At 32.3% G+C, this 72,089-nt stretch overlaps 1 long non-coding RNA gene across 1 annotated transcript; it reads right to left on the bottom strand.

The window, feature by feature from the left end:
- Positions 1-20,697: 20,697 nt before the first annotated feature.
- Positions 20,698-44,112, bottom strand: LOC143070841 (uncharacterized). The gene is made up of 5 exons (XR_012976735.1): positions 43,933-44,112; positions 36,111-36,248; positions 35,541-35,648; positions 22,398-22,571; positions 20,698-21,036 (listed from the first exon to the last, which is right to left on the bottom strand). It is a non-coding gene; the product is annotated as an uncharacterized LOC143070841 (long non-coding RNA).
- Positions 44,113-72,089: the final 27,977 nt, after the last annotated feature.

Below are 72,089 nucleotides of genomic sequence, written 5' to 3'. Positions count from 1 at the left end.
CACATCAAACGAATGGATAAAGATGAATATTTGCATTTTATAAAGAATTAACACGAGAAAGTATCAACTTTTTTTTTATATATATAAGTTACTCTTTTTGTACTGGAGGAGAATGATGCTTTAGTGATAACAATGAATTCACATGTTCTATATTTTTGTTATTAATAATACATCATTATGAACGTATCACTCACAATTGCCCAATGTTCCAAACAGAGCCAGTTTTTTTAAGAAAATCAAATTTTTGATGTAGAAAAACAAACACACAGCAATACGCACAGTAAAACTCAGTTTCAAAGAAGCCCGAGTCAGATGTCAGAATAGGTAACAAAAGAAACTAAACAAAATTAAATTAAAACATAAATAAACAAAGGACTGCTAGCAGTTACTGACATGCCAGCTACAGACCTCAATTAAAATGATTGAAAGACTATGCCTCCATCATATGAATATCAAGCACAATCCTTCTCGTTACAGGGGTTTAGTATCATAGCATCATAAAATATATGAGAAGAACATAATTTTATCATGCGAACAACTGGTTTTAAAATAAATGTGTTTAATTCCGATGCAAAAACCCTTTAAGGGAACCAATCCAATTTAAAGCCAATTCAAAATATGCCATCTCTAATGATCGGACCACAGTATCGTTAATATGTTCCTTCTTATTAAGTCTGTTGAAAGGTTTTGTTAGCTTTTAAGGGGAACGCCAACATTTTTGTGCTTTGTTAATAATAATTATTATCGTAAAAGTTGGATGTGAAATACACGAACGTATAAGATGTCTGCTTGTTGATTTATAGTTACGAATGATGTCCTTGTACCGTTAATAAAATTTGGTAAATATTTTGACTAACTTGTGATATCGAAAACCCTGGTGTAATAATTTTTTAGTAATTCATAGATTTCTTATGTTAAAATCAAATACGTTGTTTTAATACATGAGCGAATCGACCAAGTTGAGATATTTAAACACCATAAAATGGTAACAAGGGAACTTAAAATGGATAATTAACAATAGGAAATAAAAAAAATCATCTTTTTTGTAATAAATCGTGATATAAAGCTTCCCGTTAATGATATAGATATCAGGATCTAGTAGAAAGGGCAGTGTTCATTGCAAGTATTAGCTTCATTTAAAGTTGGTTCAACAGGATAAATTGCTTTGGTGTGCATACTGAAGTCGTCATTATGGAGAGCCAATATATCATCTAAGTATTATCAAATTTTTGTATCAGATGTTGTTTCGATGGGTATTTACTGAATTTAGTCATAAATTGTAACTCATAACAATACAGAAAAAAGTTAGTTATTTTTCCTACTTTTACTCTTTTTTTTTTCACAAAACAAAGTCATCGACTTTGTTTGTTAAAACACACATTCATCAAAATTTCTGGATTTTGGATGCAGTGGAATTTTAAAGATAAATTTAAGTCTGTAAGGTAATTTGAACAACGATTGACAACTATTGACAACTCTCTGTCGTGTCTGAGTGAATTACTGCTATGTTTTTTCAAAACAAATCCTGTGAACTGGAGTAAATAACGAAATTATTTTTATATAACTAGCTATAAAACCAGATTTAATCCACAATTTTCTTCATAAGAAAATGCATGTACCAAGTCAGGAATATGACAGTTGTGAGCTTTTGATTTTGCCATGTGATTAGTGACATTTCGTTTTGAATTTACCGCTGAGTTCATCAGAATTTTTGTGATTTAATTTTTCCCTATATGAGAGTCGTATTTTATCTTATACATTATAACGGTACCAACATTGTTTTGGTTTATATTTTAACTATAGACTTCTTAAGGAAGAAATATCATATATAGTTGCTTATAAACTAAAATGCAAGCTAGACATTTTATTAATGAAGGTAAAAATGATTTTAGAAATTTCATTCCTTTTTATCATAGCTATTCCAAACTAAGCATCGTGGCTAACTATACTGTATGTAATTGTATTCAAATATTCAATTTTTTAATGTTCATTTTGTATATCCTTGAAGATTAGTTTTACGCTGACTTTATAACCCTCTTTAGATAAACCTATTACTTACTATTTGTCTAAATCGTTGTTCCATTTTACAATATATATATATAATCAATTGACTGGCACATCGTAAGTTTTGATGATCTGATATGTGTCGTCTGTAGCAATACCCATGTCAGCTTTCAATATGGAATTGCTATTAAAATCACGCAGGGCCATCAAGTCAATCCATTTCGATTGGACAACTTTTGTTTATTGACTTGAAGTGGGTATACCGCAGCATACTACTGAAGTCTTCATACATAATAACATATGTAATGCTTATCAGACATCTTCTATTGATCCTTATTCTGATCCATAATAATATTAGAACTTTAACTCCAATTCAAAGGAAGAGAATATTATAGGTATTTGTCAGTGCAAGCCTATGCCATGCATAGGGTGAAACTTTAAAACTTCCTCCAATATTCAATACCACTTCCAGACAAGGTATTATGAATTGTTTCACACCAGTCATTTTGATGCCCTTTATAGCTTGTTGTTTGGTGGGAGCCAAGTCCGTACTTTGACCCCATATTTTTTTCTTTTTACACATTTTGCGTTGGATTCAGAGTTGTCTCCTTGACACTCATACCACATCTTTTTATTTCTAATGACGTATTATAAAAATAAATGTTTACTTCTACCAGACTTGGGATATTAAAGTGATAATAAACCATTAACCATATACTGTTTAAATGACAGCTATACTAGATACCGAACATATATAATATTGGCGAATTATTTGATGTAATGGATGTGTTGATTGTAATTGATCAGATCTATACTGACGGACAAACTGATCGACACTGAAAAAATTATTAACATGAGTTGTAATCGGTATTCGTTATGGAAATACACGTAAAGTTCAAGTATGCAATAAATATTCATGGTTATTCAAAAGTTTTATTTTACAAACAATCTCCAGACAATGTGCTTTACTAAGTATAAAATAAACATCATTCTGTTTAATTTTATCAATATCAAAGGCGGAAGATACCGATTAGGGGACACATAGAACTCCTAAGTCGAAGAAACAACTGACAACACATTAGGCAGATATATATATGGAAATGTAAGCCTTATTACTACCGAAAAGTATAAAACATCATTAATGCGTGTAAAGTTAGCTTTAAATGATATTTGCAGCTCTGTAATTCTGTTGTTGTCCCTTTGAAACATTTCTAGTTTCCATTCTCTATTCTTTTGTAATGAGAAACATGCATTCACGGTAAATATTTACTTAGCTGGGTTTGTGGTTAACACGAGTAAATGTTGAATTGCTTTTTCTTAAAGAGGCATCGTCTGGTTCAACGCTGTATTGATTTTTTCCATTCAAAATGTCCTGTACCAAGTCAGGAATATGGCCATGGTTATATTATAGTTCGTTTCTGTGTGTGTTACATTTAAACGTTGTGTTTCCGTTGTGTCGTTTGTTTTCTCTTATTTTTGACTATAAGACGTGTCACGGTACTTATCTATCCCAAATTCAGGTTTTTGGTTTTGATGTTATATTTGTTATTCTCATAGGATTTTGTCAAATGCTTAGTCCGTTTCTGTGTATGTGTGTGTTTGTGTATGTGTTACATTTTAATGTTGTGTCGTTGTTCTCCTCCTGTATTTAATGCGTTTCCCTCAGTTTTAGTTTGTTACCCCGATTTTGATTTTTGTCCATGGATTTATGAGTTTTGAACAGCGGTATACTTCTGTTGCCTTTATTGAGTTGGTTTTATTACCAAGGAAAACGTTTTACTATCATGGATTTTGTATGATGCATACCTTAATTGCTAAGCTGTCGAAACTCAAACCAATGATACTGAAAGAATTAAGCAGTAAATTTGTTTCGATTTTAAACATCGTTTACAATTTTTTTTCAATGGAGAAAAGAAAGATACACTATGACTGGCGAACTGCAAAGTCATTCTGGCATATAAGAAAGGTCAGCTTTACACATTTTGGAGCATGAAACATCACGAATGATGTAGATTTAGTAGAACACATCAACAACAACAACAACATCACAGGAAAAGCCAGCCGAAGCCTTGATTTCTTACATCGAAACCTCCACATCAGCTAAAAATCCACCAAAGAGAATGCTAATAAAATATTAGTAGAACACAAACACTGAATAACAAGTACCCCATCACAAGTTGGTAGGAATATCAGGTGTTCCGAAAGATTCAGCAGATTTTAGTTCACTGCAGTGTGTTCATTTAGCCATGAAATAAAATTAATCATGAAGGATTATATTTTCAGAAAATAGTCATTATCTTATTAGAGTTAAAATTCAATATAAATAAACCAGTTAAACTTTGACATTATCAATACTGATGATTATATAATTGTTATATAATGCATATCTTTAAGAATCAGTGGGTTGGTGCATGTTTTTTTATGTATTCTATATCATAGATTTGAGTCGCTTGCGAATAAAGTAAAATACCATCAATTAAATTAATGTTCAATGAAATTATCGTTTGCTGTTATTCGATAGAGTTATCTTTCTTACGCAAGTGTACATCCCAAAGCGACTTTGAATTATTTATTTTCAATCTACCAATATTCAAAAATACTATTTTTCATTATATTTCTATATAACAGCATTCTAGCAGCACCTCCGTTTAGAGTATATATTTCCCAGATGATACGATATTCTAGAACTAGCATTTCCTATCAGATTTATTTCCACGATAAATCGTTCTGCTTAAAAAGAACCCATTGAACCACGTATTTCAAGTGGTAAAATTGAAGTTATTCCATCTATCATAGTTTTACGGATGTCATTATATTTAGTTAATCGTCTTGTGTGTCCCAAATGTTCACCGATATGTTTCATTTGTCGTAGCCTCAATCGCGTCATCTTTTCTTCGACACGTGCCAAACATTAGCATTCAATTTGTACTGGACGACATATACAATTTATGTATACCACATGAAAGCAAGACTTACGCAATTAGGTTTAACGACATAATCATAATTAAAATATTCATTATTTTTGGAAAATGACATTATCTTAAATATCTATTCCATAAAAACAAATTGTGGTTCGCCTTTAAGTCTTAATTAGAATCAGATCTTTATTATAACAAGGTCAATTTTTATTATCAATACTACATGATTAATAGCCAATATACCCTTATCAGTTTAAAGACACAGGCTGCAGAATAAAAACCCAACGACATGTTACTAATTGAAATGATATTATACAGGTAATTAAATCCCTCTAAAAAGCCAATTACGTTAACTAGGGCCTTTTGAAGACTGCCTTTTTTTCGTAAATTACTTCCCATTTTGCAGTAATAGGGATGCCTTGTTCCAATATAATAAACTGTCTACGGATCAAATATGAAACAAAACCGATTACTCTTAAAAGTTAAGAAAAACAATCCTCTTATAGCTTTGTCTATGATCGCATTCATACAGGATGGAGTTATTTAAATGATACCGAGGTTTATAGGCTTTTAACACGTGATCTGATCATTCAGAAGTGAAGGTAATTGACATGAGGTAGTTTAGGTCCGAATTCACCCATATACTTTACTGAGCTCGGAGTTAATTGATTAGTTGACTTTGTGTTATCTGTAATTTAAAGATTTGTTATGTTTATTCACTGGGTGCTGTTATCAGTCTGTTATTCAGAAAATATTTCTGAAATCAGTAATGGTTCTGACAACTAATACGACTTCTACTAATGTACTACTACTTTTAAAAAATATGATAGCAATACAAATATTACCATTTTCAAAATAAAACGTTAATTATTATTTAAAGTAAGGCATCTCTTAACAACACAAAATAGACTGAGGATTATATGTCAAGTAGGAAATGTGTTTTATATTGTATTTGCATTTATCCAAGAGCAAGAAGCTTTACACTTTGTTAATAATACTAATATGTGTACTAATTATTCTAATTCTGCATGATTGTTGTCAATTACGTATCATAATTTGCAAATTTCATTCATGCATGGCAGACAATTATTCTCATTCCAGTGAACTGCCGATCTAGTGGTTAAAAGTCTCGATAAATAACTATGTTTGAATGTAAAAGTGCTATGAAATGTAATAAAGTTGATGGAAAGTGAGAATCAATATTTTGACAAATATAAGCACGAATTTTCCTTCATTAAATTTACTCTTCTAATAAAGAGCGAAAAATGGAAATGTAACACTTTGATTTAGTCGTTCGTTAACTGTCATCTTGTCCATGAAAGATTTAATTTTCAAAAAGAATATTGAATATTTTCCCAGCGGACAATAACCACTAATTCACAATTCTATTTTATGTCATTGTGTAAATACTATTGTAATAACAAATACAATTTAATGTTAAATTCAATACAAAAGACGTGTACAATTATTTTTTTTACCGTCAAATATTGGAATGAAAAGACACATTTTTCAATTTAGTCATCAGCTTTTTAAAGCTGTTCGGTAATATTGTAAAATGTAACATTTTCAACCATTAAATGTATGTGAATGAATGAACATGTAAAAGTTTGAAATGTTATTTTACGACCATAATTTGCAAGTTTGTTGGAGTTGAATAATAACAAATTGGAGAACAGTTTTATATTCAAATGCCGTCATAATATGCAACAGTTGAGTTTTAGTATCGTACATCGATACTGCAATTGCAAAGTAATGTTCATCAGACAATCAAGAAAATCTTGAATTAATATGACACGGTTTCATTGGCAGTTTCATAGGAAACGTATACCTGTACGACATATATATATCATATAGGAAAATCCAACTTAGCGAACATTTACACAGATGAAGTTTCTTCTTTTCTTTTTATACTGGAGAATTAAAAATGTGTAACGTAAGGCGGTGATTGAGACTTTTCAGAAATGTTGAAGAAAGTATGTTGAACCGCAACTGAATACTGAAACAAAAAAAAATTATATATGAAACTAATTAAAACAAAATGAAACAGATATGAATATACCGATGCACGCATTTTGCTTCTAGAAATGACTCTTTGTATCACTTTAAAATATCATTTCTAGAAAAATTGTCCACCTAATTTTGTTATGCAATATTTACTGTTACTATTTAAAAAGGAAAAAGATGTATTAGATTGCCAATGATACAATTTTCCACCTAATTCCAAAGAACCGATACATGTAGGTAACTAATGGTCACCGTACGGCCTTCAACAATGAACTAAACCATAATCAGCTGTAAAATGCATCAAAAGTACAAAAAGAGACAATTTAAACGAAACAAAAAACGGCCTGATTGGGTGTCAAACAATAAACTGCATACAGTTATGATTAACTCAATATTCGACATCAACTACATGCATACTTCTGACTTTGGACAGACACACCCTTAATGTGCCGTGGTTAACATCCTCTTATTGTTTTATTGTGTTATGGTGAATTTTTGTATCTTTGTCTTTCGTTTTTGCTAACGTGCTTTGTATATATGCCTTTTGTGTTTCTTTGTTACATAATTATTTGTTTTTATAGTGATTAAGATTATAACACAATGTTGACTGCTGTACCCCTATTTTTTACATTTATCTATTATGTTTGTTTGCTTTGCTCTCATATCATTGTCAATGTAATGAAACTTTATGCGAATGTCAAACAAGTGAGAAGTTAAATTAGCTTAAAACGAGGTTTAATTTACCATTTTCTTCATAAGAAAATGCATTTACAAAATCAGGAATATGACCGTTGTTACCCATTCGTTTGATTTGTTTGAGCTTTTGAGTTTGCCATTTAATTACGGACTTTCCGTTTTGAATTTTTCTAGGAGTTCGGTGTTTTTGTTATTTTACTTTCAACATATTTGTGAGAACTCAACCAATCATAGCATGGGACCTTGAAATACCAAAACACTCAGGTTGTTCTTAGGAATTCCATTCTTTGTATAGAAACAGTCACTTTTATACCTCAGGAACAAATTATCTTAGCTGTATTTGGCAAAACTTTGAAGAATTTTGGTGCTCAATGCTCTTCAACTTCGTAATCATTTGGCCTTTTTGTACTTTTTGGATCCGAGCGTCACTGACGAGTCTTTTGAAGACGAAACGCGCGTCTGGTGTAAATACACAATTTAATCCTGGTATCTATTATGAGTTTATTTACACACATATCAAATTGTAAAAAATCTCTGAAGTATATTATATAGCCTATTCAATATTTAATTCCACTAGTAATCAATTTTCAGATTTTCTCTCTCTGAGTGAAAAAAATTGAGTGGAAAATATTTTACCTCTGGTGATATATGATAAGAGTGTGCACGTTTCAGGCTCTTTATTCTGACTTTAAATTTATTCTAAGTAGAAAAAAGAAAAAATCTTTCATTTTTATTTTTTTTATAATAAGTCTTACAAATTGTGTGACATTTTTTTTTCATTCGTTACGCTTTGTTCAAAATTTTCATATATTACTTCAACATATAATGTGAACAATCATCTGTACACCATGATGAGGTTTGTGTCTTCTTGAATTCACTTCTTAAGTAGATTTATTCACAGGATTGTTTGATTATTCAAAAGTATAACTTGGTCAGACTTTTTATGTGAAACTATGTGTAAGAATATGATTGCGTTCTTGCTGAAGGCAACAAAAAAACCAAGCAACTCAATCGTGTACAGCAAGAGGTTTAATCAAAAAGTCAACGAGAACACTTTATAGATAATATCTTAATAAAGAGGATCTGTTCTATTGAACGATTGGTATTCTGTGATATGAGTTTTGGGGAGAATTTAATTATCTTTTATCAATTCTAACTGAGATGTCATGAATTCATTCATTTAATCATATCATATTTAAGCGGGTCAAAGCACAAAAACGATGACATTTTTCGTCATTGATGTGTGACATCGCGTCATCATTAAAATGGTTAAACAAGATAAATATGTTTCGTTAATGTATTTTTGAAAATATATCTAGGAATAGTCGTAACGGTGAATGATATTGTTATATATGTCGAAAAATTGTGATCAGAATTGTTTTGGGAAAATCCATGAAAAATTGATGAATAGAATGGAAATAGAAATGGTCGTATGACGAGTAATCACACAGCAGAATTGACTCATCAATGCAATTTAAAAAAAGTGACATGCCGTATTTTACTACCGGAGTAAGAAATGCTATCCCCTCAAAAGCACAAGAGTTAAACCACGATGTTAATGGGTTTTCGTATTGCGCAATCTTTTATTTTCAGTGTAAGGTTTAAAAGACTGTTCATTTGTACATCTAAGATCACCCCTAGTTTTAGGTTGGGTTCGTGTTGCTTAGTCTTTATTTTTCTATGTTGCTGTTTCTGTGTTGTGTTTTGTGTACTATTGTTTGTTTATCTTCTACTTTTGTAGCAATGGCGTTGTCAGTTTATTTTTGATCTACGAATTTGAATGTCCCTTTGGTATCTTTTTCCCCTCGTTTGTCTTTTAACTATGCAATGCTATTGTTTATTTTACTTCAACTTATGGAAAATTACTAAATACTAAACTTGTTCAAAGGGTATCTACACGTCTCAATCTTCAAAATCGGTTATCTAAAAATACTACCATCGCTAACATTTTTAACAATAAAAATCGTGGTTACCCTTCTATCGATAAGTGTCATGCCAAAAAATGACTTACATGTCCCCGTCTTTCCACCAACAATACGGTAAGGTCCACGTTTAATGGTCGCACATTTTCTTTAAATTTTGAAACTGATATAACTTGAAAAACAAACAGTATTATTTATTTACTCACATGAAATAAACCGGGGTGTGGTATTCAGTACGTAGGAGAAACTGGACGATATTTATCTAAACGCACTCAAGAACATCTGTATCGTTTTAAAAGACCCAATAAATTCAAAAGTATCATTTACCAACACCTTAAGAAGCACAACCATCTTTTAAATATTTAGCAGTTCAACCTTTAGAAGTAGTAAATAAGCAGCCTGGTGAATCGCATTCAAAGTTTGTACGATCACGGAAAATAATTGAATTAAATTGGATTAAAAAATTACAGACAGTTTACCCCCTCGGTCTAAATCATAATATCATGGGAATTGGTAATATATCTAGAACCAATTCCGTTAACATTTTGGATATAGTTGCTAAAACTGTTCGTAAAAAACGTTCTCACGGTCGTAGAACAAATCGCAATCAAAGAAAATTTCGGGCCAATCATACCAATATTTCGGACCTAATTTCTATTTCAAAAAACAACGGCAGACATTATCTGTTAACAAAACTCTGTTCGTTACCGGTTAATAAGTTAAATAAAATTTTGGAGGATTGCAACACAATTTCATATAGCAGTCCTAAGTATGAAATTGTTCAAATTATTATGGCATATTGTTATTCTAAATTATTTCACAAAATTGATCGCCCTGAAGATCATAAAAAACATTTTATTAAAATTAAGTATGTCAATGAAGGCTTTGATTTTGTAAATATTGCCGGTATATTTAACGACCATTTTGTTAAAGAACAAATTCCTGGATATTTTGACAATACTGAGCTACCTCTTATTTGTTATATTTACAAGAAATCTACCCGGAAATTTGTGTTTAATTATAGTCAATTGTGTAAAGATGTTAATATCAGTGAAAATACACCTGCTTCATGTAATTGCAGTAATTCCGAATATATTAATGGACCTTTTTCCCATGTTAGAACAGGAGATCTTAACATCGTTCAAGACCGAGAGTTAAAATCATTCCTCAGTAAAGGACCTAAATATCGTCCCCCGTCAATTATTAATTGGAATGAGTGTCGTAATATCATTCACGACTCACTCCATACTTACTGTATGAAATGGATAAAACGGGAAAAAGCTGACAAAAAATCTTTAGACTCTTTTTTTTAATTCAGTAATGAAGATAGTTGATATACGTCTTCAACATTTTAAAGAACATTTTACTATTAACAATAACCACAATAAACCTATTTCATGTATCAAACATAAACTAAAAGAACTAGCCAAGGAATTTGTTTTTGTCCCGGCCGATAAAGCTGCTAATAATATTATCATTGTTTGACGTAAATTTTACATTGAGGTTCTGAAAAAGGAAATCACCAATTCACCAACATTCCAACTGACTCCATTTTCAGAAAAAGAAATCTGTAACAAACATAAACTTTTAGCCACCGCTTTACAAGCAGAGCCAAATACAATGAAAGTCCCAACTATGTATTGGCTTCCGAAGCTACACAAAACCCCTTACAAATATAGATTTATTTCGTCTTCAAGCCATTGTTCAACTACTAAATTGTCTATTCTTCTTACCAGCACACTTGGTACAATTAAAAACCTGATAATAAATTGTTCAAATAAGGCCTTTGAAAATAGTGGAATAAATTACTTTTGGAGTGTCAAGAACTCGTTGGAAGTACTTGATAAATTGCATGGTTATATTGGTGATTTTGAATCTGTTCAAAGTTTTGATTTTTCTACCCTGTATACCACATTGCCTCACATTCTCATTAAGAAAAAAATCACACATCTAATTAAATGGGCATTCAAAAAATCAGAATGTGAATATATATGTTCAAACTCTTTTAAGTCATTTTTTAGTAGCAATAAACAAAAAAACTATGTTAATTGGACATGCTTTGATACTATATATGCCCTTGAATTTTTACTAGATAACATTTTTGTTCGCTTTGGGGATTCCGTATATCGTCAGATTATCGGAATTCCAATGGGGACTAATTGTGCACCACTTATTGCGGACCTGTATTTGTATTGTTATGAGTTACAATTTATGACAAAAATAAGCAAAGACCCATCGAAACAACATCTGATAAACAAATTTAATAATATTTTTAGATATTTGGATGATATTTCGGATCTCAATAATGACGACTTCAGTATGTATATTAATGAAATTTATCCTGTTGAACTTACTTTAAATAACGCTAATACTAACAATGACCACTGCCCTTTTCTCGATCTTGATATCTATATCACTAATGGAAAGCTGAATACTAAAATTTATGATAAAAGGTATGATTTTTCATTTCCTATCGTTAATTATCCGTTTTTAGATGGTGACGTTCCCTTGTCACCATCTTACGGTGTTTATATATCTCAACTTGTACGATTCGCTCGTGTATGTAACAATGTTTTAGATTTTAACGAGAGAAATTTATGTATTACTGAAAAACTATTACACCAGGGTTTTCGATATCACAAACTAGTCAAAACATTTACTAAATTTTATCATCGGTATAAAGACATCATTCGTAAATATAGCTCAACATGCAGACTTCTAATACGTTCAGGTATTTCACATCCAATTTTTTATGGAAATATTCTTTATAAAGCACAAAGGTGTCAGTATTCACATCAGAAACTTACAAAACCTTTGAATAGACTTATTAAGAAGGGATATAATTACGATACGGTTGTCAAGTCATTAAAGATTGCATATTTTGGCGTTAATATTGAGTCACTGATAAGGTCTTTGCATCGGAACTAAACACATTTATTCTAAAAACAGTTGTTGGCATGACACGGGTTATGTTCTTCTCATATATGTTATGATGGTATGATACTAAACCCCTAACGGGAAGGATTGTGCCTGATGTTCATATGATGAAATCATAATCTTTCAGTCAGTTTAATTGAAGTCTGGAGCTGGCATGTCAGTTAACTGCTAGTAGTCTGTTGTTATTTATATATTATTGTCATTTTGTTTATTTTCTTTGGTTACATCTTCTGACATCAGACTCGGACTTCTCTTGAACGGAATTTTAATGTGCGTATTGTTATGCGTTTACTTTTCTACATTGGTTAGAGGTATAGGGGGAGGGTTGAGATCTCACAAACATGTTTAACCCTGCCGCATTTTCGCGCCTGTCCCAAATCAGGAGCCTCTGGCCTTTGTTAGTCTTGTATTATTTTAATTTTAGTTTCTTGTGTACAATTTGGAAATTAGTATGGCGTTCATTATCACTGGACTAGTATATATTTGTTTAGGGGCCAGCTGAAGGACGCCTCCGGGTGCGGGAATTTCTCGCTACATTGAAGACCTGTTGGTGACCCTCTGCTGTTGTTTTTTATTTGGTCGGGTTGTTGTCTCTTTGACACATTCCCCATTTCCATTCTCAATTTTATTACTGATATACAACCCAAGTATCTATACCCTTTAATCACCAATCCGCGAGATGTTTTTGTCTTGAAATATAACTGATATAGAAATTGCTCAACAGTAACATACAACAAATACACACAAAATTAAGAAATGCGCATTCTTACAATGAAATAAAACTATCAGAGAAGAGGAAAGAGCCAATTGAAAAGGAAAGTATATTACATAAAAAAGTAAAAAAACAAAATGACATAATAGATCGTCTACATAGCGAAGAAATGAGACACACATTTTTCAATAAAACAACATAAAAAAGGATAAAAATACAATAGACCACACAAACTAACAACAAACGACTCCCCAGAAAAAAAACAGACATACAAAAAAAAACCCAACAACAACAAACAGTCCAGGTAGTGAAAAGTAAAAAATAGGAATAATACCGAATTAATAATAATTAGTAATAATTAAATTATAATCCTGGTACCTTTGATAACTATTTACACCATGCCCTTGCTGATGGACGTTTTGTCCCCGAGGGTATCACCAGCCCAGTAGTCAGCACTAACTAAGGATTTTCTTATCCCAGAAATAGATTAGCTTAGTCGTATTTAGCATAACTTTTTGGAATTTTTGGTCCTCAATGGTTTTCAACTTTGTACTAGTGTGATTTTATATTTTTTTTATCTGATCGTCACTGATGAGTCTGATGTAGACGAAACGCGCGTCTGGCGTATTAAATTATAAACTATTGATATGTTTTATGATTGCACCCAAAATACATGTTTGCATAATAAGAACATGAGATGAGACAAACAAAAAAAATACAAACCTATTCCTGATCGGTATTGCCAAGTTATAATTTTGACGACCATTTACTTGAATAAATAAATAAAAAAGAGGCACATAAATGACAAAGCTCGATCTAGGAAAGGAAACTAACTAGAGGAGAAAATAAAAAAGAAAAGTTCGCAGATTTTATTAATGTTCATCATAAAAGTGAATTCAAATCGACAATATTATTGAGAGGTCATTAAGTATTCATGTCGCCATACCATCGGAAGTTTTAATAAATATATAACAATGCTAATAACGGTTGTGAAATTAACAAACAATTGATTTACTCACCGTGTTAAAATTTATTGCATGCTATAAAAACAAAATCCAAAAGTGACTTACTTGTAAAGCATAGCGTAATATTTTAGCTTAAAAAAACATGTTACATTTTTTAAAGTAGATTGTTTAAATTAACTATAATTAGTCATTGGTACCATCTACACTGGTCCTTACAATTGATTAGATCTGCATTCAGACGGCGATTTCTTAAATATAGGCCTTTTTGCATTTTAAACATCTAAAAATTAATTGCGCCTGAGAAGAACATGTTTCTGTTTAAACAGAATTTAGATTAAAAAAAAAGTATAAAGAATCAGTGCTGCATATGAAATAAGTCAATCAACTTGAGTATAACGACCGCCTGTACATGATATATTGCAATATTCCGTCTTAGTCTTTCAAAAAGTAATTTTTGCAAGGTCTGTTTGATCGTGTGACGTCATGCGTCATAAAGACCATTGTACCAAACATAAATTCCATCTATCATATATATTAATGTGCACGTAATTGTTCTTCAAGTCTGGAATAAAAACACTGTATGGGACGTCCAAGATAACGTCACAAGTAGGTTCTTCTTACAGATACAATTCATTATTACCAGCGTGATATCTTCTGTGTTGTTTATAAAATAATGACACAAAGAAATATTCATGCCAGTATTTCTTTCTAATGAAAGTAGTCATGTTTAAATTATGGAAATGCAGGAAGTGACTTGATTAATCTGACACGCTATTAGTGCTTAGGACATTGTGTAAGAAAAATAATATAAGTTATTAATCCTGTTATGCATTATGCAGTGTCACGACAGTTTTATACCGCTGGTCAAGACTTGATGTCCTTCATAGACGAGTGATAATCACACAGTTATATCAGTCATAATTGGGATAATAACTTTTTGTTATAGTGAAAATATATAAAATAGATAATAGTACAAGGCTACAATAATAGACAACAGCCGACTACAAAAATAAAAAAACAGACACGAAAGGAGACAAACAACAAACAAAACAATAGTTTAGACAGTCTGACCTGGTAAAGACTATGCTATGAGCTTCAAAAAGGTTTACGTGATCACATATAATAATTGCATTTCGTTATGCCTATCTTGCTACCTATCATATACCTTTAACGCTCAATACACCACGTGCATAATGCAGCAACTAATATAGTGAACAATAATTTTAAAAGGTAAACAAAAAGACGGAATATGATTTAAAGCAAATAAGGCTGAATTAAGTTGATGCTTGCTGTAAGTGGCGGTTTTGAACAACCAGTATAATCTTGAGCCTTCGTGATGAAGGTAAATCCATTACAGCGCTTCAAACGCACAAAAAGTACAAACTTAATTATCATTAACGTGCTCATGCTTTCTTAGACTTTTAATGCATTTTTTACACAAAAAACTGTTGAACGTGTTTTGATTTGATACTCTTATGTGGGAGAACGTACTTTGTTAATAACTAAGTAATTGTTATTGGTTTTGAGTTCGCTTTGATTAACTGCGATTACTCTCAGATCTACATTATGTGTCTTTTGTCTTTATTCTAATTCTTCGTGTCGATCTGATTAGTCAAGCCATTTCTATTTGATTTTTTTTTAGTTTTGTACATTGTGTTGTTGAGTCATTGTAAAAGAATTGGACGATAGTTTGGCGCACACATACATATCTAACCCAAACACATTCTTTATATGACTCATCTTTTCTTAATTAGTTTGATTACTAGTGTACAACTTTTGATTGGTATTTTGATGTGTCTCTTCCTACTCGATTTACGTGATTTCAACATCGGTAATCTACTGTCTCCTTCATTACATTTCAAAACATAGAGGAAACATAAACAAGAATTTAGTTTAGTATTGGGAACTGATTTAACATTAAAACCCAGACTTTAACACTACAGGGTACAGCGTTTCTCATAAAGTATTTTATAGTATTTCAAAAATATTGTTATAATACAATGTTGTAATAATCAAATATAAAAGTGAAAGTAATCGGAGATGCATATATATATATATGTTGAAGTGCAAACAGTTTAACCAAGTGCAGTAATTATAGATTTAATTTTCTGTTCGGACTGCATAACCATGACTTATAATTCCAAAGTGACATCTATCAGCACTTAAGAATGCTTAAAAATATGTTTAATTCTTACATGGCATAATATCATTAGTGGAAATAAAGACCGAATAAAAATGTCACAAGAGAATAGAAGAACTGATATAGCAATCAACAAATTAATAAAGATAGTTTGAATATTTGTCATTCTTTTTGAAGTCTCTAGTTATCCCTTTTATACTTTCTTTAATCCCACTTCATCTTTTCCTAATCAGTTTGATTACTAGTGTACATTTTCTATTTTAAATCTTGTCAAACACGCTTTTTAAAGTAACAAGATCTGATTGCATCGAACATTTCTATCGAATAAATAAGCACTTATTATATAATATAGTTTTTCTCATTAAGTTTTATGATTTGATATGTCCTTCTAGCTGTATGTTTCTTTTTCAAGTTAATTAAAACGACGAACTTTATACGTCATTTAAAATAATTTTGAGTATTAACTTAAGATGGATGTAAAAATGTATAAACAAGTCAGACAAAATGTATAAACAAGTCAGACAAAATGTATAAACAAGTCAGACAAAATGTATAAACAAGTCAGACAAAATGTATAAACAAGTCAGACAAAATGTATAAACAAGTCAGACAAAATGTATAAACAAGTCAGACAAAATGTATAAACAAGTCAGACAAAATGTATAAACAAGTCAGACAAAATGTATAAACAAGTCAGACAAAATTTAATCTGAACTTGTTATCTCGCTTTTTTAAGGTGGTACCCAACACTTTAGCTAAAATTAATTTGAGTCGTTTAATTTTCTTAAAATTTTGACAAAGTATTAACTTTGACCCTTTTACAAAAATATAAAAATTTCAAAAAATTTGAACCAACCGTTTTATCAGAAAAATTACACTGGATATATAGCAGTTTGACAAACACTTATTTTGATCATTGAGAAGCTGAATATTCCCTTAACAACACAACGTAATTAAAACGTTTAGCTGATTTTACATAGTTGTCTCCCTGTAGTGTTAGGTACCACCTTAAGACAACGGTTCGAAGTCAGAAAAAATCGTCATCAGTTTTTGTTTCATGATCGTGTACTTCCCTTGACATATAATGGTTTACTTTTATGAATTGTGACTTAGATGGAGAGCTGTGTCATTGGCACTCATACCACATCTTCCTATATATTTTGAATCGTGTAATCAAGATGGTTAATTTTTCTTCTTAAATTGAAAAAAAGTATTCAATAAAAAAATGTGTGGATATTTTAAAAATGGTCTCAAATGATATAACAAGACATTTAATAAAGGAAATACATTTTATCTTAGTTAAAGCAAATATATCAAAATGAGCATTCCTTTGCATGTTTTTGGTCATAAAACTAGCTATGTCATACTCTCTCTCTTCCATGAAATATTTTGTCTGAAACTAATCCCTCATTTATTGGCATTTGAGAGAATTTTCTTGTCAACTAAAATAATAATTAAAACATAAAAAGCAAAACTAGTATCTCAAATAATGATATTGTTTCAATTACACACATTCAAATGCTTATGTTTATTCCATAAAATCAATAGAAATTTTCAGCTCTCTTAAAAGATAAAAATAATTAATATCAGGCAGCAAGTAATAATAATCGACTAACATAACTTTATAAGATTTAAACCAAAACTATGATTGTTCAAATTTGTTATTAACAGAGAGAATAAATGAATACTAAAAGTATATATCTACACTTACTTGTCGTTCTGATGGTTTTCTCGCCCACAGAGGTCTCTTTATGGGGAAAGTGTGCAGAGTACATATGACACTGTCCTGAAACCGATTGGTAGTTTGCCGAGTAACAGTTTGATATACCAGTGCATGAGCTAGCACAATCCAAGAAATATTTGGTAATTAATGTTCTGATAGACGAATTGGTTGGCACAATTCGTGTATCTGTTTCAATTTCGAATTTCTGTACGTTAATATTCATGCTGCTGGTATAAAGTAGCATGAAAGTAGCCGTTACTACTGCTGTGTAGATGATTTGATGAAACATTCTAGTAATATATATTCTTATCTAGATTTCTGTTCTTTCTTTCAAATTAAGTAATGAAAATATAGGTCTTACATACATTTATATCAGCAATCTGGACATAATAATCATATAAAATCAACTAAATTTCATTGGATATACCGTATGCTGAAAAACTAATTGTTACATATGACTTCCTTATGCAACTGTGGTTCATTCAAATGAGCTATGATACATAATATTAGAATTGTTCCAGAATTACGTGATGGTGGATTGCGGTAGTTGCATTCATCAACTTAATTGGTAACTTAAATTGGAACAAAAAGATATACTTAGATATCCTTTTGGATTTTGTGAAGGATTATATAACATATTGGACAAAAAATCTCTATTCTTACAAGATAAGGTCGTAATACAAATTTGAATTTTACAAAATGTATTGAAATTAATATTAATGATCATTAAACCTATAAGTTTGGAAGACGACAACAAAGTACAAAACCAGACTTATTTCCATGTTGTTTGTACCGACAATAACTAATGTAGGTTTAGTGCGAAAGTATTAGTTTCTTGATTAATAATTAATATTAACAAACCGCTTTTAAAGTTAACATGTTGTTGATGACAGTATTTAATTTTAAATTTGGATGTAACGCGTCTTCTGATTGGATGACCGTCACGTCATCAACGTTTTTTCATGATTTACTCTGGTTTAAAATGGAATTAAGAATTAAATTATAAGCAATGACTGTAATATTTTTTCTGCCTATTCAAATAACATTAAAAAAAATGTGGTGCACACTTTAAAATAACTCTCTACGCGGGTTATTCAGTTTGCACCACATTTTTATGTTATTTCTTTATAGACAGTCATTGCTTCAATATTGTTTTAACGTCATATGCTTTATACAAATGATTTGACTTCTATTGAACAATTCAAAGTTTGGTTGATCACTTACAGAATTAAAGAATGTTGTGACTAGATTGAATAGATTACCTCGTCAAAGACACCAGGATTTCAATTTCGTCTACAAAAAAACTCCATAATAGCTCGAATCAAAAACGTTAAGAGACCAAATTGAGTACGAAGATCATTGAGGTTCCAATATTTCGGAAAGATTATGATGAAAACTGATGTCAGATTACTTAAAATGCTGAAAAGACACATTTCTATTTTTGAGTAACCAAAGAAACAGCTCATGGCGATATTACAAACAATCTGTATGCGGTTAAAATAACGATCGAATTCATTACTTAAATGAGACAATTTTTATCAAATTGATGATAATGTTTTATTTCTTTGTTACACTATACGAATCGTAATTAACCACAAACTAAACATGTGACCGTTCACCTACCGTTGAAATTGTCAAATATAAAACTGAATACAACTTTTTATGTTTTTCACTGATTTAGACTTAACAAAATCGTCAGTAAAATTGATATTGACAGGTAGCTATTCCTAAGCAAAAAAATGAAGACGTCATTCAATAAATGAACGTCCGAAACGAATATCTGGAGTCACCTTCAGCATGAAGGTTAAAAGCTAAATATTTAAACTCCAAGTATGCAGAAGAACCGAAATGATCGAATATCTACAACACCAAAAAGGATCTAAAAATAATAGCAAAATGATACAATTGTCAATCAAGGCTACTATTATATCAGTACCAATGACTGATTACTGGCTTCATAACATTTTCCTGAACGGATAGTCCACCTACAGATGTAAGAAACATACACTTAACTTGGAAAATATTACCCGTTATATCAGTCTGATAAACCCGAAAAGTCAATCGTCCATAAAATACCATAAAGAAATAAACACTGAAAATAGAGCACCGGAAAACTCACAGAATAAGGGCTAAAGCTTATGAAAGGATAAGCAGGTTATTTTTTTTATTTGTCACACCTATAATACTGCTCATGGCAATGGTAAATCCTGCGTAATATCACTCTCTCGAAAACTTCGTAAATTTAAAACAAACTTACGACACATTCAACCAAAATATAGTTTATCTTAATGCAATTCTAAAAAGGAATGTACAGTTAATCCACATTAAAATCATCCGGAATTTTGAAACAATGTAAAGAAATTCAAAAAAAAAAGATAATCATACATATTTTGGTAGATGACAGAAGATACCATGGAAATGATATCAAAATAAATTGGTTGCCTTCGACTGTTATCTGCTCTTTGGTCGGGTTGTTGTCTCTCTGACATATTCCTCATTTCCATTTTCAATTATATAAGAAGATGCATTTACACGTGAGCTTAAAGAAAAATGATAAATACTATAGCAGTAGAAGAAAATATCATCTTACCCAAATGCGGATTATCAGGATAGATTATAATATCATACCTAAAACAAAACAATCTGTTTGATTTAGGTAAGGGTATAAGTGGATAGCTTTCATTTGAAAATTTATAAACATCTGAATTAAGATAGTGTACAGAAAATTTATCATTAAATAGAAATTATGTTAAGCGTCTATATTATTAGATTCAAAATCAACTGATTGTCATTTTCAAACCTAATATATCTGACAAATGTAAGAATATTCGGAGTTTCCCGAAGATGTTTCCATTAGTCTAGTTGTTCCATCCGTTCGTAAATAATTCCCTGTAACACCTGGTTCCCCTGAATTCCAATTGAAATATGTTAAATTATTGCCTTCATCATCCAAGAAAGGTGAATATTGGTCGACTCGTTCAGCTTGAAAATAAATACGTTGAATTCCGTACGCATCTGAAATAAAGCAAAAGTTGTTTTATATCAAGCAGGTGGTCACATTTTTAATATTGATAATTTGAAGAAGAATGAAAACAGAAATTGGAATAAATTTGATAAGATTACATAAAACTTTTCCCTTATAAGTACTACTATTATGCAAATAAACAACATCATCTACATCACGAATACCTGGATTTAAGTGGTGTACGCCAGACGCGGGTTTCGTCTACACTCGAATAAATAGTAAGTTATTTGTCTGAACTGATAGTAGCATTTGTATGAATCTTTATTTTATCTCTCTCGTCAGTATTGAAAGAAGTGAGGTTTAAAACTTAAAACTTAAAGAAAAATTAAATCAGACGTCTTGTGTTAAAGAGAGGCGAAAACCGAAAACTAAGAAGAGACAATAACAGTAAAAAACGAAAACAAAGAAGAGACAATAACAGTAAAAAAGCGAAAACTAAGAAGAGACAATAACAGTTAACAAAACATAATATAGAAAATTGAAGACAGACTAACACGGACCTCATATAAAACAGAGGTTCCTTAAATAGATATGTCAATCCATTTCCACAAGCTGCACCCGTTGTGATGATCATTTTAGTACGAACCCGGTGATAAGTTTTATTTTATAGGTCACGTTCGAGGGAAAAAACGGAAATGTGGTTTCGACGAATGGAACATTTCCGTCTTGAATGATGAAACAGATATTCCATAACGGTCTACCATCTCATTGTAGCTTCCTTCAAGTTTTATAGTAAATGATTTTATGACTTATTGTTTTCCATAGTTTCTTTGTAAGGAAATCATAATAGGAAATGCACCAACCAATAATCACAACATGGATACGAGGATAAAATCAACTCGGATATATATATAAACCGTATACAGAGGTTAGTCAAGATATGAGGATGACTTAACTTTTTATGCTGTATCCTTCAATTTGGATAGGGTAAATGTGTCCAACAAAGTCACTAAACTTTGAATTATCTATTGAAAGGACATCATTTATATAACGAAACTTAATGTTAGAGGGTAATGATAGATCCATTTTTATTCTTTATAAGACGTCATATAAAAAATTAATAACTAAATGATATGCCTCTTATGTAAACTTTGTCTGAGATAGTTGACACCTTACTTTATTAATGACTCTTAATCTCTAAACCACTACAGGTTTGTTGTAAAGCATGACAATACCTAATTATTAACCTTTGAGCGGATGAAACAGTGTGAGACTGATATTTAACCAACAGCGGTATCGACCCGGTGCTCTAAAAACTAAAACACTTTTCATACATTTATACGGCTTTGCGTAAGGTTTGAAATACAATAAAAATTCCTTAACTATAATGAATTAATGTGTAAAATCATACCCATTAGATTCACAGCCCATCCGTACACATCCACAGAATCGATAAGTAGGAGATGTGCAGAGTCTGAAACACATTGTTCCTTAGCTGATGTATAATCTCTCAAAGTTGCAACAGCTTTGTAACAAATGTTCATGCTTGTGTCATATGTATATCCTGTTGCTGTATTACAGAATACTGAAATCATAAATAAATATCACATACACGTGTGTATTACATCGATAAATAATGTTCCTCTAGATAAAGTCGTCAATGGATAAAGAGAGGGGCAAATTAGTAATTAATATTTATCATTTTTGTTCTTCTGACGAACAGTTATCGCTTGTGATTTGGTGTAACGAGACATCAATCCAACGCGCTGGCCTGTTTTACTAGCGAAATACTAACTCTGAAAGATGCAAACCATTATTTAGAAGGACTAAAAAATACCAATATGGAAGATTTGATTCTAGAAAAAAATATTTACGCAGATAGTATGAGTGGAAGAATAACAGTTATACTGGAAGCTCTCGATGAAAGTTGTTTATTCAATACTACGATTGTTTATTAAGGCAGCAATAATTTAACGATTTGCAAACCTCCTTAATTGCTGAAGACAGCCTAAATTTACAAATAAAAAAAAATGGAAACTGCATGAACTTCAAAAGGTGCAAGACTGAATGCGTACCATGCATGCATACCAGGTGACACCTACCCTGACAACTCTCCTGGTCTTACATCTTTTGAAGATTATGCGATTACTTAAGTATTTGTTTGTAACCTTGATTTGTAACTTCTTAATCGAAATACAACATTTGAACAATGGTAAACTATAGTCGCCTTTTTGTACATAAAAATATAGCATTTGTTATCTTACAGTTTGTTTCTGTGTATGTTGCATTTTAGTATTTCTGTTGTGTCATTGTGTCATTGTTCTCCTCTTATATTTGATGTGTTTCCCTCAGTTTTAGATTGTAACCCGGATTTGTTTTTTCTCAATCGATCTATGAATTTCGTAACACCTTTATTTACCTAGAATAACATTCTTTTTTGAAGTTGTCATTTACTAGAAATGGAATGTGAATGGAACAACTGTGACAAAATTCCAGGAGTGACGTTATTGTAACAAATCTGAATGTAATGACAAAACAATGTTCTTGCTATAAATAAAGATCATAAATATTTATCTTCCTTACAAGTAACAGACTATAATTGTCAACTTTTCGACTGTTTGAAACCTGTCTAGTTTTTTCAAACTTTATGGAGAAATTGAGAAATGCAATTCAAAAATTTAAAAATCATCGGAATTGTCTTCCTTAATGTCATTTTTTTCCGCAAAAAACTATTAGTATATACCTTAGACGTGCATTTCGTTTATATAATATTCATCAGTGTGTCTCGGTTAAAAAAAGTTTGAAGGTCAAATAAAAAAACAAAAATAATGTGTTAAATGATAATTTATGAATATAAATTCATCAATAACTCTCAAACCAAAATAACAACACTATCCATAAAGTTTTGATATTTGAGGAGCAATATGAATTAAACAAACATGAATTCAATAGCAAAGACTATCCCAAGTAAAATATGCCAAGATCAGCGAATCATACAATAGGAATATATTGAAACTCATTGATATAGTCATATTTATAAATTAACTGTTTACAAAACTATTGAATATTTGAAATATTAAGGCTTTTCTACTTCAGGAATAGATTACCTTAGCTGTATTTGGCAAAACTGTTAGGAATATTTGTCCTCAATGCTCTTCAACTTCGTATTTTATTTGGCCTTTTGAACTTTTTTTAATTCGACCGTCACTGGTGAGTCTTTTGTGTACAAAACACGCGACCTTCGTAAATACAAAATTAAAATCCTGGTATCTATGATGATAAAATTGAGAAAGGAAATGGGGAATGTGTCAAAGCGACAACAACCCGACCATAGAGCAGACAACAGCAGAAGGCCACCAATGGGTCTTCAATGTAGCGAGAAACTCCCGCACCCGGAGGCGTCCTTTAGCTGGCCCCTTAAAAAATGTGTATACTAGTACAGTGATAATGGACGTCATCCTAAAATCCGAATTATACACAAGAAACTAAATTTAAAAATCATACAAGACAGAGGCTCCTGACTTGGGACAGGCGCAAAATTTTCCGATGTCAGAAGATGTAACAAAAGAAAGTGAGTTTATTTTTACAGGCAAACTGAAAACGCAAAGACAGACGAAATTGGATTAAAAGGACTGGTAAAAAAATAGTCTTAAACGATTGCGAATGTCTAAACATCATCAGAAAGTCTGAATTATACACTATTCAGACGTATTCGATCATCAGTCGATTTCAGATATATACCTTTTTGTATTGTTTCCTATCTATTTTACAAACAAGAAACTTTACCATTAAATGTTTGCCTTAAACAAATAAAGTATCACGTTATCCTTCTCTTTTATGTTGACAATAATGCTAAAACTGATATCTGCGTAAACATATACATACACTGTGTATGTTAATGTAGATTTCCATGAGCATCAACAATTACAAGCGTATTGTATAAGGCGATTCTCATTGATTAAGAGAAAAGAATAAGACTGTATGAATGCCTTGGTTTGTGGTTAAAACTACAAACAGTTATGATACAGTTAGGAAACCTATCTTATTAAATTTTCGGTCTTATATACCAGCATAGAGTTGTCAATTTCTACCACTCTGTTTTTGGATAGAACGTTTAAAGTGTTCAAAATATGTTCAAATGCTTCTCAGCAAATGTTCGATACATATTATCGGTCTAAATCATGTGACTTCAACGGACGTATATATGTGTGGCACTGTTTAGCCCGGTAGTAATATGAGGGGGTGGTGACTTTATTCATCTTAACTATAGTGTGCCTGATAAGTATTTACAGTTGAGTAAAATTTCACCAGAATTATTGAAGGATATTTTCAAATATTAACGATTTTAAAAAATATATACCTCCGATTGGAGAAATACTGGTCACCTGGTGAGTTGACCAAATTGATGTTACGTGTACAGGTGATGTAGACAAGAACTCTGTCTGGCTTGTTTCTGCCATAATTTTAAACAATATTTGATATATAGATATATGTTAATTTCACAAATTGTTAATGTAAGCAGATCCGGTTCAAAATGTGGCATCCATCGTGTTGATCATGTTAATACAAAACCGGTAACAAGCATTATTTGGTTTGACATATATTCGTGAAAAGTGTACGAAAGTTAAGACATAAGGAACATATCCGCTATCATGTGTGAAACGGATATTCCATAACTCTTCTTTGAAAAAAAGCAATACCAAATTTTCACATTGTCTCTTAGTTTGGAATGAAGAATATGTGTGTAAAGTGTAGAAAAGTCAACTGTTTTAAAACTATTGCAAGATGAAAGAGTCTTAGATTGTATGTACTCTAAAAGTTCTTTGAAATATAGTTTTAGTAACCAAATCTGATTCATGCTACCTCTAGAATAGGCAGTTTTACAAAAACTTTGAAGCCCGGCTTTAAGCCTCGGTCACACCTTACCGGATAACTTTTTTTCAATCCGTTCATGTCCGTTAAACGTCCGTTCTTATCCGTTAAGCGTACGTTGTATCCGTCGACGTCCGTGCTGTCCGGTGGAACATTTTGAGCATGTTCAAAACTTTGAACGGACGTCCAACGGAAAAAATGTCCGTTGAACGTCCGTTAGGCGTCCGTTTTATACGGTACTCGTCCGTTTCGTTTCCGTTTTGTATCCGTTACGTGTTCGTTATACATCCGTTGGAGGTCTGGAAGATAAATTCACCAACGGACTTCTACCGGACGTTTAACGGATAAAACGGATGAGAAACGGACTTCTACCGGACGTATAACGGATAAAACGGATGATGAACGGATCTGAAACGGATAATTGCCAATTGAAAATTTAGAAATGCCAGTTATTGGTATGTCAGATTTCTTAAGGTTCATGAATTCTTATTATTCATAATCGATCTTAGAGTATAGGCACGCCTTCACAATCAAGCAGTTCTTATTCAGGCCAGACACTGCCCTTTGAGGGAATTTTTGAAGAACAAACCAAAACCAGTTGCACAGAAACATTTTGAATATTTATTCGATTTACATGTATTATTATTTTCGCCTTTGATTTTTCCGTATATCTTGTTCATCCGTTTTATCCGGTACGCTTCCGTTAGGTGTCCGTTTTATCCGGTACTCGTCAGTTGGATGTACGTTCGACATCCGTTCTGTCCGGTACGTGTCCGTTTCTCGTACGTTGCATATCCGGTGTGGGTCCGTTATGCATCCGTTAAACGTCCGTTTTATTCGGTCAGTACATCAACGGACTCCCAACGGATAACAATTTTGACAACGGACAACTTTTATTTTTATCCGTTAGTCGTCCGTTCGTGCTATCCGGTAAGGTGTGACCGAGGCTTTACAAAATGCTTATGTAGATTTTGATAATTTTTAAGAGATTTTATGGAGCGTATTGAAGAACAAGCAGTATACCGTTGTTTGTTATGACACTTATACAGTTAAGATCTCGAATACGGTGGTTGAAATTCCAAAGGAACATTGGACAGACCTATGATTATCCAAATTTCCTCTTTAGTAAGTGTCGTGGGGTAAATGTTGAATTTTCAAGGAAATGGTCAATACCTTATTCATTTAATAGGCAGTTTATGTAATGTGGTTTACACACACAACCTATGTTGTTTAGGGCATTATCTGCGAGAACAACAACCTACCTCATGTAGGTTAGACAAGTGTTTTGCAACATTTGGGTCTTTATAGATTAATAGCATTGTGATTACATACGGTAAAAAGTAAAATAACAAAAATACCGCGTTATATTCCCTAATCAAACGGCAAAATCATAAGCTCAAACACTTCAAACGAATGGATAACAACTGTCATATTCCTGACTAAGTACAGGCATTTTCTTACATGTATGTACACAATGGTGGATTAAAAAAAATTAAAGATAGTTATCTGTTTTCTATTGCAGGGATCAGTGGTTAATATATTGGCAAAAAAAGGTATGCGCTGATTTACAAAAAAAAACCATTTGACTTGCCATTGTTAAAAAAATTAAAACAACTCATTATAAATTGCAGGCGTCCGATGTGTTTTTCTGAAGATCTTCTTTCAGCTTGAACGGTCAAAGCCGAACTTTTGAAAGCCATGGATGTATGAGAACCGAAACATTTACGTTCTCTACTCGTTACAAAAATGTGTTTCTGTCGTTTTCGTCTTCGGAATTAAAGATATTATGTTTTCGTTTACCGTTCGTGAATTTTGATTAACGAACCAGTTGGTTGTACTTATAAAGGTTCAGAGACAAAATGTTGTGGTATTATTCTCATGGCAAAACTATGTTAAAGCATTACTTACACAGAATATTAAAGGTACACCTGTCATGCGCTAAAAAATCCTTTACTTTTTTTTGTTTTTCATATAACTTTATGAATATTTTCCTTTTTTAAACATATTTGTGTTAATTTATATATATGTATATACAAGTAAAACTGGAAAAGTGCTGTCTTACGCTTCACATTATCATCTATGAAGAGCAGTTTTACAACTTACAATCAACCCTCAACAAGTGCGCTGTTAATTTTTTCTTGATTTTCAAAGAGATATAGTCTCCCTTATAATTTGTTTTACTAATCACGGTTAATCTTTTGTTTTACTTAATTCGAAAATATATTTAGTTTCATAATAGCGCTCTAATTAGTGAGCATTTTACTAAACGTATATGATCCTTCAAATACTAAACTGCTGTTAAAATAATAGGTTTAAAAATACATGTATATTCATTGGATAATATATATATATATATATATATATATATTTGTTTCGAGTATCTTAATTCAATGTGGAAACTAACTCATATCAAATTAATGCCATAGATGATTTGAATGTCCTTGTATCTTTCGCCTCTCTTTTTGTCTCGTTGTTGTCCGTTTGAAATTATTTCATATTCTTTCCAGATAAAAAAAAAAACCAGTTGTATTTTACAAACGCTGCGAGTAGATTGTCAACATTGAGCTGCATATCGTTGAATCAATCTATTAACGAAATTATCGAACGGATCATTTAACTATGTAACTGTAGACTGTATGTAATGTTAACTTGAAGAAAAACTAAGTTCATTCATAAGTAATATACAGAAAAACAGTGAATAGAAAATGTCCTTTTAGATACTAGCTAGCTTCAGATTTCAAAACAAGCTGCTGTTTAAGTTTGGTACAATTCGGGATAGTTAAAACAAATCCATTGAATGTTTTTGAAATTAAGTCACAGAGTGAATGTTATGTTTTAACTAGCAGAAAAACTAAGTCCATTTATAAAATACGGACCAACAGAATTTTTTTTACAAAATTTACTTCTGGATACTATCTTATGATCATAAACAAGCTACATTCCAACGCCGATGACGGGATGTAAAATCGCTATTTCTCGCTTTTGCGAAAATAGTCGCAGGCTGGACTAAAACAATGTTTAACCAACCTCTGGTAATTATTCGTATCAAGTTCGGAAAATGGCAGTTGTTTTTCACTTGTCCTGTTGATTGAAAGCGTTTAAATTTGTCAGGGTTTTTATAGACGTCACCTTTTGGAACTTGCTTTAGAGATTAGTATTATGTTATACATTTTTCTTCAAAAAGCAAAGAAAATAAAAACACTTCCTGTGATATTTATCAGAGATTGTGAAATCGTTCTAATTATACGTCTACCTGTTAAATTCATCTTTTAAAAACAGGAATGAACAACTGAGACGTGTTGTAAAGTAGGGAAAAATGTGGAAATATGAACCTTTATAAATTATAATCAAGATAACTGAGGAAAAACAAAACTTAAACATAAGGAGTCATTTGTTCGACTATACTCCGATGTCGTCTTTACAAAACTAACCAAGAGTACTCGATTCGAACCAGTTGTAAACCAAATGAAAAAAACAGAATTAAAGAATGGTCTATACATTGCTGAAAAGTAATTGTGTAACAATTTAAGCTTAAGACACATCTTACTTAATATGCCCATTTGGACTTCGAAACAGAGCAGGCTAATGCCGCTGCAAGGAAGCACTGGCACCCGCAAAGTGGAAAGGGGTTGATACAAGTTATAATAGCTTGTTTCTCAATCCACTATAAATAAATATGTTTAAACTTAACATCATCTTGTCAAACGAACTATTTACAGGGATTATGATGATAGATTAAAACTGTATTAATACTGGAAACTGTGCACTGTATGTCAAAATTTAAATATTTGGCTTGAAAAAGTTGTTCTTACTATATCTGTAAGAAAGCATCTTGAGTATGTCGATCAGTCCTCGACCGAGTACAAACTATTGAACTTATCTGCCAAAGACACCATTGTCATATTAATTGTTACATTAAAACTAAATGTATGATGTTTAGTCCAAAACTCAAGCTTAAGATGGTTCCCTGATTTCCAAAATCTATACTGTAATCATGTTGTAAAATCGTCAGCAAGCTCAAATAATTAGGCCTCGATATTGATTCAAATGATTCAAAATACACTTTGCTAATTTCAGAAACTGCTTTAAAATGTAAAGAAATGTTAATTTCGGCAGCTCTACAAAAAGTTTATATATAATCCCTGTAAATACGACAGATAGAGACAATTAAAATTCGTTAGATACGGAATTTGTGTTGATGCACCTTATTTTCAAAATTAATGTTTCAATGGGCGTTTCATGTATGAAATTTCAATTTCAGTATACCAGTACGCAAATGGTAAGAGTATAAGTATTTCAATGTTTCACATGTTGAACAAACAATGGACTAAAACATTTTGTTACATCACTGATCGATTTCAATGACAGGCTGACATGTAAAGTATTTTTCGATGTCCCGTTAGGTTTATTATTACTATGTAAATGAAATTTAATCTATAAACTTAAATGTACATGCTTATTGTTTTAGACTGTGAAACAGCTCCAACTGAATATTTATACTTTTGTTCAATATCATATATTGAAATTATTTGCTAATGAGTTTAACCTTTTCATATCTAAGTTTCTACTAAAATAGAAAAAAACACATAGTTACAAGGTATAGATTGGGATTTTTTTTCTTTCTGAAAATCCCATCTGGGTGGGCCCCAATAATGATTGTTTTGTTCTGAAATATTTTAATAAGCTTCATTCAATTTGCAATAGAAATATTCGAATACCAAGCTTTGAAAGTATTTATTGTCGATAAGTGTATTTCAAATTATCAGAACAAATTCTTTTTTTTAAATCGTGGACAGTTAGTCATATAAAATTTAAAAGGTAAATTGTTTTGGTTTTTTTTTCACTTCGGGGAAAATTCAAAACGGAAATTCCCTAATCACATGGCAAAATCAAAAGCTCAAACACATCAAGGGAATGAATAACAAATTTCATATTCCTGACTCAATACAAGCTTTTTCTTATGTATCAAATGGTGGATTAAACCTTGTTATACAGCTATCTAGTAAACCCCTCAGCACATTTTGCCATACCAATAATAAGTGTTTTTGAAGCATGTATTCACATTTTAAAAACAAAGAAAAGATTAAAGATTACAAATTTAGAAAAGACCGAGCAACACAGACCAACAACCAAATTGGGGAGGTATCATGTGCTTCGGAAAGGTAGCAATTCTGCTCTAAATTTATCACCCCTCATGTTGACTATGTATTTTGCCTCTTGTTACAAATGTAAATGTGTCTGAGTCACTGACTCATTTACCTGACGGTATAAGGACATAGGTATTTAGTCGGATCTTAGCTTGTATTTGTGATTTGTTTATAACCGGTATTAATAAAGGTAAACAAACTATGTCGAAATGTTCAGGACTGAATTAAATCTGTATTTGGGTAATTTGATGTAAGCATACGATTTTCATTGCGTCTTACACTTTGAGAAGCAAATAATCTTTAACTACTTTATTAAAATATTGTGTAAAAACGTTAGTTATGAGCTATGAAAGTCAAGTGGCTCGAGCATTTTTCTGAGTAAGTTTTAAAAAATTTCAAAGAAATATATTTTACATTGGGTTAGCTTAAATTAGTCTTCACTATCTATAGATTAACAACTTTTGGTTGTATTAATAATTTAGAATCTTTATTGAAGGTGGAGCACGAATGCACAGTTATTCAATTATATGTATGTGCCATTTGTATGCAAGAGTGACATTCCTTTGTATTATGCTTAGATTCGAATAAGTCAATATGGGATTGTCTCCCTTTAACAGGTTCATTATTTTATAATTACGTATAGGTTTCTGATTTAATTTTGAATAATTACAAAATGTATCAATTCAATAGATTTCAGTTTTTGTTATTGATGTATCAAAGACATTGATGTACGAATACAGTTACATAAATTTGTAACGTTTAAAATAATTCCATACCAATATAAAGAACCGTTCATCATTCTTGAAAAAGACTATAAATAAGGGGAAAAAAAAACGACCGTGCAAGGGCTGTATAGCCAGTCAAGGTCGTTAAAAACTTCCATATATATGGACATATTTATCTCCCCTTCATGATAGATTGATTGGAAAATTAACCAGAGTTATCTGGTATTAATCACAGAAAGTGACTAGCAAGCATTTTTAATTTAGCTTATCTAACGTTAAAACAATTTTCCACGATAAACGAATGTTACTTTATACAAATATGAGGACTTTGTTAGCTAAATCTACAAATTTTATTAGATATTATGATTTTTTTTACAATAGATAAACGTGCTACAGTGAGTGTTTCCAATAAAGTATATAGTTACTTATTGTTGTTATTGTTGATAATTGTATATCATTAGTAGTTACCTGTGACTATAATGGTCATGCGACTATACAGATTGCATCCGACTATCCTGCGAAGGGATAACGTGTTATGATGTTGCCTTTATTCAGCATAACAGTGGATTGTCATAAAAGTAAAACACCACATACACCGAACTCCCAGGAAAGTTTATATCAGAAAGTCCCTTATCGAATGTCAAAATCAAAAGTTCAATCACATCAAACAATTGGAAAACAACTGTCATATTTCTGACTTGGTACAGCCATGTCCCTGCGGTGGAATGCTAGTTTTAAAAACATATGGTCATTTTCTATCAGGAATGTTGTCCCTCAGAAGAAATAAAAGATCAAGGTCAAAGGTCAGGATCATATGTCAAATCTTCACTTTTTTTTTCACTTGGGTCTATAAATCGTTGAAATTAAAGTACACCAACTTTGATAGTTCCGACGTGACAATTTTAACAAAATAATACGACGTCTCTAAAAGTTAATAGCTCATTGGAAAGTTCTTAATACGTTGTATGGTGATATAACTCAGAGGCCTATGTCATTTTGATTTTGATCCTTAATGACCTTTGAAATCATGTTTGAATTTGATTGATACTCTTAAACCAAACGTGGCGTCACGTTGTGTAAAATGGGGCTAGTGTTTTTTTTTACATATTAAATTAAACACGAGAAACATTTTTTTGAAAAAAATGAAGCGACATATCATTTTAAACTGTTATGAAATTTTGAAAACCAGAAACTCATCTAAGATACACAGTATAATTGGGATTTGTTTTCTCTTAATCAAATTGACTTTTCAATAGCGGTATATATGGTATATATACTACTGTTGTCTTTATACGCCATACGCGCGTTTTGTTTACAATATTTAAACAGGGTAGATTCAGTATAAACAAACTATGTGTTTCTTTGTGTTGCCATCACATTTGCCTTAAACTAGAATTTTATTTCATTTTATATATGTTTATAATACTTGAAACTGTTATTATTTCTATTCACCTATAGTCTTTTAAATTTATACCAAACATGTATTTTAATATTTGATTAAAAAAGAATATTATGTATACATGTTTTGTTTGAAATTAATTTATCTTTACAATCAATTTCTATCTTTTTCACAGAAATGAAATATTGATCAAATTTGTGAACCTTCATGGATTGTTATGGAAATTAGACAGAAGCTCATCTTGAAGACCAAGAAATAACATCTAAGATTTTTTTTTAATTCTGTAGTTTACTGATAAATGGATTATTTTTTAGTTAACATTACATTTTTACGCTGACAGCAGCATAACATCGCGAGAGAAAGGGTTTCGATTTTTGTATAACATGTATTCCTTTTCGGTTATCGTCATTATAAAATATTTTTTCTTTGTTCATATCCATATACGTTTTGCTACTTTTGCAGATAAGATATGTTTAAACTAAATGGCTTTCTTTTAATTGTTTATATCGTTCTTTTCTCATTGTTTAAAACTTTATGGCACCAGTATTTAGGTTATGTTCGGTAATTGTTCCATTTTTTGACTATCGTACCATATCATTTTCATAGTAATAATAACATTTGCAAAAGCTATTTTCTATTTTTATAACTATTGAAACAATTTTAATGGGAGTTAGGACCGTTCTGTGTTGTTGCATACCCGAAATTTGATTGTTCTAGTCCCAATTTTATGTATATTTTTCATCTATTGATTTCGTGGTTTTTAAAAAGCCTATAGAAAAAAATTAATTCGTTGACTTAAAATATTGGTTCACCTGTACCTACGAAAGCCATAAAATTTGGTATCCAACGAACCTTAATGTTGAATCCCGAACAGTATCAAAATATCTGACAAGTTTTTTTTTTATAAATATACCCTTCCCATATCTTCATGAAAGAGTGCTGCTTTTTTTTAATTAACAGCTACTGATAGATTTAGATAGTTTCAAACGCCCTCGAAATAAAAAAAAAAAAGAAAAATATAATATTTCAACCGGAGTTATTATAATTGAACAAACAAGCACTCCCTGCCAAAAACGCGGACGTGACAGTAGACACCTTTTAGTAGCGTCAACGGTAAACATTGGTATAAAATTTATTGTCTAGATGTTTTTGTTCATATATCACAAACAAATGGTGTGGTCCAGATATTTCTGATTGTTCTGTTGAAATAACTTGTTATACATATGAATTGTAAGTACATAGCACGCAAATTATCTTTTACTTTACTCGAAAGTCAGTGTGAAAGGAGGTCAAAGTTGGAGAACTTTACCAAAGTCGTCCTTTCAAGGCGTGTTAAAAGCGTATCTGCAAACTTAAATATGCCCTGTCTACCAAGACGGTAGCGAGATATGATATATGTGTCGTTTGAATTGTCACTGATTTCAATACTGCCCTGAAAACCCTTTGTCGTCTAAAAATTCGGCATCGGTTGTACCCCAAAATATGCAAGGCGACGGCCATCTTTTATTTAACGATCGCATTGCGACAGGTTTAAACACACGTAAATAGCGTTTACGATTCACACGCAATGTACGACCATTGCAAAGTACGATTGTTTTATGAAACGGAATATTAGCGTTACGTTTGGTTAACTTTCAAACGTACGCTAACGATCGTTTTATGAAACGGCAGCCTGGTTAGTTTTTTTAAGACGAAACGCACGTCGTGTATCTATAATTTTAAGCTTTGTATCTTTGATGAGTTTGTTGTACCCAGATGAGGGAAAATATACAGAACATTAGTTATTTTCTCTGCATAATACATTTCTAAATAATTTAATTTTGTATGTAACGCGTCTTCTGATTGGCTGACGTTATTTTGTTATGAGCTTATAGACATAATTAAGTCATGTGACCGTGACGTCATCAACGTTTTTTCATGGTTTTCTACGGTTTAAAATGGAATTTAAAATTAAATTATAAGAAATGACTGTAATATTTTATCTGTCTATTCGAAATAACATAAAAAATGTGGTGCACACTGTAAAATAACCCGCTAATGTTATTTCTTCATAGACAGAAAAAATAACTAACATGTTTATACTATTTATGTCTATTTGAAGAAACAACTACATTATCTAAATAAAGATATATATTTATTTTGATCGGTATCTTTTCGATGTCAAACGCTTGACATTGTTATGCTTTAGAAACGAGAAGTTGACAAACGTCTAAAGTCATGTTTTGAATTTGGTCATGGTCTAATATCGAAATACTAAACGCACTGGTTTATAATACTGATGTCAAAAACAATAAATACACTTTTAAAACAAAAGTTTTTCAAATGCTTATATTTATGAAAGCTTAATTTGAATCCGTCTCTTTCGTATACAGTTAGAAGTGATATAAAGTTTTAAGCACTGAACTACTGACCTTCACATTGCTGTCCGTTAAATCCATCAGGGCAAACACAGATGTACGATTCCCCTGTTACTGTGCAGGTACCATTAAATAAACAGGGTGTGTTGGTACATGGCGTGACTGGAAAAATAGTAAGTTTATCAACATATGACATCGATTTGTTTTAACAATGGAATATACAATTTATTTATAGGTAAATGTACACTTGGATGGAGAGTTGTCTCGTTGGCACTCATACCACATCTTCTTATATCTATATTATGATTCCTTATAACGATGTTATATTTATGTTCTTTTAATGTTTGTGTTAATTTTTCAGATTTTCAAATATATTTGGGCTCATCACTGAAGAAACATTTATGGTCAAAATGCGAACTTATGCAATAAATTGTTTACCGTTTATGCTTTTAGTAAAAGGAGAGCATTAACATTTCGCGAACAACTAAATTATTAAAAACTAATTCCGATGTTAAACAGTTAACAAAATTCTAGAGATTTACTGTCATAATATGTCACGGTTATACTGCCAGTAAAAATTTCAAGCAACCGAGCATGTAATATTTAATAAATAAATTTATAAACCTTCACATAGCCGTCCCGTGTAACCAGCAGGACACAGACAAAACAATGAATCATCCACTACTGCGCATGTGCCACCATATAAACATGGATTTACCGAACAGGGTGAATCTTTATTTTGCGAATTGGATGCGCAGTTGTCTGAAAAATAAAGCACACTTTAATTTAATGTTGTCTTTAAATATATTACAATTTTATTCATTAAAGTGTATGCATGTAAGTGATGTTTTGAGTATTTGAATCGTTTGAAAGAATGTTTGGTACATTGGTTATATACTCAGCAAGATCGCTTTACACTTTTTTTATTTTTACAAGAGATATCTAGCAGGAAAGACTAGATCAAGCAACATAACAACATATGCAAATTTCTGGAACTCCTGTCATATATATATATATATATATATGCTGGGAACAAGTACAATGAGGGAGTATGGCAACATTAGTTGAATTGAATTTTTAGAATAGCTTACTAGATACATCTTGATATATATTTGATTTGACTAGTGATGGTAATATAGTGAATGGTTTTCTCGCTGCATTAAAAACCATTGGTGGCCTTCGGCTGTTGTCTGCTCTTTGGTCAAGTTGTTGTCTCTTTGACACAATCCCCATTTCCATTCTCCTTGATATCTTCATTTAATTGGCCATAAAGACTTCCTATAAACATATTCTTTACATTACATAAATACGTTGTTTCTTTCTTTCTTATTAAAATATTTGAGAATATAAAAATTTTATATTTTCTTTAATCTGGTTTAATTCAATCAAATATTCGTGTGGGTGCGTGGGTGTTGCAGCCTGTAGCTCAATGCCATATTTGACATGGCCATAGCGGCGCTCGCAGCATGAATCAGAATTTTGGAATTCCCGTATCAGCTAGAATAGAATTTTGGAATTCCCGTATCGGGCACTTGTTAATTTGCTGCCGACAAGAAAGCAAGTGTTACGCAAATAAGTTAAAATATCCAAAAAGAAGATGCCTAACAAGAGAAATGACGTAGGATCGCCATCAAGGACCATGGGAAATAAAAGAAGAACGACCAGCAGGACAGGAGGAAAGAAAGTGCAGCCCGAAGAAATTGCCCAAAAGAAAGACGGAGCTGGTCGGAGAAGACCTGCCAAGAAAAACAAAAGAGGTCGGACATGTGGTGGCAGAAGTACCAGAGGAAACTACTGATATCTCATCAGGTAATGAGTCGGAGGAGGGATGGACGGGCATTTCCCTCCTTAAGGCACGGAATTGCAAATAATTCCATTGATTTCACTCCGTCACAAGAATCTAGCGTTCATGACACAGTGGGGGAACACGTGTCTTTTAAAATCAAAGAAAAGATTTGGGAGGGAAAGTTTATAGAGCTTCATTCTCTTTTGATAACGCAAAAAGAAATGGAAGAGGTTGACGAGGGCGATTTGAAATTAAAAAGGGGGGAAATTTGCATTGAAAAAAGATCGTCGGGGGTTTATTTGTCAATAAATGAATGGACTTCAGCATTCATGATTTTTATGAGTGTCTACATTGAGAAATACAGCACACGGGCACAGGAATTGTTAAAATATATGCGCGATATAATATTAGCGGCAACAAGGTCAGAAAACTGGGCCACCTATGACGAGCAATTTAGGCTAAAAATAGAAAAGAATCCAATTTATCTTGGGGAAATATACACGGTGAATATTGGCTATTACACATCACATCTCCCACAGTACATAACAGTGTGTCAGTGTAATCACAGGGTTATAGAACAAATACACAAAATCGTGGTAATCATAACTCAAATGCAGCTACACTTTCAAACAATAGAACACATTAACAATCACAGGTAACTAGTGGAAGTGTAAATATGTCATGTAAATACTATAATAATGGTAATGACTGTCCCTACTTCCCTCGTTGTAGGTTTAAACACATATGTGAAATATGCAGTGGCAAACACAGAAAGGCCCAATGTAATAACCGGGCCCAAGGAAGAAGTAACAAAAAGTATTAATTTTTATTCATTGGGAAATACTCCTATAAAAGTATCAGTCTTGGAAAATTATTTAGAATTCTACCCACTTAACAATGTAGCACATGAAATTATATCTGGTTTCAAATACGGTTTTTCATTAAAATATTTTGGCTCTAGGGAACCAAGGGAGAGTTCCAATTTAAAAAGTGCATTACAGCTTCCCATAATTTTTAAAGAAATAATAATGAAGGAAGTTAAACTTGGTCGCATTGCTGGTCCTTTCAGATACCCACCTTTTCCCACACTTCAGGTATCACCAATGGGGCTAGTGCCTAAAAAGGATGGAAATTTCAGACTTATTCAACATTTATCCTATCCTGAGAATAATTCAATAAACGATTTTATTGATAAAGATCATTGTTCAGTGCAGTACAGTTCAGTGGACGAAGCAGCATGTTTGATTAATAGACACAAAACATTTGCCCGATTAAGTCAGTGTGACGTAAAAGCGGCTTTTCGTTTGTTGCCAATTACCCCCGCACGATTTTGACTTGTTGGGGATAAAATTTCAGGGTGAATATTATCTTAATAAAATGCTCCCTATGGGGGCCTCAATAAGTTGTGCCCTGTGGGAGAAATTTGCAAAAGCTTTGCATTGGATAATACAGCTAAAAAGCGGAAATGATGATATCCTCCATTATTTAGATGATTTTCTTTTTGTCGAGTCGAGCAAAACATCAAAAGTTGGCAATACTTTGAAGTTATTCCAAGAGGTATGCAACTAAATATGTATTCCTCTTGCTAGTGACAAGACTACTTTGCCGACTACACTACTTATGTTTTTGGGTATAGAATTTGATACACAGAATTTAATCATGCGACTTCCAAATGAAAAACTTGTCAAACTCTCACAAAAAATCAGAGATACCTTGGACAGTTCTAAAATAACTCTTAAAGATATGCAATCCCTTCTTTGGCTCCTGAACTTTGCTTGTAAGGTAGTTACTCCAGGCCGCACCTTCTGTCGCAGACTCATAAATTCAACAATCGGGGTAAGAAAATCGTATTACAAAATTCGAGGAAACAAGCAGATGAAAGCAGATTTAGAAGTTTGGTTAGACTTTTTAAAACAATACAACAATGGTGTCACTGTAATAACAGACAATGTATGGGTTTCAAATGAAAAATTAGAGTTGTTCACTGATAGTGCAGGGGGTTCAAAGGCAGGTATGGGATCTATTTTGCAGGTCAGTGGGCCCAAGGCATATGGCCAAAACATTGGGTTGAGACTGGATTCACCAGAGATATGACATTGTTAGAGTTGTTTCCAGTTGTAGCTGCTCTATGTCCTGGGAATCCTATTTTGTTAACAAAAAAGTTATTTTTCATGTTGATAATCAGGCGGTTGTTCAAATCATTAATATGAAAACTAGAAAATCAAGTAGAGTTATGACTTTAGTAAGACAGATGATTTAAATGAACTTAAAAAATAATACATTAGTAAAGGCAATTTATATCCCTTAAAAAAAAACCAAATGGCTGATTGTCTTTCTAGTTCTCAGTGGGGGGAGTTCAGAAGCCTAGCTCCAGAAGCAGACCAGTGGCCAACCGAAATTCCAATACAGATCTGGAACATTTAAGTCAGGTGGCTGATTATATTGTCAATCAAGGTGTGTCCAAAAATACACAAAAATCATACAATTTGGCTCTGCAAAACTTTGTACTTTTTGATCATCTTATAAATTGAAACAGGATTGGCCGATGCCAGTCAATGATTTGTTAAATTTTATAGCTTTTTTTTCAGTACAGGGTCTTTCGGGAGGACCATATTATCTTATATATCAGGAGTTTCATATACCATCATAGAATTCAAGGGATACAGGATACTACAAAATTCTTTATAATTGGAAAGGCATTAGAAGGAATAAAAAAGAATTCAAGGGGGAAAACGTAATGACATTAGAGTACCAATTACAGTGCAAGTGTTATCAGATATGATTAGTTGTTTAGATAAAGTATGAAAGAATAAATATGAATGAAACTGCTTTATTTTCAGCAGTTTTTTTCTGTTGCCTTCTTTGGTTTGCTAAGAGTAGGGGAAATCACTACTTCAAAATCCAAGTCTGTTATAAATGGCTCCACCTTAACAATTTCTGATATTTTAGTTAGGAGAAAAGTCCTGGAGCTAAGAGTAAGGTGGTCAAAAACTGACCAAAATGGAAAGTCTGTTACTTTGGTAATACCTGAGAACGGAAAAAAACACTGTCCGGTACGACTCATTAACGAATATTTAAAGGTACGACCTACCTGTAACAATACAGATTTGTTTATCCATTATACTGGTATGCCTTTAACTTGATACCAATTCAGTAGTATACTGGAAAAAGCTTTACATTTTCTTCATATTAGTAAAGGTCATTTTAGGTCACATAATTTTAGAATTGGGTGAGCCACGGAACTAGCCAGGCAGGGGGTCTAAGAGGAGGTAATTATGAGATTAGGCAGATGGCAATCGCATGCTTATTCTCGCTATATTAGGTTACAATTTTTCTAGTTTCAAAAGGCTAACAAGCTACAGGTTTTCACAGGTCCCAAGATTTTATGGATTGTTGGAAGTTCCCTTGTTCATTGGGCCAACGTAGAGACGAAGAAATATGGTAGGAAAAACCTGGGACTGGGGTCAAATGGTGTAACAACATACTGGATTTGGCAACCTGGTTTACAGATCTAGATTAAAGATTTGGACTCCCTACTGGACGCAAAAAGAATTTTTTTACCTTCTCCTCATTTTATAATAATTCACTGTGGAGCTAATGATTTGACAGATTTAGAATTGACAGGGAAGGGTTTAATCGAAAATGTAAAATGTTCTATCCTACGTTACAAGGCTTTATTTAAAAATGTTATTATAATATGGTCTTCAATGCTACAGTGCAAGTACTGGCATTTTGCCCCCTTGAATGTGGGTGCAATAATCGAACAGAAGAGAAAAAGAGTGAATTCAGTCGTCAAAAACTTTGTAATAGAAAACGGGGGAAAGCTATATTACATGAGAACATTAGGGAAACTGAAGTGTCTTTATATAGAACAGATGGAACTCATTTGTCACAAACTGGAAATCAGGTTTTCTTAAATCATATACAAGGGGGTTGAGTCTTTCCTCCACGCACAACAAAAATCAACTTTTCCAATGATTCAATAATGAAAATTTTGTGGAGTTGAAAACCCCAGTCAGATTTGGTAGCTGACTGGGGCTCTCATGTGGCCGTCCAGGGAGACTGGTAGTGATTGGGGGATTATTTCACTCGGTCCTTGCTCTGGGCCTGACAAGTTCTACAATTTGCAGGTTTAGAAAATGTGGTTAGAGGTTACGGTGGGGTCTACAGATGGGTAACTCTGAGACCTCCTTCACCTTATCTTATAGAGGGGAGGCCTACACCTGCCAACAGGTGGGGCACTAATAACTGGAGCATTGGTAATACGAGTGTTTTCCCCGGCCACTCCCCATGGTAGGTGGTGGTGTAACCGTGTTTAACTACCAGGGGTTTTATGACACTATGTCAACATTGGTCAGCTGATAGCCATTGTGTATAGGTAATCGGTAGTCACCCTGGCGCCTCAACAAAATATTATAAAATACTCTGTAGCCAAAGGAAGTCCACAAAGTAAAAATGTATATTCTAGTCATGAAAATGTAAATACAAGTTGGTGTAATAAAATGTATGTTTAATTCAAAGGATTGTTTTTGTATTAGTTGTAAAAGTTATAAATGAAAAACAGAAGATGGAACCTCTACACAAATAAGTATGATATACAGAAAGTCTGTATAATATTAATTTTGGTATTTGTGAATTACTGTAAAACAACAGATAAAGAGAGACAACTCTAGATGAATTTTTAATCACTTTGTGATTAAAGGAAGGACTTTAGTTTAGAAATACGTCAACAACTCTTGATCGTTGTTCTTCATCTCATTGTTATTCGTTCAGTATTGATATAGGGTCTTCTTCTCTGAGTATTGCAATTAATTAAATTTAGTTGTGTTTACATTTCTTTTTACAAAATTGACTTTTATAAAAGCAAATGATTTTTAAAACATGCAAATTACACCCTTCAAAAATGACATAAACCGATACTGAATAGTCAAGTAAAAAAATTGCCAACATTACAAAAAGAAAATTCAAACGAAAAACTAACGACTGCATATTTGAGGTTTCATTCAAAAAACAAAACCAATATTAAACAGACAGCAATACACGACAACCCCTCAACTACAGGCTCCTAACTTGGGACAAAAACAAACAGAATATTTGATCACTCAACCTTCCTAGTACCTGGGACGATAATGGTTTAACACCACGTCATATATACTGTACAAAAAAGTAAAATAACAACAATACTGAACTCCGAAAAAAATTCAAAACGGAAAGTCCGTAATCAAATAGCAAATTCAAAAGCTTCAACACATCAAACGAATAGATAACAACTTTTTTTTTATCTTGGTACATTCATTTTCTTATGTAGAAAATGGTGAATTACACCTGGTTTTATAGCAAATGATTGGACATGGCTTAACTCTTCAGATCAAACATCTTCACCCGTGGTGGATTAAGCTAGAGTTCCGAATCCACAAGGTTGCATACTAACAAAACGCGTCGTAAGATGACCACGTATAAATGTAGAAATATAGATTCCACAACTGCAACAAGTGTATTACGATATTTGTCCACTCGAGACAGTTAAATTTTAATATCTAAAGCGCTAGGCTTGCCGAGCTTTTTAAATAATTAAAATTTAACTGTTAAAAGTGGAGAAATATCGTAATACACGAGTTACAGAGGTGGAATCTGTTTATTTTATGATTTTTATCCTTTGATATTCAGACACAACCATTTTATACCTCCACACTGAAAACTGTTGAAGTGCTGCCATTAGTCAAAAATGATGAAGTCGAAATGGGCATGACTTTTATCTATCGGTAGTTGACTCAGTATTAATATTATAATCACAAATCTTAGATCAATCTGTCAAAGGTGGATAAAGTTGGATGGGATAGTAACCATTGGTTAGCGAAGATACAGATCGAACCGAAGGCCAAAACATCAGCTAACATAAAGACCAAAGACAAAAACTGCCGATCTTGACCCTCTTGGTGCCAGTATTTTAAGATTGAATTTCGTTTGCCAGAAAATAAGACAGCTCGACGACTGTGACATCACATGTCCAACAATGACGCCATTTGATATATTTTATCATCCAATAATGACCCATTGAATAAAAAATTAACTGTTTAATCTTCGGTCTTTAAATTTAAAGAGATACCGCAATGATGAGAAGCTTGCATAAATTAAAACATGTGTCTCTCCAGTACTAGCAGTTGTTGAAACTTATTTCGAAGTCAATTTATACAATAACAATTCTCAATGTACAACTAGACTTTAAAACCAAATCTGTGTATATATGAATTTATGTTTAGAAGTTTAAAGTTATTTATGGTAACGAGATAACTGTATCAATGATTTACAAAACCTTTTTGGTTTTTAGTGGCATATTTGCACTTGTACTTCTTATTTCTTGAATAAAATGCACACATTAAATCAACTGCAAAAACATTGTTGAGGTTAAAACTGTGGCAATATATACCAACACGTCTGTTCAGCCACAACTCATAAAGAATTAGTGCTAACGTTGGCGTCAGTGATGTCGGCGATGTCGACAATGGTAACGAACAAACTAAATAACGTCTTTTTCCCGCAATAATATCGACAAACAGCTTTTTTTTTTAGATGAATTCATTACTATTTCATATAAGTTATATCGTATATTGCATTGTTAGCTTTAAATACTTGAAAAATTTAAATATATAGTTAAATTACCTTTATATTCAAGATAATAGTAAATACACATAAAGAAACACAGAAGAAAGCAAATGATCAGCAAAAGTGTACACAGCTTCCATTCTAGATATTTTCCTCTCTTCCGAATTGCAGCTTCAGTAGATTGGTTCTCCATTTTCTGTCCAAACTATAGCTTTGTTAGATATCAGTGTTGTCACTGCCTCACTGCAAATATATGTAAAAGTCTATATGGAAAATCATAGATTCAAGAAATTAAAAAAAATAGTTTCGTTTCTTTCCTTTTTCCTGCACTTTTTTCAACTTATTTACCATCATATTTCCCACTAGCCACTAATTTGGAATTTCATTTCTATGTAGCAACATTCCTGCGCATGCATAAGAAGGATATATCAACCAGATGAAAGAAAGTTCTAGAGCATCAGGTTCCTATAATCATTTTATTGATGGCTCCAAAATGTATTCCTTCGAATGATGATGGACTTCCCCACGAGTGAAATGAACGTAAGGGAATATCTGTTTTTAAGGTTGTCAAATCTACTTTTCTTTTATTATAACATCATCAAATGAGACTCAAAACAGAATCTGTATTTACCATGAGTAACGCGACAAGTACCATTATAAGAGCAGGAATTACCCTTACGAGATCACCACAGTTCTAAATGATGCTTTTTGTGTTGATTTTTTATTTGCTATGTAGATTGTTTTGAATTTGTTCTGTTTTTCTTTCTACTCTGAGTTCATGTTTGTTTAGTTATTAGAATGAAGCTAAACACAACATACCGATCAAATTGCATTAACTGTCAATTTCTTGAAACAATGTTTAATAATAATTTTTTTTCCTTTTTGTTTATTCAGGTCAAATATTGTTTTCATATGCCAATTTTTAAAACATTTGATTTGTGCACATGATTCAAAAAATCACTTTTTATAACTGTCTGGATAGTTCATAGATGTAGTGTGTGCAATATATAATTGTCAGACTACTTTAATAGTTTATGTAGTTGAATAAAACAATAATTAAATACTTGACATACAGCATATACAGCATTTACAGCGATCAAAGGTTGCTTTATAAAAATGATAGATTTAAAAAAACAAAACAAAACAATTTTTTTTTATTAAATTTCAACATCGACACAAGAACATCATTCGTAAATTTAAATCAACATGTAGACATCAAATCTTTTATGGTAATATTCATTACAAAGCACACACATGTTGGCATTTACAGCAAAAGCTTATCAAACCTTTAAACAAATTTATTCAGAAGGAATATAGTTACAATACTGTTGTCAGGTTATTAAAGATGGACTATTTTGGTATTAATATTGATTCAGTCATAGGGTCTTTGCATAAGGAATACACTTTTTCTAAATAAAGGCAACAATACTATACCGCTATTCGAAAACCAGTTGTTGAAATGATACGGGTTATGTTCTTTTCATATATTTTATGATATTATAATATTAAACCCGAACGGGAGGGATTGTGCTTGATTATCATATAATGAAGACATAATAATGCAAGCAGTTTAATTGAGGCTTGCAGCTGGCATGTCAGTATCTGCTGTAGTCATTCGTAAATTATGGAATCATTGTCTTTTTGCCTAGTTTCTTTTGCTACCTATTCTAAAATCGGGCTCAGCATGAATTCTACATTGCATTTTGCTGCGTGTTTGGGTTTTTTCTACATTGACTAGAGGTAAAGGGGTATGTTGTGATCTCACTAAACATGTTTAACCTCGCCGCATTTTTACGCCTGTCCCGATTCAGGAGCATGTGGCTTATGTTAGTGTTCTATGATTTTTATTTAAGTTCATTTATGTGTTTTGGAATGCAGTACACATTTTAGTTGAGGGGTCAGCTGAAGCCCGTCGCCGGGTATATAAAAAAGAAGATGTGGTATGATTGCCAATGAGACAACTATCCACAAAAGACCAAAATGACACAGACATTAACAACTTAGGCTTTTCACGCTGTGTTGAAGACACGTAGGTGGCTGTCGGTTGTTTTGTGATCTTTCGTTGGGATGTTGTGTCTTTGACACATTCATCATTTCCATTCTCAATTTAATATGTGTATATAAGAAAAACGATTCTCTAAAATTTTATTTTTTTTATTTTTATGTACTTGTTTTTCATGGTAAAGTGTATTTACGTGTGGTAAACTATTGTCATTTATATGAGTGGGTTTTCTTATGCAAAAATCTTTTGTTCAACTTTTTTTTCAAAAGAATCGGTGTTAACGTTCTCATTGAGAATAACAAATTAAGGATGTACACCTCTGAGGAGCTAACAAGTTCTAGAATTAAACTTTTTTTCTTTACCATATTTTTGGGTTTATATGACTGTAAAAAAATAAAGAAAAAATCTTATGGTGGTGCACTTCTTTTTTGGCTACGGCCCTTTGAAAATAACCAATTTTGATGATTTTCTTACTTTTTATAAACTTTTACCTATTTTTGGGCTATTATCGTGACAATAATAACAGTTCTACAACTAAACTTTTGTCCATATGTTTAATAAAGATGAAGCGGACCAATCTCAATAAATTTAACCAAAATAACTATAGGCAAGTGTTAAAATACGACAGTTTTATCATATTCTGATGCTTTTTTGTGTCACATTTACCATGCTGTCAATTTTGTAAATTTGTGACTTTTCTCAGTTTTAAGAACAAAATGCATATTATTTCAATTTTTTTGTTATAAATGATTGAAAAAAAATTGAAAAGACAAAAATGATATGGCATGTACACGATTCCTATTAAAAAAAAGAAATAATAGATTTAATAATAAAAAAGAAGATGTGGTATGATTGCCAATGAGACAACTGTCTACAAGAGACCAAAATGAAATCGTCTTTTTTTGTACCCCTCACCTATTTTCTCAACATTTTAGCAAAAATCGTCTTTTTTTGTACCCCTCAACCATTTTCTCAAAAATTTGGCTAAAAAGACTGACTTAATTTGTCGTAAAATTTGAAAACTGGATTTTTCAAAAACTATACATTGTAGATACACAATATTTTCACAGAGTTATGTTTGCTTAGACTTTTTTTTTTAAATTCATTGATATTTTCCACTGGTATCACATGTATTGGAAATAATTCCAGAACGAGATTTCAGCAAGACTTAAACGTCAGAAGAATACATCCTTAAGGATGATGCATTGTATATGTTAACGAGAGCAATTTAACAACAACAACAAAAAGAACAAAAACGTCCGGAATAAAACCCCCAACTCAAACATATTACCGTTACAAGCAATACTAAAAGCAAGCCAAAATGACTTAACTTGCACAGATGAAATCTTGTTTAGCTTTACTGTAATGTCGGCACTTTGAGTGTTATTGATTTAACAATGTCCAGGAAGAAACTTTGCATTGCATTGGGCACATCTCAAGAGAAGTTTAATGCAGAAATAAATATTGTCTAATTTAATAACACGATCACTTAGTGGAATGATATAAATGCCCTTAAAATCAGATGCAGGGTTTAACAACCTTTCATTTTTTTCTTAAAATGTCTTGTACCAAGTTAGGAATATGGCAGTTGTTATCAAATAGTTTTATTATTTAAGTATGTTGCATTAGCGTTTGTTTTTGTTGCACTTCAGTGTCTCCGTTGTTTTACTCTTATAGAGTTGTTCTCGGTTTTAGTTTATAACTCGAATTTGTTTTCTCTCAATCGATTCATGACTTTTGAACAGTGGTATATAAAGGCAACAGTAGTATACCGATGTTCAAAATTCATAAATCGATAGAGAAAAAACAAATCCGGGTTACAATCTAAAACTGAGGGAAACGTATCAAATATAAGAGATTTACGACACAACTCCGAAATGTAACACACACAGAAACGAACTATAATGTAACAATGGCCATTTTCCTGACTTGGTACAGCATTTTATGAAAATGTTATTTCTATGATACACTTTATCTTTATCAGTTACCGCCCATACACTTAGAATAACTTTTGTAACTCAAAATGTTTTGCTGTCTTAAATCTTGATCAGTTTAATTGAGCTAATCATAAGTACCACATTCAAAATTGTGTACGCAGTTACGCAATACGCGCGTTTCGTCTACAAAAGAATAATCAGTGATGCTCGAAACAAAAACAAAAAACTTCATTAGCCCAATAAAGTGAGTAGCATTGATGGTCGAAAATTCTTTAAGGGTTTGCCAGATACAGCTTATGATAATTATTCCTGGCGCAGAAAATCCGTAGTATTTTGAAAAGTTTGAATGTTTGTAAATAGTTAATTTTTAAGTATTATCATATGAATAATGCTTCGTGTCAACATAGAAACACCGACTACTGCGTTTGTGATACCCTCTGAGAGAAAATCTCAACCATCAGTGGCATGGACTCATGACAACTACTATTACTAACTAGCTACTGTGTTTGTTGTATTTTTCTTTCTTTTTTTAATAAATAATTTCTATAACGTTGTGTATTAATCATATTTAATATTCATAAGTATGAAATTAATGTTGATTGTTCTGATCCTTGTGGGTGCTGTGATAAGCAATAAAAGAGGGACGAAAGATACCAGAGGGAGAGTCAAACTCATAGAAATAAAATATTTGTTTGTGTGTTTGTTTGTTTGTTTGATATATACCTACCTTTACATTGTGTACGCTAGACGAGCGTTTCTTCTATAAAAAAAACTAATCAGTGATGATCGCATCAAAAATATAAACAAGTCCAAACAAAGTTGAGTTCAATCTAGACACAAAATTCCGTAGGTTTTGCAAAAGATAGCTAAGTTTAAATATTCCTAGATACTAAAATAGTGGCCTGATCAGTAATTTTACTGATTGAGTCTTTTTCACGATTGTGTTATATTTTTAATTGTGTTAAATTCCCGACTGAGATATCTATATTGAGTTTTAATTCGCAAATCAAGTGATGCATGCATAGCAGAAAACAATTTACCTGTCAACGCACCTGTTCTCGCTCCTTTTGGAGCTCTTGCGGTTTCCTCAGTTTTTGTTTACTACTCTGAAATCCCTTTACCAAATTGACTGACGAGAATTAAATATAACTAGACAACTGACACCTTAATCTCTATCTAATAAAAAGTATGGATGACACTGAATATCATTAAATGAAAGAATGACATGAGCCCTCCCTTAAATAAAGTACGTCTCTGAATTATTCCAAAATATGTCGTTCTTGTAGATGTAAAGTAGATAATTGATACATAATATTCCTATTTCGATCTTATGAATTAACTCTCCCGGTTGATCTGGGTCATCCGGGTTAAGACGTGTCTTGAGATAACTGTATTATATGTTGCACATATTGTAAATACAATCATTATGACGCGAAGATGTTTGCTCTATGACGACAAAGTTGTCCGAGAAAAGCATATGTTGGGTGATCATATAGAGTTTTATTTTGCGTATCAATTAGGTCTTAAATAAGAATAGACAAGTGAAGATTTGATGTAATTTACTACAAATCCCTTTTCGAAAGATGAAATATTTACTGAATGAAATGACGAAGGACCATTATTTGTAGCTTAAGTTACATTAACACATTTAACTTGTGTATTGGGAAATCAAATTCCCACCAATTTGATCAAGACCATGTAATACAATCATATAGAATAATTAAATTCATTAAAGGGATTTGTGAGACGATAAACTGGACAATACATTTTAGTAAACAGTGTCTGATTTACATCTTAAGGGACGGTTAATAAAGCCATCGCTTGTAGATAACATATATATCTACCATTGTACACACAACAGTATACATAAAGTTGGATATAAATAATCATAATACTTTCTTTAAAGACAATTTAGACGCAATTTAAGGATCAATTACATCATGCATATAACTTCTTATAAAAACAAACAAAAATAGTAATATTGACACTTATGTTATGGTATGCGAGCAATACTCTCAATAAAAAAAATCTTTTTTTTTCGTTACCACTTGCAACAATTCTACTTGTATATTTAATGTTTCCAAGATGTGCACAACAACATCTTTTTTCTTTACTCATAATAGTTTGGTGGTTCGTTTTGAGAGCACAATAAACTAAAATACATCTTTGGAAGTTTTATGAAAGAGAAGGCTACAAACTCATGTGATCCTCGTCATTTTCATACAAACTATCATTTGTGTTTTGTTTTTTGTTTTTATTAATTTATAGGTTTCTCTGTTCTGTCTGAATATTATAAGTCCTTAATTGTATTCTATGTTGCACATATTGAATAAAATCGGTCCAATTGAATTCTTGGTTTAGTAGCTTCCTTGTCAGAAGCAACCCTCTATCAAGAAAATCATGATATAAAAATGCAAGCATCAATTGGGAGATATATTCTCCAAAGACAGACACTGCTCAGATATTGCTTCATCAAAACGGAAAGTTTATAACTAGCTAGGAGTCTGAAATCATCTGTTTTGTAGTAAATATTTTGTGAAAACCGACCCTCATTGACAGTTTCTAAATAAAAGTCACGAAATAAAGCGTACTTAACTGTACATACTGTAGCTGTGGCATTCTGTATCTAAAGTTAGATGGAATAGATGCATAAAACAAGCCACCAAAATTAGAGTAGTCAAGTGAGAGGAAATAATCTATAAAGTATAACGAAAGGTTAAGGCTAATGCTAGTTTCTTGATGATCTTCAAAAACTTCCTGTGTGAAATATCTTTCTAGGAATCAAGGAACAAGTTGCAAGAAGAGGAGCACAGTTTGTTCCCATGAATTTGCAGATTGTTTGTGTAAAACGTGTCTGCCGAACGTAACAAATAGGTTGTCTATTAAGAAATCTAAATATCAATATGCATACTGTAAGTTTCAGAGTGTTATCTGTTTAAATCAAAGTGTTATTCTACTTTAAATTATTTTTTTCTTTCCTTAAACAAGATGCTTGTATCTACGTTGGCTATTATTGTTTTGTGAAACAAAGTAAACCTATCTTTGTCAAATTGTTTTTAAGTTTTTAATAGGGAACACTTGTGTAGATGGAGGGAAAAGTCAAATGTTTTTTTAAACTATTGCAAGAGGAAAGAGACTTGGATTGTAGCACTATAAAATTGCTTGGATGGACGCTTATTTAGATAAACACCATCGACATTTTCTTCATTTATGTTTTACTTGTTTTCACTGGTGCACGGGCTTGTTGTTGTCTGTATCTTCTACAATGTAATTAGTATTTTTTCAAGTCCAAATAAAAGTTAAAAAATTTAAACTGCATACATTTCGAGGTAAACAAAATACGGTCTAAAACTGACCATTTTGTACTTTAGAGACTATTGTTATCAATGTTAATGAGAATATTATTAGAGATTTCCCTTTTGCAACCTTTTTTCCCTCATTGCTTCAAAGAAGAAAATCGTCTGTTTGTGAACATAAGAGAAGAAATATACATTGGATTTCAATCAAATTAACAACTCATCTGTAGTTGTACTGACAGCTTCCAATCATTTTTAAGACAGACATATAATTTGATCAGACATTAAGATCATCACGACATCTTTGTTTGTAAATAATTTTCTTCGGTAGTAATGTCATCAAGTAGAAAATACTTCGTTGACAATGAGTCTGCGCATGCTCATACCCAAAATACAATGACAGCCCGTTAATCATCAATTTGTCTACAATTTGATTTACCTCGGTAACAGGACAATCAAATCATCATCTACTTTAACAAGAGCATCAAATATATTAAGTATTACAGTTTGTCTTTTATCTGACGCTATGCGGATGTTATTGTACAACAAATTACACCCAAAAGTAATAAGAGAAATCAATGCATAGTATTCTGATGTCAGAATCAATCAGGACACAACAAAGTAAATACTTCAATCCCGCCGCGTTTTTTTTTTTATTCCATAGAAGGTTGATATTTATAATTTTTATCTACCAAAAAGTTCTTATTCTTGTAACATGTGTTAAGTACTTCATGCAAGCTTTTTATATCGGTTAACAAAAAAATAAGTCATTATCAATGAAATCAAATTGTTTTTGATATCGTTCTGAGCATCAAATTTTCTTATGTTTTTTTTTTATTATTATTTAGCCACAATACATCATTCATGTTTTGAAAATGGTTGCATATCAGATTTAAATTATCAAATGCATTTAACCAATATTACTATTAGATATATACCAAATCAAATGCTTAAAATTATTGAAAAACACTTCCTTAATAACAGCAGTAATATTAGCTGCCAAAAACATGGATTACAATGTAAGGACCTATGGTTTAGAATTTTGTATGCAGAAATTTCAATTCATAAATCATTTAATTAAACCTTAAGAGCTAATTCACAAAATTGACCTCGACGAGTTTTGTTCTGCAACTACTATTTTTTTGGTATAATTTTCTTAAATGTTAGATGCAAAACACGTAGATTACATTAATATCGGAATAAAGAAATGGGTTGTGCAAGCACCCTTTTAATTTTTGTTGTGTTTATTATTTTTTGAAAAAGGGGTGGTGATTTCCAAAAGATCCAACCGCGAATCAATTTTTGTTAGTTAGTAAAAACAAAAACACAATTTTGATTTATAAATATATATAACGTTAGCTGTTAATTTTGAGGACGTCAAAGCTACTTTTATATTGAGGTGAAATTATAAAATGAAGTTACTGAAAGTTATCTTACTGATGTTGGTTTTAGATGTTATCTATGTGAGTAAATAGTTTTCAGGGTTATATATTTGACGGACAAGTTTGTCTCTGACCGCCGCTATTTAACCAGATTTATCTCGTTTTACAACATTCAACATCATTAATTACCGTAAAATATGGCTGATTGGAATCCTCAAGTTTGTCCACAGTGACTCAAATGTTTTCATCGATCAACTGTTTGGAGTTTTTTTCCTATTCATCTTTTGGCAATCAATCAGATTGAAGATAGAGATATCCAGAATAAATGCATAATATCGTTCAGTTTGTATGATTTATTCTAAACCTATTTGACTTGATCTTTCAAGCCATTGATTGAGGTTTAAGGGAATAATGACAACATAAAGTTCGTGATTAGTTCGAAGAAAATTTGTTGAAATTTAACATTAATTGATATAATAATCTCTATACTATGGATCTTGTGCTTCAAATACTTAAAAAGATACTTAAAAGGTAAGTAAATTTGAATTTGTAATTCACGAATTGACGTATACTGGCGGGAATTTCAATAAACCATAAATATACATCTATTTGTAGTTGGAGCTGTATTTGAGTAAAAACAAAATTTGTACATTGTATGTGTTCTGGACCATATGAGTATTTGGACCATACGCGTATGGTCCTGACCATATGAGTATACTGATGTGGTCCGAACATATGAGTATATTATACTCGTTTGGGTATTAACGGACCGGACCATACGAGTATTTGGGCCATATGGGCATTTTTTTTTCAAAAAACTACAAACGTTTCGAAAATACCATAAACTTTATTTAAAAAAAAAAAACAATGAAGGCTACATGAAAATGTAATAATTTTATATTTCAAAGGCTAAATAAAAACGTTATATTGATTCCATCGTTAGTTTTCATCCCTAATTGCATTTAATGTTTGGCTATTATCTATTTTGAATTTATTGAACCATAAAACTAATTTTTGACTCTTCACATTGAATAATCCGCGAAGCGGATTATGTAAAATGTGAAGAGTCAAAAATTAGTTTTATGGTTCAATAAAATCAAAATTAATTATTGCCATTCATTCTAAAAAAATTTCTATCAAAAACAAGGCTTAAAGAACTTTTTTATATTATTTATATTAACAATAATAACGTACACACATGTTGGCGTATGAATACACAACGTCAGAGTGGGCGTGTCGCCATCAAAATTGACAACATTGAAAATAAAACTAATAATTTTAACCAATCAGAAAACAATAAATACACCAAATTTATTTATTAGTGTATGTAGACTAAAGATGTAATTTACTTCCTCACGATACTTTGCTTTTTTTTGCATGTGCACGTCTTTGTTGTGCACAATCCTTTCCAGTTAAAGTTCTTGCTTGCAAATGAACAGTTACCCTTCTTAGCACGTGCATTCCAATGTGTCTACGGTGTTTTAAAGAAGCCTAGGATCTCAAATATCGTAACATAACTGCAGTAAAGCGTATTCACAAGACAACGTAAATAAACTATGGTCCTTGACGGTGACTTCTTGTGTAACTTATAAAAAAAAAGAAGAATTGGGATGATTGCCAATGAGACAGTTCATTACAGAAAGTTTTGAAAGTTATCTTCCCAAGTCGACACATTGTCATTAACTCATAATAACAAATCGGTAATTACCATCGGTATAAAATGTGTTTCTTCTCATTTTAATTAGTGAGTAAAATTAACTATGTGATACTGCTTATTTTTATTTAGTTAATCATTTTATTATAATGTTATAATAAAATGACCTATATACATATGATAGCGTCTTTTTAAAGACGTGACGGCGAAAACGGTCATACCATGTGAAGATTTTTTCAGTCTTTTAAAATTATACGTGTAACAGAGTGTTGATTACCCCGACCATACGTGTACGGTCGGTCCATACGCGAATGGTCCAAGTACTCATATAGTCCAGACCATATATAAGTATAAATTATCCTTTTTAGCTTGGAAACCTCTTTCAGTATATTCGATTTTATAATGAATCAAGTTGGTAGAATGAAAAAAATACCACTATCATTTTACTCACAATCCTCTGTGTAAATCATGAATTTACAGTTCAATGAATAATTTAAATGTTGATGCATATATTGATCGCATCACTGCATTTAAAACTCATCAAAGATACCAGGAGTAAACTCTTGTATGCCAAACGCCCGATTTGTCTTCAAAAAACTCATCAGTTACACTCGAAATAAAAAAAACATTTCAAATAAGGCAGGAAGTTTAGGAGCATGGATGACGCAAAAATTCCGAATGGTTTTGCCAAATAGTGCGAAGGTAATCCTGAACACCACATATACAGGTAAGTCTGCTACATACCGTAACTCAGACATTACATGGAAGTATCTGTTCATAATTAAATATTACGACATATGACATAACCCTTATTTTTGAATTTTAAACACTCATTATCTATATACAGCTATTTGTCTTGTTCTTTATTTAAAAAAAAAAAACTTTCATTGCGATATAGTTATAGTCATCAAAGGTACCAGGATTATAATTTGACATACTCAAGATGCGCATTTTGTCTACATAAGACTCATCAGTGACGCTCATATTAAAATAGTTAAAAAGCCAAACGAATACAAAGTTGAAGAGCATTGAGGACCTGAAATTCCAAAACGTTGTGCAAAATACTGCTAAGGTAATCTATTGCTGGGATAAGAAAATCTTTAATTCTTAAATAATTTGGCAACAGGATTTTTTTTTAAATGACCATATAATTGATATTCATGTCAGCACTGAAGTGCTGAATTTTTGTGCCGAGGATGTGTAAATAGATCACAAATCAATCGTTCGACTTTACATCTACATAGGCAAGACCTTACATCTTGAGACTTACACTTTTTTTCTCCAGCGATTAGTTAATATCTTTACCTCTTCTGTACTAGACTTTATATCTCGTTTTTAGGCTTTGAAACTACTACTCTTTAGTATCTGTATAACAGTAATAGACCTACAAGACTCGACCAACCAAAACCAATTTCAAAACAACAACAAGTTACAATGATAACCACTAAACATTAGGTTCATGAATTTTTACGGTCGTATCTGATTGACATTTAACTAGTTGGAAGTTTTATTTGAGAGAAAATCTCAACATTGTTCCAGAATATCACAGCCGATACCAGGCAATCTCAACCTGACATACTTTTTAAAATTTTTAGCTTAATAAAATCATATTCATAAACAAAAAGAAAATGAAACTATTACTATACGTTTATAGTGACAAAGTAGAACACTTATATGCTGAAATAGGCATTATATAGCTGACTATGCGGTATGGGCCTTGCTCATTGTTGAAGGCCGTACGGTGACCTAAAGTTGTTAATGTCTGTGTCATTTTGGTCTCCTGTGGACAGTTGTCTCATTGGCAAATCAAACCACATCTTCTTTTTTATATTTACATATTGATGAACTCTTTGTTATTTGGTCAAAACCTCACAAAACTGACCGTAATCTACCTGTGGGAGAAACGTCAAAATCATATTGGTCCGAATTATGAACGAGAAAAGCTCTCATATAGTTATCTGTGACATTACATTCTCCTACTTATCCAAATATTTACAGCTCGACAATACATTGATAAAACGTGCCAGTAAACATATTTTCTCACATAACCATTTGGTGAGATTGTATGGTTTACAGGCGTTAAATAAAAAGTAGGGTAAATTTAATACAACTGACATGACAGTAACAATACATAAAACGGCTTCCTAAACTTTACCGTTCTAACACTACTATTGTAGAATTGGGCGACTAATCATAGCTAAAACGAGTAACGCATTTGTATTGCAACTATTTACAACCACTGGGTCGATAACACAGCTGGTGGAGTTTTTATTCCCTTAGGGTATCACAAGCCCAGAAGTCAGCACTGTGCTGACATGAATTATAATTGTTATGGTCATATCTATGAATTAACCGTTGACAAAACTTTTGAATGTTTGAAATTCTAAGGCTTTTCTTCCTAGTACTTAACCTTAGTTAGGTGTGTTTGGCAAAACTTTAAACTTCGATTTTTATTTATTTATTTATTTATGAGTCTTTTGTAGACAAAACGTGCGTCTGGCGTAAATACAAAATTTAATCCTGGTATCTTTGATTAGTTTATTTACAACCACTGAGTCGATGCCACTGCTGGTAAAGTTTTAATTCCCCGATGAAATCACCAGCCTAGTAGTCAGCACTTCTGTGCTGATATGAATTATCATAGATATATATGGTCATATTTATAAATTAATTGTTTACAAAAATTTAGAATTTTTGAATGCTCAAGCTTTTCTACCTCAGGAATACCTAATCTGTATATGACAAAACTTTTAGGAATTTTGGTCCTCAATGCTCTTCAACTTCGTACTTTATTTGGCCTTTTTTGGATTCGAGCGTCACTAATGAGTCTTTTGTAGACGAAACGCACGTCTACCGTAAATAGAAAATGATACTGGTATCTATGATGAGTTTATTTACAACCACGGAGTCGATGCCACTGCTGGTGGATAATTTCCCGAGAGTATCACCAGTCCAATAGTCAGCACGTCTGTGCTGACATGAATTATCATTAATATGGTCATATATTTGAATTAACTGTTTACAATAGATCGATCTATTATGCTAGTTTAATCCACCAAGTGACAATGATGATGCCGCTCTCAAGGGGTATTTCAGCAAGTGACGGTAAAGTGAAAAAAAAAATAGTACCACATATTTTTAATGTTATACAAATTATCTATACTTTTGATGAACAACTATACATCAAGTCCTTGTAAATAAGTTAACATTACAATTTATACCGAGGCTACAAATTTTGAAATCAACTTACCTCACGACTTTTATAAATGTTCTTGAATGCTGAAACGTCTCATGATATTTATACAGAAATATCAAAAATTAATAATTCATTCCCATACTAAGTGACCATCCAAACTGCTATATTTGACAACCGTACGCATAATTTCATAAAGCAATTATGCAAATCATAATTACTTCCAATTTGTGTAAAAGAGGGACGAAAGACACAATATAACAGATCAGTTTAAAAATTTTACACAATGATTTTAAAAATAAATAGTTCGTTCCCATACTCAGTGGACATACAAACTTGGATTTATACAATTACATTTGATAGATAGATTCAACAACACTGACTGTTAATGAGGATATTTGTTCGTTAGATTGTAGAGAATTTTTAAATATACTGTCGACATTTACCCAAAGGAACTAACTTTAAATAATTCAAATATGAACGCTATTATTCTGTCCTTTCCCCAGATTTAAATATTTCAGTTTTACAAGGGGAAATGCCACACTAAAATTTACGACAAAAGGGACTATTTTTCGTTCTCGATTGTTATTTTTCCTTGTTTGGATGGTGATGTTCATTTGGCACCATCTTACTGTGTTTATGTTTCACAACTTGTACGCTATGACCGTGTCTGTTCTGACATTTTATATTTCAAAGAACGTAATGAATGTAATAAATTGTTAAGTCAGGAATCTCGTTTCCACAAATTACAATTGTACTTAAAACTTAGATTCTTCCATATATATAAAGATTTGGTTTTGTAGTTCGGTTGTACCTGTAGAAATCTTATTTCAAACAGGATAGCACATCCTCATTTAACAAAGATGTGGTGTACCGTTCTCGGAGATTTAGAAACAATCCTGGTAAACTTATCGATCAGAATGTGGTGGGGTTGTCTATCGCATTTGGTATTTTGTCAGTTCTTTCTAACTCTGTTTTTTTTATGTTTTTCAAAGAATTCTAGTGATTTTATGATTGTGAACTGCTTTGCTTGAAACACATAATTATTGATTGGTTGTAACGGATAATTCTCAAGCATTTTCTATTTTCTAAGTTCTTTTAAACTCGGTTTTGAAGTTTCTCAAAGAGTATTATGCTTGCCAGAGAAACATATCATTATTGGTTAGTTGTAACGGATACTGCTCAAGCATTTTGTATTTTCTTAGTTCTTTTAAACTCGATTTCGAAGTTTCTAAAAGGGTATTATGGTTAACACTCTTTTGCCATACAATGCATTATACAAGTATCTTGGATGTTTATAATAACAAATGTAAAATACATAAATGTTACAGAGTGCAATTTAAAATTAATTTCGTTATCAATTATTTTTTAAGTAAAGGTTTTAACGAATTACGTTTTCACTAAAATCAAAAATAAACTGCCTTAAAATATGAACAAGGATTTTAGAAGATTATTTTTACTGTCATTCATGAGTCTTTTTCGAAGTTCCAAAACATGACATCTTGATTGAAAGTTTCCGTTTCTGTTTTCAATATTCGAAGATTGGTGATTCTGTTATTGCTGTATGTTCACGTTGTATTTTATATAAAGGTAAAAGATTATCAATTATATACATATATGGAGTTATTTTCTTTCAGAACGACAGGTCATTCTTTTTCAGAATCAACCCGGACGATACCATGTTTCAATGATATATGCTCCAAGGCATAAAATAATGACCTGTGTGAGGTCATTATTTTCCTTGATAAACATGCAATCTATGATTTACTTCAAAACTTTATTCGTCTAATAGTTTTTTGTTGCCGATTTGGAAATTAATTTTTTAAAGTTCAATGGATGATAGGTGTAAAAGAAACCGTCATTGTAGTCCCGCATTTTAATTTTAGAGACAATGTGAAGTTTTGATAATTAATCGCTACAATAAAAAAGCAATATCATATATGTCAGATAAATTTTAATGTAGACTTTCATAAAATAAATCCAGATTTAACATATTTGTGTGCAAGATTTTGAAAATCTTATTGAGTCAAACTGAATAGGTTGATTGATTTTTGGTCGCTTGCTTAATGTCCAGTGGCAAATATTTCATGCATGTTCAGAACGATACACACTGAATAGGAAATCATACTGTGACCTACATGTATTTATATTCGTCTTCGTGTCAGTTCTTAACTTTTTAAAAATTATGTATACCTTTTACTCTATCAAATGACAAACTTATAAGATAATCTTATATTCTATTGAATATGATTAACGTATCTCACGAAAGGGTCGGAAGGTATATAATTATATCCTGATTATCTTTTAATAAAATGTATTGCTATTTGAAAGACAATCTTTCTGAATTTTTCATTCGATTCAAGTAAAATTGTTAAAAAATAACCACTTTTCCGCGATAGAAATAACATGACAAATAGAAAAAAAACATACACCCTCCCCCTTTTCCATAAGCTAAGTGGTACAATAAATTAAAGTACTTACAATGTGTCTTGTATTTGTCATACACCGTTATCGGATGGTAACAATACATTGTGTCTTACTTCATGCAGTAAAAGTAATATTTTTATTGTGTATGGATAATAATTTTTAAAGGGTTTATATCTAAATTATTTAGTGAGTTGTATTTCACATTCTAAATGAGCCGCAGGGCGTATTAAGTACACACTTTACTGATGTAATCTCATTGCAATTTATACCATAAATCTCACTATAATACATAATATTAATACAATAACCAAATATATATTTGCCGACTGTCCAACGTAATCTAGAGATCACAAAGAAAGGGATGAAAAGATCCCAAATTATAAACCAAGTTTTCTAGATACTGATAATCTCATACCTAAGGAATCAGAAATGTAACCATCTTTGCTAATATCTGATTTCCATCTTCCATGACGTTTAATACATCTCTCATTTACTTCTGACCTGGCTGCTGCAGAAGCACCACCAGAACGTAAAGAATGCAAACCTAGGTTCAAGTCAGGAGCTACAGTCTTTAATCTACGTACAATATTCTCTTTTGTGGCTGTATAGCTTAACTTCTTATTTTTATATATCAACTTAGCTAACCCCTTAGACCTAAAAATCGGTCGAAATATAGAATAATCCGAATTAACATCCAAAATAGCAAGTGAAATGTATCGCTTATACATAACAACTGGACATGTCAAAGTGTTACCACTAGAAATAAGTATCTCGCTACCTTGTCTGTATTGATCGGTCTTGGACCGGGGCAGAAAAATAGAAATATGATCATCAAAAATCTTAACATCCCTACATGTAATAGAACTTAATTCGTCATAGCGCAAAAATCCAGCATAGCCTATCAAAATCATAGTCAAATCTCTAACAATAAGCAAGTCATTTTCAAATTCATTAATTTTACAGAGTTCAAGTATTATATCCGATGTAACAGGGTCCTTCTTTACGACTGATTTTCCATTTAATCTCTTTTACATGATTGAGCTAACGAATGAATGTATTTGTAGGATCAACGTAACCATAAAGCTCATGTACCCATTTTAAAGCATATATTATCGAATCTAAAGTACAAGGTGATGACTTCTTGTCAATCAATAAAGTTAAAAACAATGAAACATGAATCGGATCTGCTGGTAATTCGTTAAAACCATATCCTTGAGCAAAAGATCTCCAACGATTATAACTAGCCAAGTACTTTGTAGTATTGTCACTTTTAGACTGGATAAGATAAACCGACATCTTTTCTGCTAATTTTCCAAGTTCACCCGAACATCCTACAGTACTCTTCTCTACAATCTCCACAACATGTTGCCTCAGTCTTAAGCCTGAAAATCGCAAATATGGATCATTAGAACATAATATTTAAAGCTATCAACCTAAATTTGAGTGGCCATTTCCCGAAAATGCCGTTTTTACCGGCACCCTTCACTATAACTTTGTCATTTGTAAGATAAATAGCGTCTGAAACAAAACTCTTAAAAATTTCTTGTGCACAAAGTAAAGGCCAAAATGCCGCCGATTTCCATTCTGGTATAACCAAAATACCATTAGCACGCTCATTGCACATTTTGTTTAATGTTTTTGCAATCAAAGAAGGTGGGGGTACCAACCAATTGTTGTCATTTCCCCAATATTGACTAAAACTGTCAACTGCTTCAGTTCCTGGGCACCACATAACTGAATTGAAACGCGAACAATGTGTATTGTAATGAGTGGCAAATCGGTCTATGCTACACGGACCCCAAATATTGTTTAAGAAACTGAATGTTTCATCGTTTAAAGACCAGTCATCGTGATCTGTATAACGACTAAGTTGATCTGCATACACATTCTGAGCCCGAGGGACCCAGCGAGTCTGAATATTGATGTTTTTCTTAAATATTAATCGCAGTTTTTTGTAGTGACAAATTTCTGCTCCCCACCGTCAAAATACGTGCAACATTTTGATTGTCACTGTTGACTTGAACTAATTTGTTCTCCAACAACGAATCTGGAGTATACAAAACTCTCTTGACGCATTCAAGTTCACGCCAAGTTGAACTCTCAAAAGGTTCATTACCTACCCAGTTACCGAATACTACGGTACGATCATAAGTGGAACAAAAACCACCAAAGCCTACATCTGAGGCATCCCAAAACAAATCGACATCAACATTGTCGTGAAAATTAACTGTGCTTATATTCACACCTTTACTATTCCTTGCTCTGCAAGAAACTCTCCAAAATTCTAACTCATCAATAGCTTTTGATGTAATTTTTACAGATGCCTCCCAGCTTGCTCTACCGTTAACACAAGCATATAAAAATCTTGTTCTCAATCTCACGAGATCACAGATTACTATTTGCATTGATATGAGTTGACCGACTATGCCCGCTAAAATTCGAGCCTTTAACAAAACTTTACCTCTCCCAATCTCGGAAAGTATATAGTTTACAGTTTGCTCTGCTTTATCTATTCTCTCAGGACTGACAAATATTTTACCAGTTTCAGTATTCCAAATGAAACCTAACCATTTCAATTTTTGGCATGGATCCCAAACACATTTTTCATGTGCACATAGAAAACCTAGCTTTTGAAGTTGAAATTTTACAAACTGACTACTTTTTTGACAAGATTCAAAATCTTTACCACCTCCCAAACCATCATCTAAAAACATAATAATGTGTGTGCCTTTAGATCTGAAATACTTTACAACTTCACTGAGAACTTTGGTAAATATGTAACCAGCAGTAGCCAATCCGAATGGCAAGACATTAAAAACGAAATATCTGTTTGCACCATCTATCTCCCATGCAAAACCTAAATATTCTCTGTGCAATTCAACAATTTCAATATGGTGATAAGCACTTTTTAAATCATAGCCATATAGAAAATCATGTTGGTGAAAAATTTCCCTTGCTAACTTTGTGTCTTCATATTTAAATCTCAATTTAAATAAAGGAGGATTGATGTGTCTACAATCCAATACCAACCTGGGTTTGCTCGATTTATTAAAAGCAACGGTATCTCATTTACTTCTCTGATATACAACCTTTTGACAGCAAAGTTTCAATTTCTGACTTAACAAAACTTGCGTTATCAAGAGATGATCTGTTATTTCTAATGAATTTATGATCTGGTTCTGTTCTGAAAGGTATCTTATACCCGTTTTGTATAACATCAATTATACATGTATCACATGTTATTAATCTCCATTCATCGATAGCATTTTTCAATCTACCTACTGGACTAACCGGTTTTTCCACATTAGTAACAAGATCAACAGTTTGTAAACAATCAATTGTTACTGAAACCTTCTTTTGGCGTTTCTTATTTTGGAATTATTGCAATAAAAATTATTATCTGAGCTACAAAATAAGCTTGAACTATCTAAGTTTGATAAATATAAAGAATTACTTATCTTTTGTATTCTATCAGGACAATTATCTGCCCAGTGCCCCCTTTTTCCACAATTGAAACACTTTCCAGGCTTGAAGGAATCATCTTTATCTGCATTCCTGGCATAAGGAACTTGTCTGGGTTTGATACTTTTCTTTGTTTTTTCTGCTTTACTCTTGCGCTCTGCTCTAGACTGAGCTCTTAACATTTTTCTCTCATCTTCGGAGTCTTCTACTCTTGGGTTGGCAACATACTAATTTACCACTTTCCAACCGAGTTGAGAAGAATCTGCAAGTTTAATTAACTTTTGTCTCTCTTGCACAATGTCAATACCTTCTGAAATTCTGGATTTAGCGTTCTGTACGGTCGCTCTGGTCAAATCATGAACTTCTAAGCTTGACTTCGCCTCTTTCAGCTTTGTTAGAACCTTCACACCATACTTGAATTGGTTTTCTTTACCCTTCCTCTGAAAAGTATAGTTATCGGTCAGAGTTTCCTCCATCTTGGCCATTTGAGTCTGCGAAAATTCTTGTTGACTTTCTTGTAAGGTGGTCTGTAAATTTGTCAGTTTACTGTCCATTATACCGTTTATACTGTTCAATAAATCCTGTTGAGATGTTGATATGGCATTGGAAACTTCTCTCGAAATGACATTTCTTAAAGGGTTGCTCAACATATCGGTGTCCATCTTGACTGTATCAGTGTTGGGTAGAGAGTGATTACTCCACGGGATTATTTCCCGCTCATTTATTACATGTACATGTAAACATGTGATAATCACATGAGTAATCAGACGGAACGTTAGTACAATAATTTTCCTCTATACTGCGAAACGCGGAAAATTAAAAAACCTGAACGCATTAGAAAGGAATATCCCACTTAAGTGTTGTCGGTAAAATAGGATACTATTTACAAATCTTTATAAAATTAATATTTTTTTGACGGTATATAAGTCAGATAATGCATATTTTAAGGTTTTTCTTGCCGTCGAACACACCCCTCGGTGTGTTCTACGACAAGAAAAACCTTAAAATATGCATTATCTATAACAGAATTTACTGCTTAAATTATTTAAAGTGTAGTTTTGATATTAGCAGTTTGCATTTTGTATTTATATTTATTCATTTGCCGTTAGTCGGAATTCGCGAGAAATAGAAGCGGCAAGGCATAAATAAAAACACTTGTAAGAATTGTATTTTCATATGAAAGCAATTACATTTAAAATGAAACAAAATTGTATGGAATGAAATAAGGCGGGATTGGAAACAAAAGGGTAACACATTTTAATTGCTACATTACATTAATGAAAAACATAGTCAGAATAAAAACAAATTATTGACATGGGCCCAGAGTGAACATACTCTTTACACACGATGATGTACGAATTGTAGATGCCCCTGTCAGGGATGATTGCACTTATGCAGTAATGGGATATAATCTCTTATTCTCAGGCGAGAACGATTATTTTTGAAAATGCACATTCTTTCTTGAAAATGTGATTCAAACACACTTTATAGAAACGTCACCAGGTATACACATCCTTTGCAAAGTTTTTAACTTTGAACACAGGATGATTATGTCTGCAATTTACAAGATCGTGGTGCTGAAATAAAAACAGTAAGAATGTCTAACATGAACTTGAAGTGCCCTTAACATAGAAAATTCCGAAACGTTTTGACAATGACGGCCAAAGCAATCGTAAAAATTGTAAATGTTGGTGGAAAACGCAAATTCAGCACAACAAATTTCAATACATTATTCGAATCATATGGGAAGATTTCAGAAAATCTCTAGAGAAAAAAAGCAAACTGTAAACGATAAATTCTTTAGAATACATCAATCTGCGAGGAAAACAATAAAAAGATTTAAATCGTTTAAGTTGTACGAATATTGACTAACAGTTTAATATCGTGTTTTAAAAGCTAATTAAGTTCACACACTATACTCGAATTGGAAAATCATAAAAAATCAAATAACATCAAATAGTGACACCAGAACATGTTAGAATCATGAATATGATTTGCATTCTGAATAATAAAGTTTAATATACTTTATGCAAATTTCTTATATCATCCCTTCATTTCATTGGACACGCTGCATTTGTTAATGTTCACTAACCATTCATAAGCCCCACCTACCAATAACAAAATATGATAATATTAGCACAAGTTGTTAATGCTTAAAATTAACACCCGCATGAGCCCGAGGTTAGCTGATTCGAAACAATTAACAACCGCTACGGTCGAGTTTTAAAACAATTTTTATTCCAACATATTTCCATCGTTGTGTTGTTGTTATGGAAATAACTTAGATAACAAAAAATGAATAATAAAGGTTATGGTATTTTTTTCAGTCGTTTAAATTCTTCCGTCGTTTAGATTAAGATTATAACTGGGGAAAATCCAACATATTTGTGATCATGTTATATATTTCTAATAATTTATTTATTAATATCAACAACAACAAAAAAAACGATAAAGTACACCAATTAGGTTTGAAAGTTTTGTCATACCTGCCTAAATGTATAATTATACATCATACTGGTTACAGCGATAATGTTTATGAAGTAAATAAAGTTAAATGTTGTCCATATAAACTATGTACTAAAATAACTGGTAATGGTTTACATTTTTGTCCTTGGGTCTGTTCAAGAGTTGTTTAATTGACAGTCATACCTTATCTTTTTTTTTATGCATGTATTCTTTAACGGCAAGCAAGTCACTTTAAATGAGACAAATCACGTTCAGTCTCGCTTAGGAGTGTACAATACTATTGATCAAAAATGAAAATGTTTTTATGTATCTTATTTGAAAATAGATTCACAAATCTGCACAATTATATATATGACCTTGCAATGTTATGTGACAGCACATCCGTTACTATTGAACATGGCATTGCTTTTAGTAGTCCATAAATTATTCTATTTCTTTGAATTTGATAACATCTTAACCTCAAAGGATCTCTTTTTGTTCATATAAACATGTGGTATAACGATGTAAAGTTCATCTCCGCGGGATCGCATGGGAGTAAAAGTTCATAAAAATATAAATCTTAGGATTTGTTTACTGAAGAAACATGCGGGACAAACAAAACCATCCAGTTTAAGGTTAAACTTTTATATTTTGTAGCTGGTGTCAGTACATATACTAAAGATGCGTATCTTGTCAGATCTGATTTGCCAAGTTTGTTTCTTTACTTATATTGAGGGTGCATACATATTCTCAGGATCATGTATTTTTAATATTATTCGACGATTGACAGAATGTTTTACTCTGTCTATTAAAAATAAAATTAGGCATACAGTTTGCAATCAACATATTAACCATATACAGAGTAAACTATATTTAGATTTTGTATTTTATCGGATGTTTAATTTTCACAACCATTTTCATAGCCATTCATAGTATGATGATTTATAAATAGTCATACAAATATGAGGTTTAGCTAGTGTGATGATATATCACTAGTTATACAAGTATGAGGTTTATCTAGTGTGATGATTTCTCACAAGTCATACAAATGAGAGCTTTAGCTAGTGTGATAAATTCTCACTAGTCGTACAAGTGAGAAGTTTAGCTAGTGTGATGATTTATCACTAGTCTACAAGTAAGAAGTTTGGCTAGTGTCATGATTTCGTGTAAAGAATCATCAGTCATACAAGTGAGAGATTTAGCTAGTGTGACGATTTATCACTAGTCATACGAGTGAGAGGTTTGGCTAGTGTGATGATTTATCACTAGTCATACAAGTGAGAGGTTTAGCTAGTGTTATGATTTATCACTAGACATACAAGTGAGAGGTTGAGCTAGTGGGATTATTCATCGCTAGTCATATAAGTGGGAGGTTTAGCTGGTATGAAGATTTCGGGTAGAGAATCACAAGTCATAAAAGTGAGAGGTTTAGCTAGTGTGATAATTTATCACTATTCTATCAGGTGAGAGGTTTAGCTAGTGTGATGCTTTCGTGTAGAAAATCACCAGTCATACAAGTGATTGTTTAGCTAGTGTGATGATTTCGTGTAGAGAATCACTAGTCATATAAGTGAGAAGTTTAGTTAGTGTGATTATTTCGTGTAGAGAATCACCAGTCATAAAAGTGAGAGGTTTAGTTAGTGTGATGATTTCGTGTAGAGAATCACCAGTCATATAAGTGTGATGAATTCGTGTAAAAATCACCAGTCATACAAGTGAGAGGTTTAGCTAGTGTGATGATTTTGTGTAGATAATCACCAGTCATACAAGTGAGAGGTTTAGCTAGTGTGATGATTTCGTGTGCATTTCAGATCTGTGATGTTTTCGAATTAAAATAATTGCAATTTTCTGTAGACACGGGACGATTTTTATCTAAACATTTATAGTTATAAACTTTTTGTAAAACTATAGACATCGATCGGTTGCTTTTTTCGTGGAACTGAACCCCGGTCCAGGATCTTTTTCTAAAAAAATGTTTAAATTAAAACTGTCTTTAGTTGTGCAATTAAACGGCATTCAATCAATCAATCAATCAATCAAAACAATCAAAAACTGTATTTTGAATTAATATAAAACCTATCTGTCACAGTCCATATTCTACTTGAGAGGTAATTGAATGTCGCAGTCCTTACAGCTAAAATGATCAATCTTTGACATTCCGAAAGTCCTACCGTACTTTAGTTAAAACTCACAGGATAGAACGAACCTAAGTTCAACAATAACAAACTCACAAGATAGAACGAACCTAGGTGCCGCAATAACAAACTCACAGGATAGAACAAACCTAGGTACAGCAATAACAAACTCACAGGATAGAACGAACCTAGGTGCAGCAATGACAAACTCACAGGATGGAACGAACCTAGGTGCAGCAATGACAAACTCACAGGATGGAACGAACCTAGGTGCAGCAATGACAAACTCACAGGATGGAACGAACCTAGGTGCAGCAATGACAAACTCACAGGATGGAACGAACCTAGGTGCAGCAATGACAAACTCACAGGATGGAACGAACCTAGGTGCAGCAATGACAAACTCACAGGATGGAACGAACCTAGGTGCAGCAATGACAAACTCACAGGATGGAACGAACCTAGGTGCAGCAATGACAAACTCACAGGATAGAACGAGCCTAGGTGCAGCAATGACAAACTCACAGGTTAGAACGAACCTAGGTGCAGCAATGACAAACTCACAGGATAGAACGAGCCCAGGTGCAGCAATGACAAACTCACAGGATAGAACGAGCCTAGGTGCAGCAATGACAAACTCACAGGATAGAACGAGCCTAGGTGCAGCAATGACAAACTCACAGGATAGAACCAACCTAGGTGCATCAATGACAAACTCACAGGATAGAACCAACCAAGGTGCAGCAATAACAGACTCACAGGATAGAAGCAACCTAGGTGCAGCAATAACAGACTCACAGGATAGAACGAACCTAGGTGCAGCAATAACAAACTCACAGGATAGAACGAACCTAGGTGCAGCAATGACAAACTCACAGGATGGAACGAACCTAGGTGCAGCAATGACAAACTCACAGGATAGAACGAACCTAGGTGCAGCAATGACAAACTCACAGGATAGAACCAACCTAGGTGCAGCAATGACAAACTCACAGGATAGAACCAACCTAGGTGCAGCAATAACAAACTCACAGGATAGAACCAACCTAGGTGCAGCAATAACAAACTCACAGGATAGAACGAACCTAGGTGCAGCAATAACAAACTCACAGGATAGAACGAACCAAGGTGCAGCAATAACAAACTCACAGGATAGAACCAACCTAGGTGCATCAATAACAAACTCACAGGATAGAACCAACCTAGGTGCATCAATAACAGACTCACAGGATAGAACCAACCAAGGTGCAGCAATAACAGACTCACAGGATAGAAGCAACCTAGGTGCAGCAATAACAGACTCACAGGATAGAACGAACCTAGGTGCAGCAATAACAAACTCACAGGATGGAACTAACCTAGGTGCAGCAATGACAAACTCACAGGATGGAACCAACCTAGGTGCAGCAATGACAAACTCACAGGATAGAACCAACCTAGGTGCAGCAATAACAAACTCACAGGATAGAACCAATCTAGGTGCAGCAATGACAAACTCACAGGATAGAACCAACCTAGGTGCAGCAATAACAAACTCACAGGATAGAACCAACCTAGGTGCAGCAATAACAAACTCACAGGATAGAACCAACCTAGGTGCAGCAATAACAAACTCACAGGATAGAACGAACCTAGGTGCAGCAATGACAAACTCACAGGATAGAACGAACCTAGGTGCAGCAATGACAAACTCACAGGATAGAACGAACCTAGGTGCAGCAATAACAAACTCACAGGATAGAACGAACCTAGGTGCAGCAATAACAAACTCACAGGATAGAACGAACCTAGGTGCAGCAATAACGAAGATATGTGGAAAGGAGACAATTATTTCTGAATGCTGAACAAACTGCATATATATTAGCATGCTTTATATTTGATTGACATTTGGTCAGATAAGGTTCGTTGACTTGATATACAATCAGACCATATAGGGTAGTAATGAATAAATTGTATTTCACTCAATAACATTGGATGCCTGGTTATGTACCGTACCAAAAAGTCACTTGATTGATCTAGGGGAAAAAAAAGATTCTAGATAAGGTTTGACATTGCAGTGCTGTCTAATTGAATTGTATCCAACTCTATTTTTGTTTTATTTGAATTTGTTCGTGTTCATCATCTCCCAAAAGGCAGACAATTTATTAATGAACATGGAGAATCCTAAAAAGTTGTATAAGTGAATCCATAGAACCCACGAATACCCGATAACAGTAGAGTTTACATCATTTTGACAGTAAACCGGTTGTAGTAATTGAAATATTGGCTAAACTTCGTCCGTTTCATCCCACTGACGAGGAATTAATTTTCAAAATCTTATCTTTAGCTTCAATTGAAATTTTGTATTATATAATATTGTATATGAAAAAAATAATTTGAAATAAATCAATCTTCGGTGTAAACTTGTAATAATAAAAAGAAATATAAGGCAAAATTGATTTCAGGCGACAGAACGAGACATGTTCAAAGATATTTATATGTAAAGTACAATTATGACTTAGATTATTATTGACTTGTTTACTGTCATGACATTGCTTTTTATAACCCGCTTTATGCCTTTTAAGGACAAATCACGCAATGGCAAGTTTATGTATATATATTTTACGTGTTTAGAGCTACTAATCTCGAAGCCTCTTTCCTTGACAGTGTTTAATTGAATGTTGACATCTCTTTCTCTAACAGGATTGCAGGAGATGTTTTACCGGTAACACTTTGAGTTCTTAAGGAAATGTTGTGCTTTATCTTTTATCTTTTGACATCTGTTAAAATTTGATTGTGTTAAAATTTTCTGTAGTTTTTATTTTTCTTCACCGATATATTATTTTCTATTTAATTATAGTTGACCCGTAGACAGGCGGTCATTTATTAGAGACTTACAGTATCTTTTTATGCTGATTCGTTTATCATGACCTTACACAAGAATCATTGCATTAGAAAGTGACCTTTACACATTCCGATAAAAACAAAAAAACATCAATGATTTTAATACTCCAACGTTTCAACTTGAGACTTTAGATTGCCCTCTTCGTAGATTCCAATGTTTCTTTTTATGTTGTACCATAATATAATGAAGAGTGAGTGTACAGACACATTAAAGTACATTTATATTAAGTTAAATACCGTATTGTATATCTTCTATTTTCCCGTAATCTTCTCTTTACGGACACCCAAAGCATATACTTTTGCTACAATGACAGTGTATAATTGAAAACATTTCTTCCTGTCTGGCAAAGAACGAAGATATCAAGTAGATAGTGCAGTCAATGTTGTTATCAGAAAACAAAATGCTTCAGACGAAGACAATCTATAAAGTGTTGTTGTTGTTGGTTTTTTTTTTAAAGGCACTGGGTCTTTACCTCTGTTGGTGAACTATACGCCCCCGATGGTACCACCAGCCTTGTAGTCAGTACTTAAACATGACATGATTTATAACAAACCTATCCTCAATTGTCAGTTTATCATTTAAGTAAAAAAAATTGAAGAAACTAAGGTTTTAACTCTTAAAGACATAGTTGACCTACAATGTACAGAACTAAATATAAAGATTCATTTTTTACATATAGCTCTTCAACTTCTTCGGATCTTGTCTTGTTATACACCATTAGGTTTTAAATATTTGGCTTTGAGCGTCTCTGGTGAAGATTAGTAATTAAAAAAAAAACAAACGGTGATGACGCTTGAAAATTATGTCGGGTGTCATTACAAAAAAAAGTTCTTTGAGGAAAGAAATCTAAAAAATAATGCTTAAATTGGAGATTGTTGTCATTAAAAGTGTTAAAATTTAAACAGTTAGAATGTGAATATATATATGTTCAAACTCTTTTATGTCATTTTTTAGTAACAAAAAATAAAAGAGGTATGTCAATTCTACCTGCTTTGATATGATAACTGCCCATGAATATTTACTGGATAAAACCCGTATATTATCAAGTTATCGGAATTTCATATGGGACTTACTGTGCAACACATATTACGGACCTGTTTCTGTATTGGTATTAGTTACAATTTATGACTAAACACAACAAAAGCCCATTAAAACATCATAATGATACAAAAATTTAATAACACTTAAGGAATAGTAATGTAGTTGAAGAGTTGCCACCGTCAATTGTCGATTTGACGGTCGCAAATGCATTCTTACTGGCAACGCGTGTAGGAGACCGCAAAACGGAAATTTGCGACCGTCAAATAAAAATCGACGGTGGCAACAATTCAACTACAGTACTGTTATTCCGTAACTTATGCATGACAAAAAAACTAATTCGTTAGAGCTTGAAAAAT

The sequence above is a fragment of the Mytilus galloprovincialis genome, chromosome 4 (assembly GCF_965363235.1).
Source record: "Mytilus galloprovincialis chromosome 4, xbMytGall1.hap1.1, whole genome shotgun sequence".
NCBI classification, from domain to species: Eukaryota; Metazoa; Mollusca; class Bivalvia; order Mytilida; family Mytilidae; genus Mytilus; species Mytilus galloprovincialis.
This window is presented reverse-complemented; position numbering and strand designations above follow the sequence as displayed.